Raw genomic sequence first — 72,089 nt, forward strand, 5'->3', positions numbered from 1 at the left:
TGTTTCAGAGATACTGATTTTTGAAAAATAATATTTCCCCATAGAGACACCGTGATCCCAAGAGGGATTGGTCAAAGTGCGTGCCCATGTTGTAAAAGCGTACGATCCATACGCTTACTCGTGGATATCTACAAGGTATTGTAGGCAAATTGTTGAGAAGTTTCACAGCTAGCAAATCGCTTTTGTTTAAATCTCTCCCTCGGATATGTGATCTTTATGCGACGCCATTAGCATTGAGACCAACCAAAGACATATCCTGTCGTGGTGGTATCACATGCTGACTATTTTTGTTTGGTACCGCGTCACATTATCTGGCATTGACGCACTGATTTTACGCACGTGCATGTGATCCAACGGACATCGTGTCTTGGTGCCTTGAATGGTAGTACAGTCAGGCAGACGCCTTTTTCATCAGTGATAATGATGTGAGATCTCTTCTTTTCAGCAATACTTTTCTTATGCGTTCCCTGTGACGATGAGTCGTAGCTACGCTTAAAACTAGCTAGATAGGTTGATTAAAAATGTGTTAAAGTTTATCGACATTCGTAGGGAATGGACTGTTGGATTCACTGAGTAGAAGTTTTATCAAAACTAGGAACGTGGCGCCAGTCTTATGTTTCAATTTAAAGAATCATAATAAAAATACCATATATTATAATGATGGTAGGATAAATGATGTATTTTGGACATCTGACATTGAGTTTGATAATATTGACACAGAACAAAACCATGAAGAAACAATAACTTAGGTAAACAAACGAACGCTCACCCCATAAGGACCATAAGGACAAAAATAACATTGTACAAAGGAAAGGAAAAGATGGTATATCTTACCTTACTATCTTTGCTTCCATTCAAGAAATCAGAAAACTATAATACTACAGAGCTACAGACCGATAGACATCAAAATTTACCTCCTAAGTCGTGCGGTAAGACGCGTGGCTACAAAGCAAGGCCATGCTGAGGGTGGCTGGGTTCGATTCCCGGTGCCGGTCTAGACAATTTTCGGATTGGAAATTGTCTCGACTTCCCTGGGCATAAAAGTATCAGTGTTAGCTTCGTGATATACTATAAGACCACTTTTTAACCCCGGAACCACAAACTCGATTTCAGAAGGAAACCGGCATCAAACCCCAGGCTGCTGGTCTAGAGCCAACGGCAGCCTCCGGGGTGGGTGCGAAAGACCTCTTTTGGTTCCGGGTCTTAGGGCGTGTGACGAGGGAGAGTTTTCGGATTTCGGGATCCTATCATAAAAGTGGGCTACTCACGCTTCAACGGTTTATTACCTTCTCGGTAGAAGTGGGGACTGATGTTAATGGATGGTGAAGACTTCGGTGTCGATGAAATGGAGCGTTGGCGGGGCGCCGAAGTTCGATTGCGGGGTCTAGGCGTTTTGGTGTCGTCTACAGTGGCAATGAAGTGTCTAAAAAGTAGCGCGCCGGCGAGGCGCTTCCGTCGTGGTACGATTACCGCGTCTAGGCGTTCCGGTTTCGTCGATGGGCTTGACGATTCCAGTGCCATAGGGGTAGGGGATTACCATATGGAGATCTCGATTGGCGATCGGTGAGGCTCGAGGAATGGAGTTTTCCCGAGAATGTCCGCAGTAGTGAATGAGGAACGGGAGATATTTTCGAAGATGGCGTTTCGGCGTGGATAGGTGGCGGTCGAGTTGGATTCACAGCAGGGTGGTGACGGATGGTAGACCGCGGAGGCGGTAATGATGAACTGCGGGTCGATGCTTCAGGCTCCAAGTGAACCCCCGAGGGAGGGGGGGGGGGCGGATCGAGTTCAAACTCGTGTTTTAACCGGTCCCGATCTGACGATGGCGGCAACGAACGGACTCAGCAACTTAGCTACTAGCGGCTCAGCTAGCACGTGGTCAAAAACTGGGATTATCACTTCCCTAACTTTTCGTTCCGGCCAGGAGCCCTCGGACCGCGTAGACTGTGGACCGGGGAGCGGAGACTGCTCCAGACTTATCACCCTTCTGGGACGTACCCGCGAGGCACTTCCCGCCATCCGAATCAACGCCAATTACCACCTTCTCCCATTCGCTTTGATTTCGTTTCGTGGATCTCTCGCCCACTCAGCCACCCATTTGTGCTGCTCCAATCTAGTGCGCCTAGCGCTTTCATCGACGGTCCATGCGTATCCATCCTAATTGACCGTTGGGGCAGCGGATAACTGAACATATATTTCCTTGACTTCCCGAAATCATAATTCCTCAATTAATTCAATGTTACCCGCCGGTAACAATACGAATGCAAAAATGGTAACTTGGCTTAGAAAGCTCGCAGTTAATAACTGTGGATGTGCTTAATGAACACTAAGCTGCGAGGCGGCTCTGTCCCAGTGTGTGGATGTAATGCCAATAACATACACATTAGGGTTGTTCACATTTCAAAAATGTTCGAAAATTCCAACTCTCATATTACTTTTTGATGATATAAGAGTCCTGGAAAAAATATAAGGCAATTTGGAGATGATTTAGGAGTGTTGCAAAGGCAATTTATGTTTATAAGGGAAACAAATTTGGTCAAGTCCTCCTGCAAATGTCAAATAGGCATGAATTCGAATGTACAACCCCAACTTTCGTTTTTGGGAATTATATAAATGAAACCTGCAGGTAACTCATTAGTTTTAAGTTTATTTTTTTATTGACAGGGATAAATGTCTAAAATGGTGAATTTGGACTCAACTTAGCAATGGGATATGAACTCCAAATTAATGAGTTATTCGCAGGTTTCATTTAAATATATTATATACTCTATGTTAGACCTTAGTTGTAGGTGGTGAATTTATAGTCAAAAGATTAATTCGATTTTCACAAAACAAATTAATATATTTACTTTAAAACCTAAGTAACAAATGTAGACCATTGAAAGAGCGAGTTGCAATGAAGCGATCCGTAATCACAGATAATGAAGGACCTTTAAGTTGGAAGCAAAACGTTAACCTAAAAACCCAGATAAATCCTGGTGGTGCCTTTCTCGCATTTAGTTAAGACACCAACCTTATATGGGGATTATATGGTTCGATGTACCATTTTCTTCATATCTTTTGTACGCAATGACCGATTGTTATCAAAATCAATAGTGATCAACAAGGCTTTGTCCCCTGTCGAATAAAACTTGTTGCGAGAAAATCGGTTAAGGATTACTACAAGAAAAGTTGTCTAATGTTTCTTTTAGCTTTTGTGCACAAACATACAAACACACATATACACACACACATGCACACATACACACATACATACACACGGACAGACAGTCGTTTGGTATATAACACTATGGATCCAAGAGGCTTCTATAAAAAGTTCGTTTTCGGAGTGAAATGATAGCCTTTCGGTACAACTTTGTTGCACGAGAAAGACAAAAAAGTGAAAGTTAATCAGTTACAAAATAAGAAAGCTGCAGAGGTTTCCACCAGCTCTCAACGTGTGATTGAAGATTTGGGAATTTATAATGTTAATAGCTTGAACTGTATACCGTGTCCAATATGTTAATATTCAAATTCAAACTTTGGTAATTTCACATAAGTTATTCGGATTTTAATGATAAGAAATTGTTTATTGAAAGGTCAAATAAAAAATGGAATGAATAATAAATTATCAAAAAATGAAGCTATAGAAGACGTATTGGTAAAATGACAGCTTTGTTGAACGCTATGGAACAAAATTTCGACATCGGGACATTATCTTCCTGTGCGGGTCGGCGCTTCCTTTATACATATCTTCCATATTTTCATTAAATGATACGAAAATAACCTAAGCAGCACACATGTTCCACATAGATCATAGCAACTTATATATGACCAGATTCAGTCACAATTAAGTGCAACTTAAACGATTATGGACAATGGGATAGTGCAAAACACATTAGCTCATTATCATCGGAGACTGTACAGGACGGTCGTTTTCTGTGCGTAATTTTTGTCCTGTATTTTCCAGATCTGAATATTTTTAAGCATGTTTTTTATTGGTGTAGTTTTAGCTTTGAAGATCGTCACGATTTAAGACCTTATGAGGAGTTTGGAGATTTGCGGCAAATTTGAATCGAAAACCTTATGTATCACGATAGTTGATGTTAGGATAAAGAGTCGAAGTTCCATCAACTCTTTTCATGGTGGTTCATCCTAAAAATGAGTTCTTGTTTTTTATTTGAGAGTTTCAATCTGTAAAAGTAAATGAAAAGATTTTGCAGAACATATTCGAAGCAACAAATATTGTTGTTCATTTTTAGGTGTTGGTTATTTGACTGATTTTCAGGGGCAACAAATCTCTACAAATCTAATTGAACTGTTCGAATTGTAGATTAAAAATTTTCCACCCGTATTGTTTATTCGTTCACTAGATTGTTAATTCGGGAAGTAACAACATCCAACAATATCTATCAGTCAATAACAAACTTCAAGCTTCCATTACTTGTAAAAGTGAGTAATTCTGTATGGCCATTTTTCACCGAAGTCAAAAATATCTTTCACTGTGTTTTATTTTATACTGTCAGAATGCTTATACTAATGCGATATACTGTCAGAATGCTAAAGAACCTAAAGAAATTTGGAAATTTGCGCAGTGTGTAGTGGGGATAGTACATGTTTGAATTAGTGTAAAACCAGTTTAAAAGATCTAAATGCATTCAATCAAAATGGGCTATCAAAAACAGTCAATTCTGCACCAACTAGGTAATTCATATTATTTCGGTCGCTTGAAATACATGGAAATAGATTTAAAAATTAGGAGTTGTTTTACCGTTTACCTCAGTAGAAAACCCATATTACCTTGACCTTCAATTGTGATGAGCAGTAGTTACATATAATTAAAATCAAAACGATAATTCCTCGGAGTATCTTTTGTTGAATAATTTCATTGGCTTGACGGAATAGGTCCCCAACCGGACTGTAAGGTGTAACCGAACTGACAAATAGCTCACACAACTTGATCAGTACAGTCGCCGATAAAAAATGTGTGTAGCCACCAGACATTCTAAACACTCACGCTCCTCTAATGTGAACGTGTACTATACACATGTGGAAGTGTTGGCTTGACAAATGGATTGCGAGTGATTTGACTATGCGTCTATTAAATATGGATGATATCTGTTGAGGTGGTTTTCGGGAGCAAATAATTTAAGATGCATCGTCTTCGGCAAAATGCTGGATAAAGCGTACCATTGGTACTTCGCGTACCTGAAGGAATAAAATAGACCCCATCTCGCGGTCCTTAGCCTCTTACCCAGCAACTCCTATCCCTACCTCCCCGCGGTGCTGGCCGGGATACGAGCAACTTTAGCTGTGTTTCGCCTTTGATGTTTGGCTTCAGCTACTCTTGTTTAATCTCAACTTGAGGTTGAATAAGGGTGGGGTTATGAAAATGTTTTTTCTTTCAACAAATTGTTACCTATATGGATTCGCATTATGCGTTTTTTTACAATGTACTTTGTGTATGTTACCTTTATGGATTCGCATTATGCGTTTTTCACAGTATATTCTGTGTCTAGTCCTTGACGTTCGGCTTCGGCTACTCTTGTTCTATCTCAACGTGAGGTTAAATAAGAGTGGGGTTATGGAGTTTACTTAGTTTTCAACAAATTGTCACCTATATGGATTCGCATTATGCGTTTTGCCTTTCTCGTACAACTAAGTTGTACCGAAAGGCTATCATTTCACTCTGAAAACGAACTTTTTATAGAAGCCTCTGAGACCCATAGTATTATATATCAATCGACTCAGCTCGACGAGCTGAGCACATGTCTGTCTGTCCGTGTGTATGTATGTGTGTATGTGTGTGTGTATGTGTGTGCACAAAAGCTATAAACAATATTAGACAACTTTTCGTATAGAAATCCTTAACCGATTTTCTCGCAACAAGTTTCATTCGACAGGGGACAAAGCCTTGTTGATCACTATTGAATTTTATAACGATCGGTCATTGCGTTTAAAAGTTATGAAGAAAATGGAACATCAGACCATATAAAACCCATATAAGGTTGGTGTCTTAACTAAATGCGAGAAAGGCACCACCAACGCTAGGTGGAATAATCTGGGTTTTTTACAATGTACTTTGTGTATGTTACCTATATGGATTCGCATTATGCGTTTTTCACAGTGTACTCTGTGTTTCGTTCTTGACGTTCGGGTTCGGCTATTCTTGTTCAATCTCAACGTGAGGTTCAATAAGAATGGGGTTATGAATATGTGCTTTACTTAGTTTTCAACAAATTGCCACCTATATGGATTCGCATTATGTGATTTTTACAATGTACTTCGTGATTGTCACTTATATGGATTCGCATTATGTGTTTTTCACAGTGCACTCTGTTTTTCGTCTTTGACGTTCGTCCATTGTTACGTCCTCTGTGTTTTTGTGACACCTCTCTTTAGTCCCTAGCTGAATGCGTGTGAGTCTACATAAGTGGCTTTCCTATAAATGGTTCCATTCTCCTTTCCAACTTCACTTCCTCTTCCTTTCCCCTTTTCATTTCCTTTACCGTCAGGTAAATGATGAGAAAGGCCAGTGAAGGCGATGGCACAAATCTCCCAAATTGAGGGGAACGTGCCTCCTGAGCCGACGTTCTGATACCTGATACCTGATACACATGTGGAAGTGTTGGCTTGACAAATGGATTGCGTGTGATTTGACTATGCGTCTATTAAATATGGATGATAACTGTTGAGGTGGTTTTCGGGAGCAAATAATTTACGATGCGTCGTCTTCGGCAAAATGCTGGGTAAAGCGTACTATTGGTACTTCGCGTACCTGAAGGAATAATATAGACCCCATCTCGCGGTCCTTAGCCTCTTACCCAGCAACTCCTATCCCTACCTCCCCGCGGTGCTGGCCGGGATACGAGCAACCTTAGGTGGGAACTATGGTCGTATGCTGACAGGGAAGGGGGGGGGGGGTTGCTAATCTCCGGAGGTGCAAATCTTACTGAGCGTCTGTTCTCCATGACAGGATCGGCTCACAACAGCGTCTGTTCTCCATGTTAGAGGCAGCTATGGGAAAACTCACTCACTCACACGAACCACACCAATTTAAAATCCCTATCCATCAGCGAACACGCGATTGCAAAATGAATGCTACTCAACCCAAAAGCGAACCAACAAACGATTCATATCTACTGAGTGCCCTCCAGCAGGGAGAAGTGAAACCAAAAATAGTACGAAAAGAAATCGAGAGATGAGAGTGAACCGATGTGTAGTGAGTGCAGCAGAAAACATTGAGTTGGACTCAGAAGATTGATTCAATTTAGACTCAATTATTCGTTTTGCGGCCTGATTCTTTCTGCCGAATCCTCACTCACCACTCAATTGCGATTCCATTCGTGTATGAACCGAATGTAAACAAATACTCGGCTATGCATAATTTGTTATCTGTGGGAAAGATTCGGTGATGAATTTTGTCTGTTTGTTTTTGACATGATTCGTTACTAACTGAAGCCAAACGGCAGACAATCGAAATTGAAAATTTTGGAAGGGCTCGTGTACAGTTGCCTAATTTGCGATTGTGTGTAGATGTGAGTGAAAGATTAGCGCTAAATGAACCGATTTTTCCCATACCTGGTTAGAGGCGGCTGATCATCATTCGAGTGCCAGCGAGGGACTCTAAGTGAAACTGTGCAACATGATCCACCGGAAATAAGGAGGAATGGTCTTCCGGAAATTTGGGGGGTTGGTGTCAAGCCCTGCAAGGCAGCCAAAAAAAAACTAAAGGGTAAAAAGCTAAAGCCGGAAGGGTACGATGGGCAGGGCATGTTGCAAGAATGCCGGACAGCAACCCTGCAAAGATGGTGTTCGCTTCCGATCCGGCAGGTACGAGACGACGTGGAGCGCAGCGAGCGAGATGGGCAGACCAGGTGCTGAACGACTTGGCGAGTGTGGGGCATATTCGAGGATGGAGAGATGCGGCCTCGAACCGTGTATTGTGGCGTCAAATTGTTGATTCAGTGTTATCTGTTTAGCTGTAGACTAAATAAATGAAAATGAACATCTTCGAGTTGTCGAACCTCTTGGTTCATTTTATTTAATAACGAAAACATATGCAGGTCTGTGCGCTGCGCAGACTTGTCAAACGATTACACGATTAAGCGTAATTAAGCGAGCTCATTCAGTAACCGCTAGGTTGCGAAGGCCGACGGAATTCCTTCGTAGCTCACTTGGTTAAACCACCAGTCTAGCGTACTGAGGGTCGTGGGTTCGAGTCCCATCGAAGGGAAAGTGCTTACCTCCAATGCTTTTTTCAAATCATTATCTTCCACATAATGTACATATTCACATATGAGTTTTCAGAACATTTTATTGTCAATTTCGCAAATTTGGAATTTTTGGGAATTTCAGTTTTGTGGTTCGGTTCTGGGCACTCTTGAAAATTCGACAAATAATGAAGAATGACAAATGAAATCCACCCAGTTTCAAAGAAAAAGAGTATTTTATTAGTTTAAATTGTCATGAAACTATGAAAAACCTAGGTTAATCATGCTAACAGTGATGATGCCTTGCTCATGCATTGAAGAAGGTAACGAAAACAATCACTTAAGAAAGGTCAAAAATAGCACTTTAGGAAGTTGGATTTAACTTTTTCCATCAATTTACATATATTGCATTCATTTATATACATCACAGGCATTTTTTTTTAAATTTCGCGTTTTTCTTCTCAATAAAAGGTCCTTATGAAAATAAATGATAATTTGTCAACAACTTCGGAAGGCAATGTCTTAAAGGTCCAATTTTAAATGGAAAACAATAAGACCGAAATCCCCGTCGAATGCAACTTCTTGTGTGTATATCGGTCAACGCTTAGTTGCAAAACGCGCATATACAATGGTTAGATGCGCCTAAAAATCAAATAAATAATAAAACTTATTATTACAATAAATTATGACTGAATAATTCGAAGAAAATGCATAAAAACAGAATAAAAATAAATATGTTGATAAACTCAGTGATATTGAACGTTTTGTCAATAAAAAGAGGGTGCCCATAACCGAACTTAGCAGCGTTTCAGAAAAGTGATGAAAAAAAATTCGAGCTGAAATATTGATGGCAATTATTATTGAACCACAAAATAGACTAAATTCACCGTATGAATACGCATTAGAACTCACATTTTATGACACTTTGAAAAAGACAATTAATTGCATATTATTCGGCAACTCGGCCGTACGAAAACCATTTTTTTGTTAAATATCTTAGCTGTGCATATGCACAGCATATGTTTCGAAATGGACAAATTGATATGAAATTTGCGAAAAAGAATCCACGTGTCTTGGAGGGACTCAGACCTCAACCTCCTACTCTCTAGATGGGCGTGATAACCCTACACAACAAGACCACTTAAAGGTCACGTTTGCGGAAAAGCCATCAGAATCCAGTACCAACCTCCACCGCGGTTAGCTCTCTTTTTTGCAAATTGAATATCTTTCGGATGCTTGATTTGCCCAATCTCCACATTTGCTTTACTGTTGTATATCCACAGCCAAGCGAGTGCACATTGTTTATTAAACGAGAGGATCGCACTCCATGCCCCAGCAACGGACTGGGCGGGACGGTATAGAATGCAATTCAATCGCACTCTGCTGTGCCAAAGGCTTGCTTGGCTAAAGCATTTGATGAGTTTGATTGCCTTCACGTAAACGGTCGCGTGTACTCAGACGACTAATGACGGTGAAAGACCGACACTTGATTACAATTAATTGCATATTATTCGGCAACTCGGCCGTACGAAAACCATTTTTTTGTTAAATATCTTAGCTGTCTTCACCGTCATTAGTCGTCTGAGTACACGCGACCGTTTACGTGAAGGCAATCAAACTCATCAAATGCTTTAGCCAAGCAAGCCTTTGGCACAGCAGAGTGCGATTGAATTCGCATTCTATACCGTCCCGCCCAGTCCGTTGCTGGGGGGCATGGAGTGCGATCCTCTCGTTTAATAAACAATGTGCACTCGCTTGGCTGTGGATATACAACAGTAAAGCAAATGTGGAGATTGGGCAAATCAAGCATCCGAAAGATATTCAATTTGCAAAAGAGAGCTAACCGCGGTGGAGGTTGGTACTCGGATTCTGATGGCTTTTCCGCAAACGTGACCTTTAAGTGGTCTTGTTGTGTAGGGGTTATCACGCCTATCTAGAGAGTAGGAGGTTGAGGGTTCGAGTCCCTCCAAGACACGTGGATTCGGTTTCGCAAATTTCATACCAATTTGTCCATTTCGAAACATATGCTGTGCATATGCACAGCTAAGATATTTAACAAAAAATGGTTTTCGTACGGCCGAGTTGCCGAATAATATGCAATTAATTGTAATCAAGTGTCGGTCTTTCACCGTCATTAGTCGTCTGAGTACACGCGACCGTTTACGTGAAGGCAATCAAACTCATCAAATGCTTTAGCCAAGCAAGCCTTTGGCACAGCAGAGTGCGATTGAATTCGCATTCTATACCGTCCCGCCCAGTCCGTTGCTGGGGGGCATGGAGTGCGATCCTCTCGTTTAATAAACAATGTGCACTCGCTTGGCTGTGGATATACAACAGTAAAGCAAATGTGGAGATTGGGCAAATCAAGCATCCGAAAGATATTCAATTTGCAAAAAGAGAGCTAACCGCGGTGGAGGTTGGTACTCGGATTCTGATGGCTTTTCCGCAAACGTGACCTTTAAGTGGTCTTGTTGTGTAGGGGTTATCACGCCTATCTAGAGAGTAGGAGGTTGAGGGTTCGAGTCCCTCCAAGACACGTGGATTCTTTTTCGCAAATTTCATATCAATTTGTCCATTTCGAAACATATGCTGTGCATATGCACAGCTAAGATATTTAACAAAAAAATGGTTTTCGTACGGCCGAGTTGCCGAATAATATGCAATTAATTGTAATCAAGTGTCGGTCTTTCACCGTCATTAGTCGTCTGAGTACACGCGACCGTTTACGTGAAGGCAATCAAACTCATCAAATGCTTTAGCCAAGCAAGCCTTTGGCACAGCAGAGTGCGATTGAATTCGCATTCTATACCGTCCCGCCCAGTCCGTTGCTGGGGGGCATGGAGTGCGATCCTCTCGTTTAATAAACAATGTGCACTCGCTTGGCTGTGGATATACAACAGTAAAGCAAATGTGGAGATTGGGCAAATCAAGCATCCGAAAGATATTCAATTTGCAAAAAGAGAGCTAACCGCGGTGGAGGTTGGTACTCGGATTCTGATGGCTTTTCCGCAAACGTGACCTTTAAGTGGTCTTGTTGTGTAGGGGTTATCACGCCTATCTAGAGAGTAGGAGGTTGAGGGTTCGAGTCCCTCCAAGACACGTGGATTCTTTTCGCAAATTTCATATCAATTTGTCCATTTCGAAACATATGCTGTGCATATGCACAGCTAAGATATTTAACAAAAAATGGTTTTCGTACGGCCGAGTTGCCGAATAATATGCAATTAATTGTAATCAAGTGTCGGTCTTTCACCGTCATTAGTCGTCTGAGTACACGCGACCGTTTACGTGAAGGCAATCAAACTCATCAAATGCTTTAGCCAAGCAAGCCTTTGGCACAGCAGAGTGCGATTGAATTCGCATTCTATACCGTCCCGCCCAGTCCGTTGCTGGGGGGCATGGAGTGCGATCCTCTCGTTTAATAAACAATGTGCACTCGCTTGGCTGTGGACATACAACAGTAAGCACATGTGGAGATTGGGCAAATCAAGCATCCGAAAGATATTCAATTTGCAAAAAGAGAGCTAACCGCGGTGGAGGTTGGTACTCGGAATCCGATGGCTTTTCCGCAAACGTGACCTTTAAGTGGTCTTGTTGTGTAGGGGTTATCACGCCTATCTAGAGAGTAGAAGGTTGAGGGTTCGAGTCCCTCCAAGACACGTGGATTCTTTTTTCGCAAATTTCATTTCAATTTGTCCATTTCGAAACATGTGCTGTACATAAGCACAGCTAAGATATTTAACAAAAAATGGTTTTCGTACGGCCGAGTTGCCGAATAATATGCAATTAATTGTAATCAAGTGTCGGTCTTTCACCGTCATTAGTCGTCTGAGTACACGCGACCGTTTACGTGAAGGCAATCAAACTCATCAAATGCTTTAGCCAAGCAAGCCTTTGGCACAGCAGAGTGCGATTGAATTCGCATTCTATACCGTCCCGCCCAGTCCGTTGCTGGGGGGCATGGAGTGCGATCCTCTCGTTTAATAAACAATGTGCACTCGCTTGGCTGTGGATATACAACAGTAAAGCAAATGTGGAGATTGGGCAAATCAAGCATCCGAAAGATATTCAATTTGCAAAAAGAGAGCTAACCGCGGTGGAGGTTGGTACTGGATTCTGATGGCTTTTCCGCAAACGTGACCTTTAAGTGGTCTTGTTGTGTAGGGGTTATCACGCCTATCTAGAGAGTAGGAGGTTGAGGGTTCGAGTCCCTCCAAGACACGTGGATTCTTTTTCGCAAATTTCATATCAATTTGTCCATTTCGAAACATATGCTGTGCATATGCACAGCTAAGATATTTAACAAAAAACTTTGAAAAAGGCCAAACAAAAATTTCGTGTTGATTTTCATGTAGAAAAAAAATATTTGTTCACAGTTCAAAGTAGAGGTGTCTATCTAGTTTGGTATTCTGCACAAAACATCGTGTTTCGATAGCAAATGAATGACAGATGTCAGAAGAACAGTATCTGCTCTCTGTCAAAAGATGCGTGGGAGTGCCCTTTATGGGCTTTATATTCGCTCTAAAAACTGTTATATACCAATCAACTCAGCTCGATGAATTGAGGTGATGTATGCGTATTAGGGCAGTTCACATTTCAAAATTTTTCGAGAATTCCAATTCCCATATGTCTATCAGTTTCATTTTGATAATATAGGTGTCCTAGGAAAAATTCAGGCAATTTGAAGATGTTTTAGGGATGCGCAAATGCAGTTTTTGTTTATATGAGATTCCTCTTACAAATGTCAAATAGTCATGAATTCAAAGGTACAACCCCAACCTTCGTTTTTGGAATCTATAGATTAACATTATTAATAGATTAACATTATTAAATCCCAAATCTTCAATCACACTTTGAGAACTGATGGGAACCTCCGCAGCTTTCTTAGTTTGTAACTGATTAACTTTCGCTTTTTTTAGGTTAACGTTTTGCTTCCAACTAAAAGGTCCTTCATTGTCTGTGATTACGGATGGCTTAATTGCAACTCGCTCTTTCAATGTTCTAGATTTGTTACTGAGGTTTTAAAGTAAATATATTAATTTGTTTTGTGAGAATCGAATTAAACTTTTGGCCATAAATTCACCACCCACAACTTTGGTATGATTTGGTATAATTTGGTATAATTCAAATGTACAATGGCGTATTGCATAATGTATATACCTAAAGTTAGGATTCAATAAAAATAAGCTTACTTAAGTTTGGATATTTTATTTTACTATTTATTTTGACAAAAACAAAGTTAATGGTATAAGCCTTTCATTTTCCATAACGCATACCATCAATATTCCATGCGCCCAATGAGGAGTTACTCCCGATTATCGGCGGCGTTGCGCAGATGAGAACTTTTACACGAGTTCTTACGGGCTTACCCCTCATTAACTTTCAATTTCATTCCACGGGTGCGCGGCGGCTGTTCGCATAACATTCCACGACAACGACGTCGCAACCGGCAGAACATTACGCATCATATGTGCGCACTGCATTCTTATAAAGGCAGCATAATTCGGGGGTCGTCTCAAGTCAAGACATATGCATGCATACAAGAGCAGTGGCGAAGGAAATGTGTGTTACCTCTATGTTGCAGCTTGCTTAGATGGCGAACCCCTTTTCCGCAAAAGCCGACCGCTCGGGAAGTTACGTCAAGGAGCAGGCCGTGACTTCCTTCCTTACTAAAACCACGCATGCTGCCTGTTCTGCGTTATGTTCTCAAGGTGGCAGCGAGCGCAGCAGAGGGCTTCCTTCGAGGATCATCATCAGCTGCTTTGATGACGAGGACGAGGACGACGACGACGATGGTGGTGTTGATTCTTCAGCCATCGGCGATGCGACGGGGGAAATTCCGAAATATGGTTAGCTTGGTCCCCGGATCGACGACCGGTGCATCGACGCCGATGGTTTGCGGAATAAAAGAAGGCGCAGCCGGCATTGACGCTTTATCGGGGGCACAGTGAGAAGGACGTTCGCTCATTTACAGCTGTTTTTACGTTCCGCTTCTCTTGTTTTCTATTGTGATCGAGTACAGGAGCATGCTTTCGTTATGAAAAAGAGCGCAAGCGCGGCATGGTCGAGCAGTTGGTTTGAATTAGGTAATCGAACGGACCAGCTGATAGAGGAACGCTTCTCGATTAACCGCGTGCTTGTCAATGTATTATGATGTGATCACACTTAATGTGTATGATTAGAACATAATCCAAATTAATTCATCCAACGGTTATTGGCACATATAATTGGAGGTTTTTTGAAAAAACGTTATTAATATTGCAGTTTGATACATCTTCACTTTCAGTTTTTATTTCTGCAGCTTGAAAAAACGCGCTAAGCTGATTTTCAGCAAATTGTTTGCTGAATTTCAGAAATTTTGACAGAAATCTTGACAAAAACCATATTTGCTGGGGTTCGGCTATGCGAATCTCGATAAAAATTAAACAAATTGCTGAGATCCTGGTAAAAAAAAAGTGCGTATTATATAATAATATCCACTATCTTTCTGCAAAGCAAAAACTATCAATTAATTATTTCTTCTGTAACTACATATTAGTGGAATATGACTATCACATTTAATATAAAATCTATATAAAGAAATTAACAACCGAAATATTTTTATTACAACAGAGAGTGAGTACCAAAATCAGAAGTACAACAAGATGACAGAATGTGAATTTTATCACCCAACCAGCAGATGGCTGACTTTAATACTGTTCTGCATTAAGAACCTTACAGAAACTGTATAAAATTTTGGCATATACAATTTCGGAAGATTTCAATACAACCATTATATTGAAATCTTACAATCTTGTGTTATTTTAACACTGTTGCTTGAAGCTTACATTAATTGTATTAAAACCTTGCATAATTGTATATGCCCAGATCCTATACAATAATTGTAAGATTTGTTTCTTGGGTGTTGGTTCGTTTTTTCGAAGGATTCTGATTCATACTAAAGTTAAAATCATCATGTAGTGAAGAATTGTTTCCCAAGTGTTGACTGACTAGATACTTCGAAACTAAAAAAAATATTCGCACGAGTAGCGAATATGTGCAAAATGGTTTTTGGTTTCCATCATCACGAGGAAACAAAATCACCAAAGCAATGTATTCGCGAGCTTTTTTGTTTTCGTCATAAATGATCACCGGTGGGAAGAGTGTGGGAGAATGGTCTGAAGGGCATCTCCTAGAATTTTATAATAGCACTGTTTTAGATAATGTTGCTTTGCATTTGCAAATATTCTAGTGTAGACAGACATCAAGGCTACAGTTGACCTTCCTTGCACTATCCATTTATTGATAGTCTGTGTTGCACTTAATGTAAAATAAAAAAAAAACACAATAATAAAGAAAAAATCTATTGATAGTGAAAAGACATCCATGAAAATTTGGTTTTGCTCTCTCATGCTGATCAAACTGAAAATCATAGAATTGAATCGTATATTTTTTCTTTGTGCTATTGTGATAAGCACATGCTAATAACAAGAAACGAAAATGTTTTAGCTCGAATGTTCTGTTTGCGTATACAAATAATATAGGAACTTGATATCTAAAATAATAGATACCTTATTTACACAACTCATGGAATATAATTATTTTATTTATGATCTTTTGATTAAATATTTATTTTGGAGAAAAGGAATATTATAGATATAACAAACAGTGCTACATAGCTAAATCTATGTGCTTCCAGGTTCGCCAACGCGGTTCTGACCACTCTCTCTTCAGTCATAAATTTGTACAACGTAGTGCTCGTTGTGGTTGGTCGTAGCCGGTGGGAAGAGCGAGCATCTTAAGCAAGCGTGGCGTTTCTGTACGCGATGATGCGATAGTCGCTAACTGCTCTCGATTGACTGACACGACCTACACTGCCTGGGAAGGTGTTCGCAACACAACACACTTCGCTTCGGTACTGGAAGCGCTTTACTTATCATCAATCGACGGCATGATGGGTAGGGTAAATGCCAGCCGGTGGAGCTTGTTTCGTACGAGTGAAGGTGAATCGAAGAGAAGCGAAACATTGCTTCTTTTGTATCGAACGAACCCCAAGCGTAGGGGTTCCATGGTGTAATGGTTAGCACTCAGGACTTTGAATCCTGCGATCCGAGTTCAAATCTCGGTGGAACCTTACTTTTTTAACGCAATTAATCGAATCATAAGTTTGCTCTCTGAAATCGCGTCAAGCACGTTTCGGTGATGATAAATTTTATTTCGTGCTATTCAGTTTCAGTATTTTTAACTGTTAGAATGTTTTTATTATTTGATTAATTTTTTTATGTTTCTGGATAACTTCAATTATAAAAAGAGATATAAACTACTAATGTTTTTTTAAAATTATTTCTTCAATTGAGCGTCTTAGCGGAAATTGTATAATTATTTGATTGACAAATTAATTTATTTACTTTTCAACAGCTACGCAATATTATATGGTACAAACACGTGCGTTGGGGTCTATTCAAATATTACGTAACGCGAAAAACGTTGTTTTTAAGACCCCTCGCCTCCCTCGTAACAATCTGTAACAAAATTCAGAACTACCCCCATCACTATGCGTAACGCGTAACAAACACATTTTTTTTAAATCTTGTTTTTGGTAGAATTTGAAACACGATACAATAAGTTATTATTTATTGTATATTGTAAACTATTTTAAAGGTGTTATTTTTGAAAATATTTTTTCTCTATGCAATTAATTTGCTACGCGTAACAATATCTCGAAGGACCCCCACCCCCTACTGCGTTACGTAATATTTGAACAGACCCTTGTTGCAGTTGTACAAAACTTTCGGAAACATTTCGCTAGCTCTACACAACGCAAACGATTAATCGAAAGGTTAATGCTTGAGCAATAAAAAGTGCCTGACATCAAGTTGCACCACGGAAAAAGCGCTGTAGAAAATTACCTAGTGACGAGACGTTTTAGAACATTCAGACAATAAAATATGTTGCTTTGATATAAGTAGATCGATGCCCTCTGATTTTTAAAATACTTTGGAAATATTTTTTGTTATGGAATTTGACAGCGCATGCAATCTTATGGGAGACTTGATGTCCTTTTCCTAAATATTTACTCAATAAATATTTTTTCGAGTCAAATCTACGAACAATTAGCCTCCTGATAATAAATATATGTCTTTCTGATTTTTTCGCCAAATTTTTGAATGAAGGCAATAACTTAAAATCCAAATATCCAAAAATTATGATGGATTGTTCATATTTTTATCAGTACGGAACATTTTGCATATTTTTGAATGGATCAAAGCATGCTGTAGCTGTGACAGGACGTTAAAAATTTCCACGTTGTATTTAATTCTGATGGATTTTATGGAAAAAAGATATGTGAAAGTGTTTTACTAACCACTAGTGCAAATTGTATTTAACCGAAGATTCAAAAGAGTGGATCCGCACCAAGACCCGCACAAGCTATGGGAAAAAATGAATTTCCCCAAACGCTGGCATCCCGATACGCAAGGATGAGCCATTTGGAATGATCCTCTCAAAACCCCATCGACCTGGAAGTTCGAGTACAAGATGCACTTGAGACCGGAACATGTAGCCTGTAAAATGGGGACGACATTGACGTTGAACGAAAAAGATGCGGATAGAATAAGGTTTGGTTCGGAATTGATGTTGCTTTGTATGAATAACTACGTCGGTAAGTCTGTTCCTTTTTGCGTTTCTCGTGTACCAAGGTGTAACGAAAAGGCAATATGTTTACTTCGAAGATGATTTTACTTTCATATTCGACCAATACTATTCGTATACTGCCAGGTACTTTTTCCTATCCAACTCATATTTTCTATAATTTTATCATCCTCTACTCAAAATGTCAAAATGTTTCCAATACTTAAAAATGCTGGTAGTCTTTTTTATTTTTATTTTTTACTTTTTCCTGTCAGAAACATGTTCATTGAAAATCCTATCGGAATGCTCACTTCGACAGTTAAGCGGATTGGGTATACAATATTCCGAATTACATACCGGCTACAAAATGCAACAAACTTAATGATGGTTTGAAACGAGTTTTGGCGACATGTAGCATTTTCTAACTTGATTTAATACCTTGATGTTCAATCCAGCCTTAACGAATAAATTAGATTATTATCATAGACAAACAGACGTAACACTAGAGAAATTAGCATCGATCATTTTGAATTTGATTGCTTGCGCGTTTCACAACTAGAGGCGCTACCGTCGCGTCGTAATCCTTCTTGTTTGACATTTCAGTCCAGCGCCTTCTGGTGACAATGTCATACGAAACATTGTTTCGTATAACATGCTCACAAGATGGTTGTAGAGGAGTTGGATTTTTCTGAAAAATGTTCAGGCTGTTATGGAACGTACACACGGTCAAGCAGTTTGACCAACATTGACTCCACCTCTCGTTTATTCCACCCCCGACAACTCAAACCAAAATCAATCCGTTTTAATTTTGTCCAACCGAGCTGCCAACTGTCAAATGGTTGTTCGAACAACTTCACACACGTTCCAACAAAGCAGCAACCGAAGCGTTTTCTTGGGGGTGGAGTCAATGTTCGTCAAACTGCTTGACTGGTGTGTACGTTGCATTACGTCTGTTTGTCTGTCAGAAAAAATATTTTAAGCTCGTTTTAGTGGAATGTATTCAACCGTCTAAGACGAGTTAAGTATTCTCCATTTAATTCCACCAATTATTTCGATATCTTTGCAGATACTTATTTCAACCACTACCGTGTGGTCGTCTTCAGTGCTAGTACTTGACTCGACTTCTGTCTGTTTGTATAATGACCATTCATGATTTCATTATTCAAGAAGAACTTTCATGAGTCTGTTAAATATGTATTGAATATAGAAAACCTGAAGAAAAATCTCTTTGTTTTATGCTAAAGTTATTTATTGTTCCCAAGTAACGCCCAAAACAGTATATTTAGCGTTCCGTTTTATAGCATAGCATAGCATAGCATAGCATATGTGATTGTACAAATCGTGGGTGGCTATACAATGCTCAATTCAAGCTCCATCCGGAATAAGGGCGAATGTCGCAAGAGAAGACTCTACCCGGCGACCCCCGTACCTGAAACAAAAGTGACAAGCAGCAGATCTCTCTGTGGTTTATCACTTCAGAACGAAAGAAAACAATGCGAACTTGCATTCTGAGGTGATAAACTGCAAAGAAACTCCCTGCCTGTCACTTTCATTCAAATGAGGGGAAGTCGACGAAGAGAACCCTCTCCCGCGACACCCGCCCCCTTACCAGACAGAGCTTGAATTGAGCAATCTACTATATATTGTCGCAAATTGGTACTTGGGATTAGTACCTTTTCCTATACAGTAGCAGTTGTACACCTGGCCACGTCCTTACAATCACGGAAGGAAGGGAAGGAATGTTACATAGTTCAACATCTACTAGTGAAGATGCAGGGAACCCATACTACCTTCATAGATGTCTCGGGAAGGAAAATTTGTGTTAGTGGGAAAGGTGAATAATAGGGAGCTCTATTCGACAATATAGAGCGTTTGTCAATAACAGTATATGCTGTAAAAGTAATAATATATATTCATCAATTGACTTACGAACCGTCCTAAGGGAAAACAAAACAAAACACAAAATTTCGGCAAATCGCGCGATCGTTCTGCCGTCCGAAACAAGAGCCAACACGCACTGAACTAATTAACTTTATTACCGGCCGCGCAATGCAAAACACAAAATTTCGGGAAATCGCGCGATCGTTCTGCCGTCCGAAACAAGAGCCAGCACGCACTGAACCAATTAACTTTATTACCGGCCGCGCAATGCAAAACACAAAATTTCGGCAAATCGCGCGGTCGTTCTGCCGTCCGAAACAAGAGCCAACACGCACTGAACTCTATATTTAGCGTTCCGTTTTATTTACACAAATTGCATTCGTCGTATTATTCTAATTCATCGTGCTAATTTTATTCCCTGACTTCAAAATAGTTATTCAATGCTCGCTCATGCTCTTATAATTGTGTTACAATTTAGATCAAGCACATTTTTGCATTAATTACATCATCAATGAAGTGCTTATAAAAAAATGTGCTTCGTTTTCGGTTTCTTATTAACCGACTGAGTTAGCAAAGTGTGTTAACTCGAAAATGGCAGCTAACATCGTCTTGCCATTAAATCAAATGGTTCCATATCCATTCTATATTCCGGCATGTTATGTGCGATTGGTCCATTAAGAATATATTTTGTATCAAATCTGGCTTTTCGGAAAATACATCAATATTTGATGGCACCGCAACCTCCCATGAATCTTACAAACATTTCAGCGCAATAGTGAAATTTTAAATCTGTTGCTGCTGAAAGAATGCGGTTCTTAAAAATTTGTGTTAAAGTCAGTATTGGTAGAATTTTCTCAAAATTCAATCATCGAGCACTCACGAAAAAGCAAACTCGTTTAAAAAAATAGTGCAAAAAAATGAGGAAATGTTGTAATTAAGTTGTGCTTTGACGGGGATATTCAAGATAACAGCTATGGGAATCACGGAGAGGTTTTAAGTAAATATGGCTTATTTATTTCGTTTTATTTTTTACTATTATTTATATCACCTTTGCTTCCTTTTTGTCTCGTTCCAGAGAGCGAGAAATGGCGCTTAAGCCTAGGCTTATATGTACACTGATGGACATAAGTATTCGTCATGTTTCCATTGTCATCTGTATGAATTCATAATATTACTTTTGTCTATCTGTGTAGTGTTAGGGCACTAGACTAAAAACTGTGTCCCATCCCAAGACGTTGAAGACCCAAGGAGTGTACATTAATCCTCTTAGCTAAGTCACTTCCAACGATTCAACAATTATCACTTAATAAAGCTATGTCCATTTAGAATCCGGAATCATTTATTGTATTGCAGCGGCACGGAAAGTGACCGCTGCAAGAATTCTTTTACAGCGGTTTGTTTACCTAAGCGCCCACTTGCTGTGGTATAAATTTCACGATGTTTCGTGCAGCGAGTCAAAAATTATTTCATATTTAAGCCGAAAGGAGAGAAAAAAATCTGCATACCCACGTTGATAATCCTGCTAATCGACGATGGAACCTACGTCGAAATGGATTTCGTACAGCTTCCTAGCCAAAAATTCTACATGGCCACGGCACGAGGAGTATAGGAGCAGTTCCTTCCCAGGAGTAGGGTAACTGTCCTATTTTTGACCCCTAGAGGAAGTGCATCCCTACATATGCTTATATCTTTTGAAATACAGGTTCGATATGGGCAGAATTGAGACCATTTCAAAGATGAAAGTCTTATTTATGAAATAGAAATTCGAAATGAGCTTCAGTTATTGATAAATCAGTGAAATTTGCAATTTTCTGAAATAAAAAAAATTCTCCGTTTTGGACAGTGCAACATATTTTGGACCCCCAAATGTACACATTTTGGACACCCCCAATTTAGTCTCTTCAAAGTCGAATTTCTAATGCTGAACAATAGTAATTTCCTGAAGCCAATGGGGGAATTAGCAGCGGCATTGTTCTTGGTTTAGAAATCAGAAAATTGTCGCCAGGAGGGTCCAATATGTGTAGGGGTCCTAATCAAGTTGGTAACCCTATTGTTGAGAAGAATATTTGTCGCAGAAACATACAATTGTATCGTAAAACATCTGATTTTGGGCAACACAGATGACTCAAAAATAATCGAACTGGAAACATTTAAGTTGAATGTGTTACAGTCGCCTCTCCACATCTCGATATTGAAGAGACCATCGAGATTGGGAGAGATCGAGGAATGTAAGGAAACTGAAATGGGTGCTAGATCCGAAGCTCGTTGCTATGAAAAACGACAACAAAACAAATGTCATTTTCTGTTGTTGATATGTTTGTTATTGTCCGAAGATGGTCTAGTAGCCTAAAAATTTGAACATATCGACATAAGGAGAGTGGATCCAGAACAAAATATGATCAGATCACATCGAGATAGAGAGATATCGAGATAGGGAGGCTATCGAGACGTGGAATGCCCAAATATATGTAGATTGAAGGGACCGAGGAAACCATCGACATAGGGAGAGATATCGAGATACAGAACATCGAGATGTAGAGAGTCGACTGTATAAAGAATAGTTGCAATAGCCCACATGTCCCATTGCTTCTAAAAATATTTAATTTTGGCTTTCGCTGCGCTGTTGTGTCAATAAGTTCTCACATTGCACAGTGGAGAAATTTTCAGCAAAAAGGAGCATAATTCAAAAATTTGAACCGAACGGGATGTTCTATACCTCTACCAACGCAGAATCTTACCAGGAATCGAATGCATGCAGTGGTTACTGATGGTATCCGGTGCAAGTTGGTCTTTTTTCACGATTTTGTATTTCGTATTTTGGGTACAATGGTCTTCAGAATGCATAAAATTGATTATAATGCCAAACCTGAGTACAATTACCAATAAAGCTCCAATTACCCTCAAAAGTTAGCTTTTTTCAACAGCTTTTTGGAAATTGTAAAACATTGCTGCTACCGACAAGGATCGGTGAGATATACCTTCCAGGAAGAAACTTGAAAAATATTATATTATCGAAAAAGTAGAGCACATTGCTTAAAATATAAAACTTCAATTTTAATACACAAATATATAAAGTCATACATGAACCATTGCAAATTCAACTAGCTTTCATTTGCCGAAAAAATATTGACAATGCGTGAACTCATTTCTGAGATAAAACGTTTACATTGACCTAATTAGATGGGAATAATAAAAAATCAAGAATATGCCACCCAACCGTAAAACCAACCACTTACGTGATAAAAGTGTACGTTTCCATTGGAAATAATGCTCGATACTTCATAATTATTTACTGATTAAAGATTGGGTACCGATTACAATTCCACATTTACATTTATTGTTTAAAATGATTCCAGATATACATATTACTATTGTTGATAATTATTATATTTTAGATCAGAACTGTTTGTTGTGAACATATTTGGAGATTATATTCAAATAATGCAAACAGATTTAGAATTTATTTATTGTCAAAATATTACTTTCAGGAAATATATTGGTTCTAAGAAAAGTATTTCAAGTAATAACTTTCGATGTAAAATTTCGATGCAGCTTCTCAAGTAAATCAAAACATACTTCAAATATATCCATATCACATCATATTCTGCACCACGATACACGGATAGCTCATGAATTTATTGTTGATAATAGCACTAAATTTAGAAAAATTCAATTCAATCGAAAATGTATATGATTATGAATGTCATAACATACAAGCCTAACAAATTTGCAAGCATAACGGATATTTTCTATTTCCTAACTCGAAATGATTAATCAGGAGGGGCTCAGGGCTAAATTGAGGCTTTTTAATATATTAAAAGATTCAAGATACGAGTAAAACAGATTGTTTTAGTGCATGTGGTTTTGTGTGGCACGGATTCATGCAACCCCGACCTCTTTCCTCCAATCTTGCAATAAATTCAACGAAAAAATATTGTTAAGAGCTTGTTTAGTGGAATGTCTTTAGAATTATTACTATTTCATCTATTTCGCTAATTGACAGTAACTTCATAAGGTGTTGCATCAAAAAAATTTTTGAAAACTCGAAAACATCTTCCAGTTCGTTTTGAAAGTTTCAATTTCCACATGAAACGTCTTTATGAGCAGTTTAGCTGTTCAAATTTTCTGGAACTAGAAATTAACCCTCCAGAGTCATATTTCCCCAAATTGTTTGCAGTAAAGTCTGTGTTTTTCTAATATTGTGTTGGGATAGAATATTGAAACAAGCATTTGGGCCCTTGCGAACCACCAACAAAATAATATTATATTGAATCAGGTGAATGTCATACAAATTTTTTCATCTTCCACGTCATCCTTGTATGCATCGTAGATCTCCTCATCAGGATTTGCTAAATACTTCTTCATTTCCAGATCGAATTGGTTTTCAGGAGATCGTTGCTGCCTAGGTCTTCTCTGCAATAACAAACAATCAATCTTCGGATCCGAATGCGCCAAAGCTGTCTTCATCATGTCGGACAAGTTGGCTTCCGGTGAAGTTTTTCGAGCAAGATGTGGGCGAATGAATTTATACATCTTGTGACATCTTTCTCCAGCTTGCTTATCTATGAAGCTCATGAGAAATGGCTGTTGAAATGAATGATTTATTATAATGTATGTTTATAACCTTAGTTATTCTCATCTTACCATTTTTTCTACAAATTCAGCAAGATGCTTGTACTTGTGCAAACAAGGCGGCAGATTTTTCACAAACGGAAACTCTTTACGTATTTGCTGCTCAAAAGTTGAGTAAAGGTCGGATACCTTCTGGGGATCTAACATTCGGCTCGATAAGGCTAAAGTACTAATAAGACGTAAGCTTTCTACAGTTCCTACGTCTACCTTCAGCACGTCTGCCAACTTTTGTGGCTCTGATAAAAGCCGGCGAGCCATGTTGCCGTTGTTGCTACTCCCGCTACCGCCGATTTTAGGTCGATTGATGTTCAGATGAAAATATTCTTCAAGTGCATCCGCCATCTGGCGGGACCGTTCTTTTACTGCTGGATTTGTTAACGCTGGATATCCTGGCACAGATTTTTTCGCCGCTGTTCTTATAAACCATTCTACACAATTCAGCCTTGAATGGTAGAAAGATGGTCCGAGCCGTGAAACCACATCAGGAACACAAAGCTGGCAAACGTGTGTATTCCGGTTCCCAACAATTGCGTTGGCCGCTTTCCCATCAATTGAGTACAATGCAGTTATCGTGATATACAGCACTACATCTCCAACTTCGATCTCCTACCCATTTTTGTTGATGTTGTCGACTTCTACGTAAAATTCCTTGTACATTTTTTTTGTAATATGATCCGTTTCCTTAACCCATGACATTGAACGAACCCTGCAAAATAAGCCAGACTGAGGATTTGGATTTCTCCATATATCCCACTATAGGATTTCAGGCGGTCATTAATCGAAAATGTCATGTCTTCCGAATTATTTTAAAATATTTTCTCTCCATTGTCAATACTCTAATTAAGAGAAATTCTGAATTTGAAGTCTCTAGGTGCACTAGTTCCAAAGATATAAGGTGGCAAAGTCAGAAATGGGTAAAAAGTTAGCAAATTTTCTGAAAAATATTTTATTTTCAACTATTTATTGAAATATTTTTTAAATGTTTTTTCTTCAATGTTAATACATCATTACAAAGGTTATTGTATAAGCTTTTAAATGGTGTGCAAAACTAATGGTTACACTGTGAAAAAATTGAAAAAATGCGGAAGCAATATTTTTTCCAAAACGACGCTATTTTCAACTTTGATAGTGAAGAACTTTTTTCCTCAGGAATCCCCAGGTTCTTTTATGATACACATCAAGGACAAAGCTTCGACTAAAATGTCCCGAAAGAATTTCTTGCCAGTATTTGCAATTAACAGAGTTAAGTCACTCTGATTTTTTCATTTGTTTTTTTACCGTGTTTTGCCTCTCTCGTACTCCAAGGTTAATGCTCATTCCAAAACGAATGTTTGATAGAAGGCCCGGAGACCCCTAGTGGTATATATCAACTAACTCAGCGCGAAGAATTGAGGTGATGTCTGTATGTGTGTGCATGCGCGTCTGTATGTATGTGCGCAAAAGAACGCAATCGCCATTTAGACACTTATTTGTGTCCGATTTTCTCGCAACAAGTTTCATTCGACGGGAAATCTAGTCCCATCGTTTCCTATTGAAAATGGGTCAGACTGAACTATGCGCTCAAAGGGTATGGTCAAAATACATTTATTGGTAATAACTTCGACTTTATTTATAACCATTTGAGCTCATTTAATTAACTTTTCAAAGGAGTAAATGAATAAAACCCCCAATGCAATGCAGCACAACGGTAACGGAAGGATTTAACAGTTCGCTCATATATTTCCTGTCAAATTTTACCGTTTCCGTCGCCATTCCGCTGAAATGCGTTTGGGGCTTGAGTGGTTTGAGTCATTCTCTAAACCTAATTTTCTGAGCTATTCATTAGCTACTGATGGAGAACTAAATAGGAGATTTCATAATATGTAAATATTTATAAATCTCCTGGAATCAATAATTCTGACATGTTTATTGCAAAAGTAAAGACGAACAATATCTTAGTTAGAACGGAGCGTATGAAATTCCTGCTAGTGTTCATGAATGTCTGGCTAATGGTAGGGAAATATTTATTCACTCATCTACACTTTGAGGTTCACTGGCTGAACAACCAGCGGAAAGTCAATATAAACAGTTGAAGAAATTTAGAACTCATAATGCAAGAAAATGATCAAGAGAGGCAAATGTTGACATTTTCCTTCGTGCCTTACATGAATCAGATCCATTTTAAGCTCGATTTGGATAACGAGGAGACGTTGGAAAAAAATTTTTTCACTTAGTTATTCTTATGCCATGCGTAATTTTGTAATATTTGAAGATTTTCAAAGTTCTTTATCTTCTAATACTTTAGATGAATTTATCTCATCTTCCATCGTTGATGGAATTGAAGAAAATATCATTGAAGACTTAAACCTTGACACAGAAAAGAATGATGCTGTATATAACTTGTAGAAATCATGAAAACAAATCAAAAGTAATTCAAATAGTGTTGTTATTTAAATTAAAAGAATTTTGCTTTTCGGAAGAATGGAGCATTCTTACATTCCACAATGAATGTCCACATTTTTGAGAATATATTAATCTCATTTTGAATAACTTGTACACGTAAAAATGTCATGGGATTGCGATTTCTAATTTGCTAATACCCTTTTTCAAAAGTTATTTTCAATTCTGATTATTTGATTAACATTTAATGCTTTATGATCCTTCAGATCCTAGTACTTTGTCAAACAAATTGTTCTAAATACAAATTGTGAGGCATGAGAGTGAGAACAAAAAATATCACGGAATGTCATGAAATTAATGTCATTTAACATGATCGCCGCCATAATGTCCATAAATTGCTGAACTTAGTTTTTGTACAGCCCCTTCCTTCTCCTTAAGAAAACGCACGAAATTTCAACTTCCCAAATAGGTTTGCTTTGTCACGTTAATCGAACCTATGAAAAAATAATTACGTAATTCATAGACGATCCCCAAAGGGGGGTTGAAATTGTATATTCATGCTATTTCGACCATACACAGCTAAAACTAAGTGGAAAATCACTTTAAAAGTCCAATTTTATTTTTGACCGCTCGCTTGTATGGGGATCCCCCATAGTGATCCTGCCCGCCTATCGTTTGCAAGAGTAGTGTCATGTAGTGTTCCGATAGCAAAGAATCAATTTTCCCTCTGAGATGTGGCTGGTTATAGTGGCTGAACTGAAACCCGTAGCAGATTCTGGTCATGCTGTAACATACAGAACTTAATTATTAATTCTTTTGGTTCAATCCTATTACAGTTTCAGAGACTTCGTTTAGCTCACCAATTCATATTTATCAATGAACATTTTGATGAAAGATATCCTTCGTCCCAATTAGGTTGTGAAAACTGTGGGATAATACTGTTACAAAACGTGGAAACTTTCACCCAAGGCTCAAGCAGTTTTCGCCCCAAATGGGCTTTCACGAATCTGGCTACTTCTTCATATTTTATTCTGCTTAAACCAAGAGAGCTTCTTAACATCAATGATGATTCACATGAAGCAGTTGAAGATTCTTTGTAATCAGCTAGCTTACGTATTGATTCTTCTGCCCATGATTCACCCTTCTTGATTAATAAAGTCAATATTTTTACTGAAGCTTTATTACCAGCTTTTCGAGCTGATAGTCTTTGTACAAGTTTCTGCTTCGTCTTTCTAGTGATTTATGGGATAGGCTTTGAAAATCTCTGGGCTTACGGCCAGCCATTTTTCGAGTAATTTTTCTCGTGCGCGTGTAGGGTAATTGTTCTTCAGCGCATCCTCTACCGCAAGTGCTTGGATGTTCAGAAGAAACATGTTGTCGGTCAACTATGTCCTTCATTACACGTGACTTTGGAGAAAGATAAATGGCAAAAGCAATTGGTTAAACTTCATAATGATAGGTATATAATAATATTATGATTTTGTCCATTCCGACTTTACACAGTTAAGTATTATTCTAAGTAATCATTATAGATAGTTCGTTTTTTAGACCGTGCACAGGCGCACATGACATCACATCCCTTAATATTTTCATTGAAATCGTGACGTCATGCTCCTCCAAACGAGCGTTTGACAGTTCGTTTGGAGAGTATTTATCTTCGCTTATCTATATATTCCACTATCTATAGTAATCATTAAGTTCTAAGGTGCCTTTTGAAATATGGCTTTTCGCTGTCCTGTTAGGCCGATACAAATATTTAAAACCCGACTTAATCCACCTACAGTGAACGCAACCCTTCTTACACTTTTGAAGGGTTGTGTGTGCCCAGTGCATATTACAATTTCTATGCATATGACCTTCAATTGAATGTAAAATAACTGATATTATCATGCTTTTAACGATTTCAAAATAAAAAAGGGATATTTCTGGAAATTTAACAATTTTTAAAAAATACAAAAGGACTGCAGATTTGATTTGCCGCCTTAAATGGCAATATTACAGCTTCTGTTTAAGCCCAAAAGAGTTCAAATCGGGTCATAGACGGCTGAGATATTGGTGTGACAATTCTTCATTAGTAGTCTGAAAATATGTCTCATATTCGTATTTCACAGATATCTCTGAAACCGAATTTCCGATTGCAGAAAAAAAATTAATGGGTCCAATGACAAAAACATAGCTTTCGTTTAAAGATAAAATCGCACAAATCGGTCCAAGGACGACTGAGATCTTGATGGGACATATTTTACCAATGTGTGAAGTTGATACGTCTAATGCTTTATGTTCGTTTTCAGAGATATCTCCGGAACCCAATGTCTAATTGCAAAAACAAAATACAATGGGTTCAATGGCAAAGTCATAGCTTTCGTTTAAAGATAAAATCATGCAAATTGGTTTACAGACGGCTGAGATATTCATGTGACATTATTTTGTTAGTTTTCTCAAAATACACTTCATGTTCGTATTTCTCACATATCTCTGGAACCAAATGTCCGATTGCAAAAAAAATGAACTCGTACAATGACAAAGTCATAGCTTTCGTTTAGTGTTAAAATCGTGCAAATCGGTCCACGGACGGCTGAGATCTTGATGTGAGATTTTTGTAACGCACACACATACGCACACACGCACACGCACACACACACACACATACATACATGTGCTCAGTTCGTCGAGCTGAGTTGATTGGTATATACGACTTGGGTCTCCGAGCCTCGGATAAAAAGTCGGTTTTTCAAGCGATCTTTATACCCTTCTTAGGGTGTAAGAAGGGTAAAAAGCATCTCTCCCTCCCCCTAGAATTTTTTTGCCCAAAAATAATAATTTGAGGGACAACAAAAAAATGGGAGTTTTTATTTGAATATTCTTCAACAAACCCGAGAAGCTTTTGATTTTTTTCATTTGAATATTTATTTTTTTACGCCACGTCATTTTAATTAAATATTTGTAACGGTCTTATATCCAAGAAACGTGACTAATCTTTTATTATAATAAAAACAAATATCAGTGAAGAAAATAGGGTAAATGCAATTATACAAGATAAAGAGAGCTCATCAATTTTAATTGCTCAAATTGCAACAAAATTTTCAAAATATTCATCAACAAACACAAAAAATCCATAAAACAAATAATAATGAAAAAATGAAAAAGTACTAAATAGAAACAATTTTCCATAAATCGTAAACGTTTTCAAATGAAGCGCAATCTGTAAACTTTATTTCTTTACCTTGCAAACAAAACGAAATAATTCCAACGATTTTAAATAATTAATCATTACTTATGCACAATTAATCAAATGTGAGTAGGTTATCATAAATATAAATATTTTCCAACCCTATTTCTTATTCGATAACCATAAAAGCAACACTGAAATAAACAGTAGACTCTGTTCTCTCACCTTGAACTCTGAATTCAACCAATCGGCGTTTCTTTCGAAAAAGCGTTCTTTTCCATGGAATTTGGCCCATCTTCGATTAAATTGGCGAATCCAGTTCTCAACATCATTTACGGCGCACTTATTAGAGATGCAAAGTTCACTAGTCAAAAAATCGATTAAATGTTTTTTATTTCGACCTGATTCGAAATATTCTTGTGCAATTGTCTTATTCATCAACATTCTGTAACTCACTCTTTGTAGTAACTGAATAGTTCAACAGACGCAGTGCGATATGAATAGATACAGAATGCATATATACACAATAGTATTTGTTCGCATACAAACTTGTTGTGAGATTCAGGGGTAATATGCACCTTTGGTCGAAGAGGTTGTATGGTGCAATATAGTTATTAATGTAATGAGCTAATTTTTTTTAAGAATTGCATAATATGCTAATATTATACTTTTGAAAATTACGAGAAAAAAACACATTCCATTATATTTTGTCATTTGATTGTGACTTTCCTATCGAGTACGAGATATTCGATCTAAATTTCTGTATATTGCAGAGTATCCTATTGTTGTCAATGAACTGTTCAACATTGTAAGCAGCGATATCGAAACGCGTAGAGTTTCACAAAGTTTTTCAAAATATTGCTTGTAGCTATGCAAACTAGAGATACCACTAAATTATTATAATTTAAAACAGTTTTTGCAGGAATGAGAAAAGCTTTTGTCATTCGAATATTATGTGTAGAATTGATGGGCTACAAAAAACCTTGGCTTAGTGAGACGAGTTGTGTAATGTTTAAGATAATTGGAACGCGAAATAACACCCCTATTCAAATGCGTACAAACGAACTTCCCAGCGACGAGTACGAAGTATTTACAAAGGATGAAAAAATTACACTGTATCACTTTCTGTCATGTAAGTGGGTGCATATTCTTGATTTTCTATTATTCCCATCTAATTAGGTTTTGATCAAAATAGCTGCTTTGAAGATATTTTTAGTTGCCAACGAAAACGTTTTATCTCAGCAATGAGTTCACGCATTGTCAATATTTTTTCGGCAAATGAAAGCTGGTTGAATTTGCAATGATTCATGTATGACTTTATATATTTGTGTATTAAAATTGAAGTTTTATATTTTAAGCAATGTGCTCTACTTTTTCGATAATATAATATTTTTCAAGTTTCTTCCTGGAAGTTATATCTCACCGATCCTTGTCGGTAGCAGCAATGTTTTACAATTTCCAGAAAGCTGTTGAAAAAAGCTAACTTTTGAGGGTAATTGGAGCTTTATTGGTAATTGTATTCAGGTTTGGCATTATAATCAATTTTATGCATTCTGAAGACCATTGTTCCCAAAATACGAAATACAAAATCGTGAAAAAAGACCAACTTGCACCGGATACCATCAGTAACCACTGCATGCATTCGATTCCTGGTAAGATTCTGCGTTGGTAGAGGTATAGAACATCCCGTTCGGTTCAAATTTTTGAATTATGCTCCTTTTTGCTGAAAATTTCTCCACTGTGCATTGGCAGTAACCGATATTATGGACTTTGAGCACAGTGAAAGAGTGCGGTGGCAATCAGCCCGACAGCAAAGTCGTGATATATCTTGACAAACACTGTAAATTATTGCAATCTGATAAAAATGATCTCTCGCACACTCTGGCTTCGGTCTACTCAAATCCTCTGTGCAGGCCATTGATCGGTGCTGCTGCTGGTGGAGGTGGTGACTGGCGAACAAATAACTTCTCGCTTTCGGATTGAACTCTGGAGCCCCCATGGGTCTAACCTTTTGAGTGCGCACTTTGTGGCTTGCATATTGCCGGGTTTTGTTTGTTTGTTTTACGATCGGTCCTCGGAGTGCCCTGGCTGGTACATACTGTTATTCAGGTCTTAACAGCTAGATCGGATCGTTTATCGAGATGTATTGTAGGTGAGTACGTGTATCGATCGGAATCTGCACCTCTGTATGGGCTGGGCTGCCGGTTGGAATGGGATGAATTAGTGGGCTGGGAATGGGAATTCCTTAGGTGATTTACGATCCTTTCGGATGTTGACAACAGAACATTTTTAACCATTGATGTCAATAAAACTTTGGTGCCGCGTGAGATACTGATGGCTGATAACGTTCCAGTCAATCGAATAAACATCGAAATTCGGTCACTTTTGTTGACCATTTGATATTTTCTGCAAACACAAAGTGACCAATGCTTGTTATATCATGCGAAGTAAGTACCTACTATGCTTTTGCCTTTCTCGTACAACAAAGTTGTACCGAAAGGCTATCATTTCACTCCGAAAACGAACTTTTTATAGGAGCTTCGAAGACCCATAGTGTTATATACCAATCGACTCAGCTCGACGAACTGAGCACATGTCTGTCTGTCCGTGTGTATGTATGTGTGTATGTGTGTGCACGGAAGCTAAGAAAAACATTAGACAACTTTTCATATAGCAATCCTAGTTGAGCACTATTGAATTTGGTAACGATCGACCGTTGTGTTAAAAGTTAGAAAGAAAATGCTACATCGAACCACGTCATATAAGCACCATATAAGGTTGGTGTCTTGACTAAATCCGAGAAAGGCAGTATCACTACTCGGTGAATTAAGTTGGGTTATTTTTCCTTTTTCTCACTTGTTACTGATCTGAAAGGAAGCCCGGATAAAAAAGCCTCGTAGAATCAACAGTGTAAACAATTGAATTATCATATGCTCTACGGTATACAATAGGATATATTGTTTCTTGGTGGTTGCACATATTGTATCAACACAGTGGGTATAATACGTCAACATAGTTCTCAAATGTTGCAATACTTGCAATTGTTTTTGGATCATTTTAGTACATAAGTTTTAATCATTGATAACTTTTGGAAACTATCTTCAAATTGCATATTAGCAATTTAACAATATTTACCACATTGCACCAAATATGCATTATTTTTCTTTAAATTTCGCATTTAATAATGCATTCGATCTTGAAGAATTTAATACAGATTGTTATGCAGAAAACCGCGAGAAGATTAGAGTTTGCCCGGCTAAGTTATTAGCATTTCTCTGAATTGGGGTTTGAGCAAATTTCGTTTCTTTTATCTTTGAAAAGAAATAAATTCACCCCTACAACACTCCAGTAAAATGCTAATATCTTTGCCTGATAAACTCTAATCTTCTCACGGTTTTCGGCATAACATTCTGTATTTAATTCTACAAGAGCTGAATGAGTATCATGGTTCTTGATCGTAAATTGTGCCGTTCAACTGCAAATCACTGTTTTTGGATGTTTCTGCATACATTTTTCCATATAAACTTCCAACGAGTTTAGCACTGCCCAAACGTTGACCGATTTGGCTGAAATTTTGTCCAGAGCATCAGGGCATCAAATAAAACCAAAAACGAAGGCGGCCCATCAAAATATTTGAAAAAGTGTTTTTTGAGCCACCCTACCTACGATATAATGTATTTAGATTAGATTGAGATCGGTTTAGATTGAGTTTGAATTAGATTTAGATTTTATTCGACTAAATGTGGTTTGGATTAATTTTTAGTTGAATCACATGTGGGATGGCCAGGGGCAGCAGGGACCATGTCCAAGGGCTTGACGACCCCTCCCCAGCTGTCTGTGAGTCAGGGAGAACTGCCTAAGGCGTGGTGGGATTTAGCAGTGGGCTCTGCTAAAATCCCTCCCAAAAAACCACAATTGCCCGTAAGCAGACTCTATCAAAGCGACTGTGTGCCGCTTCAAAAGCACAAGCCCAGGGAGTGCCATTGGCACATCAGGATTGATCCCAGTAAGATTCTGATTATGGTATACTGGTTGCATGTTATTGGTCTTGTTTTTGGATATTGAGATATTGTGAACGCGAGGGCTGGTAGTCTGGTTATTCTATTCTCTTAGTAAGGCCGGGTGACACCGACCTGAAACGGCGAATGGGCTAATGGCCAGGCTGTCTTCCGTCCCCTAAAACCGTGGCGGGCCTTGTAGCACGCGGTACAATCCTGTCGCTCAGCTGGCGGCTGAATGGGAGTAGGCTCAGATGCTTTTCCCTGACTAGCGCTGATCTGGCTCTGAACACGAAAGTGTCAACCTCGCATGGCCTCCCTGCATACCGCAAGGTATGTATAGATAACCATGGGATCGCGAAGGCGACTACACCAGCAGGATTCGACAGCAGCCGCAAGGGGGACCCAACAGCGATGAATTCTAACAACACAAAACTCAAAACGTCGAGGGATGCAGGTGAGGCGAATGGTGGTAAGGAGAACCATTTCACCAGACGTAGCGGCCTTGAAAGGTCTCCCCAAAGATCGCCGGGGGAAGGCGATGGAGAAGCCCTGGGGAGGTGCCAGTTGAAATAAAGATGGACGGCCCCACCCTGACCCGCGTCATCAAATCTGTGATGGCGAACCACGAAGAACGCGGTGGTCACACGATGGAGGTAGTCACGGAGGTATCCGACGTAATTATGTCGTTCCTAGACAACCGGGTTAAGTACAGCAAGGATCTGAAACTTGCTGTGCAGGCACTCTGTGCCCTAGTAGTTGAGGCCAAATCGGAGTGGAGGTCCCTACTAGAGGCCAGCAAGAGTGCGGAGAGAACTCCGCAAACTTGTCATGGAGCGGAAGCAGGCGGATAAGGAAAAAGAGGAGGCAGAATCGAAAATTCGTCTCCTGTCCGAGGGCAAACGACTGGCGGAGAGCCAGGTCGAGGAACTCCGCAAAAGGATGGCTGTAACAGGGGCGACCCCGAAGCTGAGTAAGGTTACGCAGGAGGCGAACCTGAAAACAGCTGTCGAGAAGTCCGCAGCCCCGAAGCCAGAGAAAAGGAAGAAGGTCGAGCAGAAGAATGGCCATCTCAAGCCGGTGAACCCAGTGCTTTCACCATCGAGGACCACTGAAGCTCGCCGGGAGGAAGATCTACCGTGGAGGGAGGTCGTGAATCCCAAGAAGGCGAGAAGGCAACGATACGCACCACTGTTAAGAAGGGTAGAGCCCAGTAGGGGACGGGTGCGCCTTCCAATGTCAGTGGTAAGCGTAAAGACAGAGGCGAGGCGATTATCGTCAGTACTGACGACAAGAGCTACGCCGAAGTCTTGAAGGCCATGAGAGTTAATGACAAACTCGCTGGCCTAGGAGAGGATGTCAACTGCATCCGAAGGACGCGGAGAGGCGAGATGATTCTCGTCTTGAAGCGGGATGCTGCTCAGAAGAGTACTGAGAACAAAAAGTTGACGGAGGAAATCCTGGGCGATGGGGTTCAAGTAAGAGCCCTATGTCCAGTTTCGAACATCCAGTGCAAGGGCCTGGATGAAGTAACCGAGGCTAGAGACCTGGTCGACGCACTGAGAGATCAGTGCAATGTCGAGATCCAGGAATCTACGGTTCGGTTACGCAAAAGCTTCGCGGGAATGCAGGTTGCCTCATTCCAAGTACCTCAGGCTGAGGCCAATAAGGTAATGGATAAGGCTAAACTGAAAGTGTGTTGGTCGGTATGTCCGCTAAGTATAAGCCAACCGCTTCAGACCTGTTTCAGGTGTCTTGGCAACGGTCATAAGTCTTATGACTGTAAAGGACCTGATCGCAGTAAGCTATGCCGTAGGTGTGGAGCTGAAGGCCACCAAGCTCGCACCTGTCAGGCTGCACCAAGGTGTCTGATCTGTCCCCCGGGTACAGACAACAGACACCTCACCGGTGTCCAGGCTTGTCCAGCCTCTAGAAGGATCCAGACACGCAGGTAACACAGCTGAATCTGAACCACTGCAAGGCGGCTCAATTGCTGCTACAACAGTCGGTTACTGAGTGTAAAGCTGATGTAGCTTTGCTGTCCGATCCATACCGCATTCCTGCCGGTAACGGTAGTTGGATTGCGGATAAGTCTCAGATGGTGGCCATCTGGACTTGCGGGCGATATCCCATCCAGGAGATAGTATCATCACCTGATGATGAGGGTTTCGTTATAGCAAAGGTAAACGGTGTTTACTTTTGTAGCTGCTACTGTCCTCCCAGGTGGAGTATAGTGCAGTTTACTAGGGTAGTAGATATTCTTGCAGCAAAACTAACTGGCTTAAAACCGTTAGTTGTAGCAGGCGACTTCAATGCGTGGGCAGTGGACTGGGGATCCCGGTCCACAAACGCCAGAGGTCATACCCTGCTAGAGTCGCTAGCGGTATTGAACGTAGTCCTGCTGAATGAAGGCCAAGGGCCAACGTTCAGGGAACCGAACGGTGATTAATGCATCGATGTGACCTTCTGCAGCGCGGGATGGACGGAGCCAGAATGGGAGGTTCATGAGGGGCATACCTCCAGCGATCATCAGGAAATTCGTTTTATGATCCGGTATACCCCCGTAGCAACCACAAGGCGGATCGGCAAAGCCGATCTAGGATGGCGCACCTCGCAGTTCAACCCAGAACTCTTGGAGGAATCACTACGATGGAAGAGGCGAACAACGGGATTAAGTGGCGACGAGTTAATCGATGTACTAACCCGTGCATGCGATGTGACGATGCCTAGGAGGACCAAACCTCCCGGAAACTGGCAACCTGTGTACTGGTGGACTGACACAAATGCAGACCTTCGTAGAACCTGTCTTCGAGCAAAGAGAAGGCTGCGACGTGCCAGAACAGACGCTGATAAGGTCGAGAGACGCAGGGTGTTCCAGACAGCGAGCAGAGCTCTGAACTACGAGATCAAATGTAGTAAGAGAGCCTGCTTCGAGCGGCTGTGCAGGATGGCAAACGACAATCCATGGGGAGATGCATACAGGATGATGATGGCTAGGACCAATACCACGCCACCTGAGAAATCTCCGGGGATGTTGGCCAAAATAGTCGACGGGTTGTTTCCGAGGCATGAATCATCGAACTGGCCCGCTACTCCGTACGAGTCAGTTGACGTGGTACCGCTGGTGACTACCCAAGCAGCACGCGCAACATCTTTCAAATAGGTGTTTGTTCCTAATAAATTGCATTGAAGTCACTGGCAATACATCGAGTTACATTAAAGCCACTTCCCAGTTTCAGAAAAACACAATGTTTCATTTCCATTTAAGTGGCGTCGCAATATTCTACCCATCTGACTTCTTGATAGGTTTAAATTTCGAGGTGTTTCATATCAGAAACAAAACAGATAAGTTGCAGAATTAATAACACTCTGTTTCATTGCTGTTACGACAATGTTACTGATATGTTGCAGAACACTTTGAGCTCGGCTGAGCAGCATTTTATTTTGCACAATCCCCTGCATGTTCCGTATAAGGTACAATGAAGTTACAAATTACTTTGTTGTTTATGTAGTGCACTTGTAGCAGAATCTCTAAATAGAATTGATGATGTGATGGGTATAGTAGAAGGTTGCAAATCTCAAGGTCCATGGTTCGATTCCCGGTTGGTTTTTGTGTTTTTATTTTCATTGTAGCCGCAAGGGGGGGAAATGCTTATCTAATCTTCCGGTCAATGTCATCATATAGTGCATATACTCCTGTATATATACGATTGTGATGCATCACCAGTGCTACGATGTGCACGTATTACCTGGCAATCTAACTGCATTGATTGTCTGCCTTTTCAGAATTCCCAATAAAATTCCGTTGAAATATCACAAAACACAAATGATGGTAATTGTTTGTGGAAAGGGAAAGAAAAGTGCAATGGGTACTGGCCAAGTTCCCCCTGGCGGTGCTAAAATGATAAGCTGGAACAATGCCTAATTTCATTTAAATCTTTTAGTATCATTAGTGATTAGCACACGTTATTATTTTATGTGGGGGACAAGCATGGAACATATTTTTCAACGCGGGTGTCAGGCGGCTGACCCATGCTCGACCAAAATAGTAAAATTTAGCTAGAATATTTTAATTTTGTTTGATTGTTTGCTATTGAATTTTATATCAGAAATCGCGAAAATACTTGAAATAAAACTTTGTAAAATGTTTAGTATAATTATCTTTAAAAGGCATGGTTTGATTTTTGTATTCGATGAACCTAGAAGAATCGTTTTGTTCACTGAGCAGAAAGTACAAATTTGGTAAATTTAGATTTGTTCAACGGATATTTGTTGATAGATTGAGGTTAAGAAATCGTCTGTAAATTATTTAAAGAATAAACTGTAAATAAAATTGATGTTAGCATACTCTTTCGACAGCCGGCTGGCAAGAGTTTAAATAAAAACAGGTAAACAACATAGTGTGTGGGTCGAATTGCCAGCTTGAGGCAAACCTCCATGACCTACCTTACCCTACCAAACCACCAACTCCGTAGAACTTATGAGGGCGTCGCCAAGTCAGGGGCCTCTCGTTAAGTAAGTTCTACATCAACATTTCCTTTCCTATCCCTAGTTACGGTAAAGATGGGCGTGGCCGGGAGTAGTAATCCTCATGCTTATGCCATTTTTATCTTAGATTGGAATCAAGGGTAACTCCCCACCTTGATTTCCGATAGCAATCTGGATAAGGATTCCATAAGAAACATGAGTATCACTAGTGTCCAATCTACGAAGTATACCGTAACAACGCTAACGCTAACGCTAACGCTAACGCTTTTATTTTCATTGTAGCCGCAAGATGTTGCAAATAGGCTCCACCTCTTGCGCTTTTTGTGTCACAAAGGAGTTCCAAATACGACGCGTTGTGCATAAGTCAGACCTCTAGTAAGTCACACCACAGTTGCTGTTACTCACTGAGAAACAAGAGGTGTTGCTTGGGTAACGAAGAGCTTATCGTAGCCGCAAGAAAACTTAAGCTCAATAAGGCGCCAGGCCCGGATGGTATTCCGAACCTGGCCCTTAAACACGCCATTCTTGCCAATCCAGATATGTTCAGGAGCTGCCTCCAGAGATGCATGGACGAAGGAAACTTCCCATATCGATGGAAACGGCAGAAATTGGTGCTATTACCGAAGCCTGGCAAACAGCCGGGGGATCCTTCGACATACAGACCAATTTGCCTACTCGACACAGCTGGAAAGCTGCTAGAGAGAGTCATTCTGAATAGATTGTCGGCTTATACAGAGTGTGCTGGTGGCTTATCTAGCAACCAGTATGGCTTCCGTAAGGGCCGTTCTACCATCGAAGCAATTCGAGCGGTAACGGCTACGGCCAAGATAGCGAGAGGTTTAAACAGAAGAGGTATTAGGTACTGCGCGCTGATTACTTCTTCTTCTTCTTATTGGCATTACATCCCCACACTGGGACAGAGCCGCCTCGCAGCTTAGTGTTCATTAAGCACTTCCACAGTTATTAACTGCGAGGTTTCTTAGCCAGGTTACCATTTTTGCATTCGTATATCATGAGGCTAACACGATGATACTTTTTTATGCCCAGGGAAGTCGAGACAATTTCCAATCCGAAAATTGCCTAGACCGGCACCGGGAATCGAACCCAGCCACCCTCAGCATGGTCTTGCTTTGTAGCCGCGCGTCTTACCGCACGGCTAAGGAGGGCCCCGTCCAGCGCGTTGATTACACTTGATGTAAAAAACGCGTTTAACAATGCTAGCTGGGCAGCAATTGCTGACTCCCTGCACCGATTGAGAGTTCCGGATTACCTGTGCAGGATACTGAAAAGCTATTTTCAGAATAGGGTGCTGTTATACGACACTGATGCTGGTCAAAAGTCGATCGTAGTGTCCGCGGGTGTTCCACAGGGATCGATCCTCGGACCGGTTCTGTGGAATATTATGTACGATGGAGTATTACGCCTAAGTCTTCCGGCCGGTGTGAAAATAGAAGGCTTCGCGGATGACGTAATGCTGGAGGTAACAGGAGACACTCTCGACGAAGTCGAACTGAAGGCTTCATACGCAATTGGCAGAGTGGAGGAATGGCTCAACTCGAGGCGGTTGTCCCTTGCACATCACAAGACGGAAGTCGTGGTAGTGCATAACCGTCATGGGCTGCAACAGGCGATGATAAGAGTAGGGACCTGCACAGTTGACTCCGTGAGGTCTCTCAAGCATCTGGGCGTGATGATCGATGATAAGCTCAATTTACGAGCCACGTCGATTATGCATGTCAGCGGGCTTCATTGGCGATAAAATCTTTATCACGAATGATGTCCAACAGATCGGCGGTGCATAGTCAAGTGCGTAGGCTGATAGCTGGCGTAGCATTGTCTATCATCCGTTATGGCGTGCCGGCATGGGCCGTAGCACTAAAAGCCGAGTACAATGTAAAGAAATTGATCAGAGTACACCGGCTGATGTGTTTACGTGTCGTGAGCGCATATCGCACCATATCATAAGAGGCGGTGTGCGTTATAGCTGGAATGATGCCGATCGACATACTCTTAGAGGAGGATGTGGAGTGCTACAACGAAAGGGACTCGGTGCAAGTGCGACGTGTCAAGAGAGCAGCTTCGTTGCTTAAATGGCAAAGAGCATGGGACACCGCAGTCAAAGGTCGTTGGACCCACAGACTGATTCCAGATGTGTCCAACTGGGTTGATAGGAAGCATGGTCAAGTCAACTTCCACCTAACACAGGTGTTGTCTGAATATGGCTGCTTTAAGAAATTCCTTCACAGGTTTGGCTTCGCAGATTCTGCGGAGTGTCCTGAATGTGTAGGTGAGGTAGAATCGGCAGAGCATGTGATGTTCGCATGCCCGCGATTCGAGATAGAACGCAATACCATGCTGCTTATTAGTGGTATGGATACAACCCCGGACAACCTCGTCGAGAGGATGTGCCGGGAGGAAGCTATATGGAATGCGGTGAACACAGCATCTCAACAGATTATGTCGAAACTGCAGCGGTGGTGGCGTCTTGAACAAAACCAACGTGTGCAGTAAGGGCACCTGTGATGCAGTGAACACTTTGCTCACCCCGACAACCAACATGTCGCGGGTGGGCTGCGGGGACCTCAGTATGTAGATATAGAGGTCATTGCGGTTCACGGGCGGTGGTTCGGGGTGCTCGTCTCCAACGTGAGATTATGATACGGACCGTTAGGTTACTATCATAGCTTGCGATCGACGGATGGTGAGGTAGCCACCCTTGAAGTCGATGTTGTGTGTACTGACGTCAAGTGCGTTAGCATAGGCGTGAGCGTTCTCAATAGTCCCCCCTGATGTATTGCTTAATTGCGGGCCGGGGGTACGGACTGGCGAAAGGGTTTTGGTTTTCGTGGGTCGGGTAAGAGTTACATGACATACCCATCCCCACACTATCTGAGTACCTCCTCAGGTGTCTGATTGCAGATTTCCGTTTACCCTTGCTCAAGAAAAAAAAAAAACATGTGGGATGGATTCATTTTTAATTTAGATTATACATATTTTTTATCGGGTTTCAATTTAATTTGCATTGAATTTCGATTAGACTTGATTTTATTAGATGTATGAACTGCTTTGATCGGTTTCAGAGGAGTAAGTTTAGGTTGGATTTGTTTCAGTAATTCATTTTGATTACACTCAAAAGGGTTTAAATTGGATTTAGATTGATTCTGTAGACCAAGTTTAACTGCGTGGTTTCTAAGCCAAGTTACTATTACTACATTCTTATATCATGAGGCTAACACGATGATACTTTTATGCCCAGGGAAATTGAGACAATTTCCAATCCAAAAATTGTCTAGACCGGCACCGGAAATCGAACCCAGAAACCCTCAGCATGGGTCTTGCTTTGTAGCCGCGCCTCTTATCGCACGGCTAAGGAGGGCCCTATACAAACTTCATTGAAAAGAAATATGCATGACTTTAAATATTGAATAGGTACATGTAACGCCAGATTTTCCACGACAAAACGGCAAACAATTCAATCGTCGACCGTTGTCGCTCGATAAAATATCGATTTTCTCCATCGTCATCGCCAGCGCGCCTAACGCCAGCCATCAGCTCCTGATTCATTTTGAATCCAAATACAGAAGCCAAAAAGTGATCAAATTGATTAATTTACAACTCACCTGCATGGGTGCGCTTTCCTAACGCCGGCCGCTGCCGCTCGCTCGCAACCCGTTGCGTAGCCTTGCCAACCACTTCAAGCTAAGTGTTGCCGAGATTTTAAAACGCAAAGCAGTCCATGTTCGCCGATTGCCGCTTTGCTTTGCACCGTTCTCGCAGCCGCCCGTTGGTTGCTCCACAGTCCACAGTGCGCGGGTAAAATCGCCCAACACATGTTCAATTGCTGTTAAGGTGATTATAGAAAAAAGCCAGAAATCGGCCATTTTGTAAACCACGTGCTTTTCCAATATTTTTTTCAAGAGCACGAGATGAAAGAACCATAAAGTGTATGGGGCTGAAATAATGGTAGATCGTTTGCTTAGTTATGCTGAATAATCATAATTTGAGTTTCGGCGCTGTATGAAAACTATTACGCCAGATTTGGGCTTTTGGAAATGTATGTAGATAAACGTGTGGTGAATTTGAAATTCACCACGGGCTTCATTCTATAATCACCTTAAGTGTGGCTATAAATTTAATTAAGCCACCGTTGTACGCACGCGTTCTGCCAAAGTGATCTATATAATAGGAGCCGATCGCCGCGCGAGGCCCGCAAGAGTGCGAGCGAGCGGCAGAAGTGAAATTGCAACACGACGAAGCGTTATTTGAAGCCGCCGCGCCGCACTATAGTGAACAGTTTACTGCTTTCTCGAACGTAAACGGAAAACTACGCGGAAAGTCTTACGGGAAAAAGTTTTGCGTTAGAGCACTCACTACTGATTTGTTGCACTACGCGGAAGAAAGAGGAACAGCTACGGCTATGAGAGAGTGATAAGCGACTTAGACATGCTGCTAATGGGATGGATGTTGTCTGGAACTGATCTCAACCAATCCGTTGGAGTGAGAAAATGCCAGGAACAGGTGTTCCACATTGATTAAACGGATTATCCAATATAACTACACTTTGTCGAAGAAGAAAATGGCCATTTGAACATATAAACAAATATTATCAGCGAACTTTAAAATACTTTGAAATCTATTATGCAAGGATGTTATCGATCATTTAGTAATTTGCGTTCGATCATTTAGTAGTTTGTCAATAACTCATTCCAGGAGCTGAATTTCAAAATGTGTTGTATGGTGGACTTCTAGTGCGAAAGTTTTTCTACAATGGTTCGTTGTTAGAATTCAACTAATAACGGAGTTATAGCTCTAGTTGCATTAACTTAAACTAAATGATTGGAATTTTGTTATCATTTAGTCTAAGTAACGGAAGCTATAGCTATAACTCCGTTACTTTTGGAATACAAACAACGAGCCATTAGGCAGAGTTGTAGAAATCCTTCGCACTAGAAATCTAGCATACAACACATTTTGAAATTCAGCTCCTGGAATGAGTTATTGACAAACTACTAAGTGATCGAACGTAAATTACTAAATGATCGATAACATCCTTTGCGACAGCTATGCAGACTGTAAACATAAATGCTCAAAGTGCTTAACAGAATCATTATACATATTTGATTAAATTAGCTCTAAGAGGTTTTTTAAATGTAGTAACCGTCTAGTATCTATTGACTAACTACGGTCGATATTGGAATGCTAGCATCCATTGGGGTTTTTAAAGCAAACTGACACAGTTTCATACCTGGGCAAAATTTCGATAGTTTGTAATTCAGGTTTTTTTTAATTATTGAGCCTCATGGTACATATTTGCTATTGATCTGAAATTTAACACTACTAAACTAGGGTGTACTATGGGACACACATTATCCCAACATGTTGTTTCGGATATTTCTCGATGTATTACGGAGAAAAACAAAAAAATGGATTGATTCGCGGAAATAAGCAGCCATCTATTTCTGCATAGAGTAAAAGTTGCACAGTAACGGTCACATTGCTAGCTACAGGCACATGACCCAACGAATACCTTCCCAATATCCTACTCCGTGGTACTTATTCCTTTTCTCCCTAGTAACGGTACAGATGCTTGGTCAGGAATAGTAATTTGAATGCTTTTGTCATTTTTATCATAAATTGAAAATAAGGACTGCACCCACCTTGATTTCTGATAGAAATCTAGATAGAGATTTCAAAGGAAACATGAGTATCACTAATTTCCAGTCCGAGAAATATACCGCAACTATGTCATCAAAGAGTAAAGCGTAGGGAAGGAGGTTCGGCTGTGGGCACCCTTTTGAATTTTGTCCATAACTTTGGTTCTAGTTGGTATTATGTCTATTTTTTATACTAAACCCGAAACGGTCATGCACGAAAAAAGTCATTTGGCTAAATAGGACATTTAGCCGAAAGGGTCATTTCGCCGAACATGAATGATTATTGTTGTTTAAATCGTTTTACAGTCTCCTTTTTACATCTCGATATTGAATTGATAGCATTGCGATAAGGAAAGATTGAGGGATGGAAGATAAATTGAAATGGGAAAATAAGGTCGATGCAATGAAAAACCTCAACAAAAACGATTTCATTTCTTGTTTTTGATTTGTTTGTTATTGTTCCAAGGTGGCCTAGTGGCCTGGAAATTTGAATACCTATGTCTATTAAGAGAGACCAGATCACATCAATATAGAGAAATATCGGGAGAAGGAGGTTTTCCATGGATTTGCAGGGCAAAGAAAACCATCGACATAAGGAAAGTTATCGAGATCTAATAATGTTATTCCTAACTGTAGGTACACAAAAACATCCAAAACTTGGAATCATCGACTAAGGGTATGCGATAACACACTTTTTCCTAACGAAACGAAACGAAATTTAAAATGTCTATGTTGATTCGGATCGAAACGAAGTATGGATTTACTTTCGAAACTTCGAAACGAAACGAAATCAAGGTTCATTTGATTCAAAATTTTTCGAAACGAAACGAAATTTCAATTTTTTTTTCGCGGAATTTTGATTAAATTGGGTTTACATTATGTGCGAAATTGAGATTTCACTTTTTCGAAGTCAAATAACTGTTTTACGACCAATAGAGTTATAATAACAGAAGAGGCAGTCTGTGCTAAATCACCGCATTCTTGCCGCATATACCATTGGCGATAAGGCAATAACCCAGCATTTATGCCGCTTTCATATCAGAAAGTATAAAAAATATAGAAATTGTGGGATTTTTCATATTCGGATCAAATTTCGTTTAAAACCTTATAGCCTATTCAGATTGGGCTATTTATGACTTTGTTAAGTGAGAGGGTATCCAATTATTACGAGGTGTTCAGACTGCAGCAAGATAATATATCTTGACGTTTCCATGTTTCCTCATTTGCACGCTAATACAGGGTTGAATTCAAGGAGAGTTTTAAAATTTAATTTGCGAAATCAAGCATTTGTGTGGCGACAATCGAACATTTTTCTGAACAAAGTTTCTACAAAAAATATAAAAAAATATGAAAAATGATTTTCGAAGAATATTTGAAGCTCTCATTAAGGATAATGAGCGAAGCTACATTCATTAGTTGGGTGCGCCGTTCTTCGGGGAATCAGACTATTCCTCAATTTATTTTTAAGTTTAAAAAGTATTTTGATTCTGTACTATGATCGAACGGAGATTTGAAAGAAAAATTTAGATACTTTTGGGAATTCTCACAAATAAATAAAAAAAGGACGATTGGACCAATTTTCAAGAAATATTATCGAACTAAAATGTATTTCCACCAGTATCTCCATGTATGAAGGGCAACTCAGCAATTTAATTTTTTTTTTCAAAAATCTACTCGACAATCAATGATACAGCTTCTAACAAAATCGAATCGTGTGAATGTGATATAATTTAAACTGGATTTTGGATGAATTAATGCATTACCAATTCATGTTTTATTTAAGGTTATTCTACTTTATATATACATCCCATTCAAATCGTACAGTTGTCCCACGTGAAAAATATTGAAATCCAAAGTATATTAAGCCATTCAAGGAGCAGAATTGAAACAATTTATGAAATCATGTTTATTCATCAAATATATTCGTTTTACAACCATTCCTACGTTTTAAATTGTCTTTCGCATTGGCTCTTGAACTTTGAAAATTATATAATTTATTATTAAAATAAAAAAATATATATAATAGAACAAATTATTAAATCTAGGTTTAAGTTAAATACTTCATGTTAATTCTAGAGAGCATCTGTTTTTTAAACAATTCATGTTGAATAAGTGGAGAATAAATAATTATCATCATTATTTTTCATCATATAAAATGCTTTCCACAAAACCATCACAATCCGAGTTATTCTTCAGCGCTCAGAAGATTTCCATCTAACATGCATTCGACCCTGCTGCGACAGAAAGAGCATGACTGTCACCTACGAAATGAAATGAAAACAGAGAGAATTTTCTCTCTGGCAAAGAGAACGTGACGCTTGTCAGTTTTGTTTTGTTGAATTTCTCCCTGCATCCCAGTTAGAACGAAAGCTCTCTCGTAATAATTGTTCGTAATAAATTCTTCATGACTCTTTTTAGCGGGTATCTTTTGACAGCGCAAAATGTATGGAATATTACGTAAATAATGACATCATAAAGCGTATTTACCCTGAAACGCCAATTATTATGTCATTAATGGCGTAATCTGAATAGGCTATTAGTTCACTTAAGAATAATGTAATTATGCTGAAGCATACTTCATTACTTCATGTTGTCTCGTCAGCGTGGTTTTATAGTATTGAGCTAATTCAAAATCAGAAAATTAATGCTCAAATTTATTTTTTTATTTAGTGGGATACTGGGGATACTCAATTATGTATCCACATCTGCCAAGCGCATACACAGACAAAAAATTGATATTTGAAAAGGGCGTAACAGCCAAAACTTATTCCTTCTTATTATTCGTCTACATATATAAAACATACATTTGCTCACTAGAAGAATCCTGTGCACCTTTCTACATTGCACAAAGATATGTACTTCAGAATGAATTTCACAGACCCATAGTCTTATATAAAATCAGCTCGACGAACTGAGGTATTGTCTGTGTGTCCTTGGCATATGAGAACAGCTGTTATGGTCAGTATTAAAGACACTATAAACAAAGACGGGAAATGTTTCAATTGGAATTCCAAATTTACTGTCAGTGCTATTCCAATCGAGCAGAAGACCTGTCATTCCAAAAAATCACGCAGAACATTTGGTAAGGGCTAATTTAACTTCCGCAAATAAACATGTTTAAATTATTGTTGTAATATTTTTGGATCAATGTAGCCTAATAAACCCCTACAAATGGTAGAAAATGACTCTCAACTTATTTATATTGTATTTGCTATCTCATTTGTGTGGGTATAAGCGTTATTAATATTTTTTTTTAATTAGGAAAATCACTTACACCAATTTGAAAACTTTATGCAATATGAGCAGTGTTGCGCATTCAGGGTTTCCTGTCTAATTATTTGCTCAGGGATCAGATTTCGCGTCTTTGTATATAGTGTCTTTAGTCAGTATGAGCTAAACGCAATCATAAGTAAAGAACTTCCAGCAATTTTAATGATCTTTCAACCAGTTCTGGTTTTTTTTTTGCAAATTCCATGCGAAGATCTAGAAATGAGATCGAAGTATGCCACCGTTGCGGATGGACGCGATTTTTTCCGCTGTTAAAATTGTTGTCATTATTTTTCGGCTTTCGGAATCTTCTGCTTAAATTATTCCTTCTTCCCCAATGTTACGAGATCATTCTTTTTAACCTACTGAAGCACAAGCTATAAATCTTTCGAAGAAAAACGAAACGTCACCGTTTGCCCAACATCGAAAGGACTGAATGTGGAACACTCCAAGCATTATTCTTTACAGGTCGATGCGATCTTCGTTTGAAAGAATTAATAGATTTTTCGCTGATGCTGAGCAGTAATCTAATATGAAATCTACGTCTAAGAAATCAACTTTTTGATGCTCTGGATCCGATTATTGGGCTGGATCCGAAGTGCTGCGAGGGCGGTTTGAAGCGAAGAACATGGCGCCACTCTCAAAAGGCACAGGAAGATTTACCGGAAACTGCCATAAAGTGATGCCTAGATACGGATTAGTACTCGGATGGGTTGCTGGCTGCATGAAGAAGATTCCCGGGTTTCAGTTTTGGTGAGATCGATCCTTTATATTCCTTTGAATGATTGCACTTTTATTAATGCAACAATTATGAACGTTATTTTTCCATAGCACTATGTTGCCCATGAAAGGTCAGCACGGTCGATACTGTTACATATTTATGCATAATTTCTCTTGCATATATATATATTACACAAACATATATCGATTAGTTCGTTACCAAAGTTAACGACGAACTGTAGAAATTTATCCTTCATTAATTTAAATTGTAGTGTGATGATTCCGTGATAGTGGTATGAAAGAAGGAATTTATTTATTATTACATACCTACACTTTATATACTTATATGAAATAATCAAATTTACTATCACAAGTATTACCAGTGTTCAGAGTAGGGGAAGTGGGGGTAGCACGCCCATAGGGGTTAAAACGCGCCACCCCTGAATAAGGTTAAATATCCCCATTTTGATTATTTTCAATAGTCTATACGATAAAGCAATGAAAAATATTGCCATTGGATACATATATTTCATGATTTTTCTCTAGTTATACATGAAAAACTCGAAAAAACGATTTTTGCGTGTTTTGATGCAATTCTCGGTGGAATTTAGTCTTTCTGTCGCTGTTATACATTGATAAATTAATAATTGAGCCATGCTGCTTACTCGTGTTCTTTATGTTCCACACGAAATCGTCGTCAAAAATGGTTTTAAAACGATTTTATGGGCCTTCAAACTTCTGAGGTCGGTGTGGGGCATTACGCCCATGCTCATTTCGTATGACCGAAACAGCTGAAACATTCGGTTAATTGCCTTAATGTAGGCAAATAAAATGAAAATCAGTACGATAAGCACATGCGCGTTTTAACCCATCCACTGCCGCATCTCACCCCACATGGTTTCAAAATCATTTTTTTTCGGGTGCTTTTTAAAAATCAAATTTCTGTGCAATAAAATGGACAATTAGATATCTGTTATCGGTAGTCAGTCGCAGATATGCTGTTCTTCAGTATGCGCTGATGAAAACTGGCTGAAATGGTGGTTTTCATTGATAAAAATGGCATTTTCCTTAACGTAGGCGTCCTACCCCCAGTTCCCCTACACAGTAGGTATATGTGATTTAGAGGGATTTTGTATCATTTAATGGTTTGAGGGTTACATGGATATTGTATCTTATTATTGAAGATAAAAAGATCACCGTGCAACCGATCAGTTGGAAACACCAACAATAATTTCCCAGCCCAAATTTGCTTTCTATTCTTTGCTTGACACTACAAATTGATGCGTTGATGAATGCACAATGCACATCTATTCGATTATCTCCTTACTGTCATATCTCCAACATTTAGTATATTGTTCTATCGCAGATTTGCAGATTTGCATTCTGTGTGAGTAGAAAGCTTCGCTTTTAGGACCACATTTTTTCATTGAAATTTGCCTTGGTACATATTTTTATATTAATTGCGTTTTTTTAGTGCTGCTTAGAATATTGGAAAATCATTTTGACTATTGATAAGAAAATTATTTTGAGTTTTTTGTCTTTACTTAAATTGGAATGCTTGTTCAGGAAAAGTCGAAAAAATACTAAATTATTTTGTCCCATATGGACATTTTCATTTTCTTCATTTGATGTTTTTTTTTCATATGGGACTGATATGCGAAACTTAAGGAATACCATAAGTCCAATATTATTTTATTTATTGCTTATTAACTTACGCCCTATAATTTTACATTATTCAAAGAGTTCTTTTGATAAAAAATCAAAATAAACGAAGCTCGAATTAATGCGTGGACAAAATAACGAGTCCATTGTATTGTACCACACACGCATGATCACATATCATATTAAATAGAATTTCCCATAAAAATATAAACTGAAAATTGAATGAAAATGTGTTAGCACATCGTTCTATAACAATATCAATTGTATATCTTACGGTTACAAATAATAACAACAATTTAATTACAGCATTAGGAGAAAGCATAACCATTGCCAAAGTTTGTTGCTAATATATCTGTCTTTCTTTTTTGCTTATTGCAAACAATTCTAGTTTATATGATTAATGCAATCATAGAAGTTATGTACCTATAAACATTTCATATTATTATCCTTCCCCTCGGATATGTTACCTTGCCGCGGTGGGTCGGCTTACGCCATTAGCACTGATATGGCAACCAAAGGCATATCCTGTCGTGGTGGTATCACATGTTGACTATTTTTATTTGGTGCCACGTTACATATCTGGCATTGACGCACTAATTTACGGCATTTGCATGTGATCCAACGGTTCTCGTGTCTTGGAGCCTTGAATGGTAGTGCAGTCATGCAGAGGCCTTTTTCATCAGTGATAATGATGTGAGTTCTCTTCTTTTCGGCAATACTTTTCTGATGCGTTCCATGTGACGATGACTCGTAGCCACGCTTACATTTAGCTAGCTAGGCATTTATTTAAAAAAACTAAGTATTCAAGACATTCGTAGGGAATCGACTGCTGGATTCACTGAGTAGAAGTTTTTTCAAAACTAGGAACGTGGTGCCAGTTTTATTTTGTTATGACTCACTTCGAAGAGCAATAATAAAAAATACCGCAAATTATAATGATGGTATATGAACAATCTTATGCCGGCTTCATTCACGATAATTTTTACTAATAGTAGGGAATAGGCGTGATGAAGCTTTACTTTGCCACCGAAAAGTGAATCCTATAGCTGACTCATAACTGATCATTAGTACATGATAGATAATGACAGTTAGTTTGGAAACGATCAAGCTACTTATTAGAACATAATAATAGTAATACCTTGACAAAGGAATAACAAAAAAATTGACTAAATGCACGAACAGTTTCCACTTTTTACAAGACATAACTTACATTGTGTTTGATAGTATTGACACAGGATGAACCAATAACTTAGGCAAACAAAGTAATTCAAGGAACGCATACTTCATACCTTCTGACTATAAAGACAAAAATGACATCGTACAGGCCAATCTATATGATTCGGCAATTGAGCCTCCAAAATAAACAAAAGATTTAAAAAAATTCTATATGATTAGGAATGAGATAATGGGAGAGAATATCTATTAGAGTTGTAAATGTAATGTCTTTTGAGCCAGTTCAACAGTGTCTTAATGGACGACATGATCCTTGTACGGCTGGAAAACTGCTTCAAAAGTTATTAACTTGTCATTTTTATAAATCGGGGATTGAACACTTTCTTATGTTTGATAAAAAAATCTTCCGACTCAGTTTCTACGATGAAGCATTGGGCAACATGTTCCATGTGAGTCGAAAAACTGCTTCGGTCGATTTCGAGCGCGTACAATGACAATAGACGTCTAAATAGCATAAAAACTGACAAAATAGTTTGACTCTGACAAGAAAATGACAAAAATTACTTTAAACTATAACGATCTTAGTTAGCATGAGACCTGTCTGACTATTTATGAACGTAATTCCCTCTGATTCAGTTGCAACAGCGTCTTCTTGGACGACATGTTCCGTGTACGGCTGGCAAACTGCTTCGAAAGGAATTATGTAACGGTATCATCAAAGGCCTGGTGCAGAGGTTTCTACTCTATTCAGAGTCCCGCCAGTAAACCTCAAAAAAAAAAATAATAATAAACATTTCATATTATTATGCATATATTTATTTGATAAAAATATTAAAATTTGAGCCACTCTATTATGTTTTAAGGAATATTATAATAACTTAATATAGGAGAAATTCTTTCAAATTACTCCAATATAGAATAAGTTCATCTTATCACGAAATTCATATTCATTATCTGTATTTGTTATTGAGTTTTGTGGCTTATTAAAATCTCCCCTTGATTTTTTTTACAATTTACGAGGAGTTTTTAAACGGAGACCGGAGATAAACGAAAATCGGCTTTCTTGGTGATTTTTTCTTTTGTTTCTTCATTTTCACTCCCCATTCACTTTTCGCGAAAATTTGTGGTAAGCAATTTCAATAAATTGTGTTTTGACGGGAGTAATTAAAAAACGATTCCAAGCCCGGATAATGATGTTGTAAGTAAACATATGATATAATTTAATCGATTATGAGTTGATGCTTGTTTTTCATCGTTTTTGTTTCTTTTTCTTTTTCTTTTTCTCGTTCCAGAGAGCGAGTAATGGCGCTTAAACCTAGGCCTATATGTACACTGATGTACATTAAGTATTTGTCATGTTTTCATAGTCATCTGTCTGAATTTATGCGAATACTTTTGCCCATCAGTGTATAAGCCAGGGCACCAGACTAAAAACTGTGTCCCATCCCAAGACGTCGAGGACCCAAGGAGTGTTCATTAATCTTCTTAGCAAAGTCACTCCCAACGATACGTCAATCATCTTTCCCCCTGAATGTGAAACGGTTGGTACGGCTGTCCCCGTTTCTTCCTTTCGTAGATTCAAAACTCTTCGTTGATCATGTTTTTATTACTAAATAATCTGATTGCCGGGGAGTTCTGGATTTTCTCCCAAATTCAAGCCTGCACGGTGGGCCTGGCCGTTTTAATACTTGTGTCGTATCTATGATATGCTGCAAATATTAATGCAGACAAGAAAATGCTCGGGGACACAACCGACATTTCCAGGATGCTTTTCAATACTGGCTGTGCATGTGCTAAGACAAGACAAGACAAGACAAGACATTCCATGCAAAGATCTAGAAATGCCCACAAATCTTCAATGTTCCTTACATATTGTGAAAATAGTCAAAGAAGAGCTTAGCTTTATTAACTGTACACATCGTAATTGTTAATCATGATTGTCCGAGAAACAGCAAATATGCACAGCTCATCAATTAAATAATATTCTTGGGATACAAAAAAGTTATTCTTATTGTATACTAGCAAAAGAAACCCAGCTTTGCCCGTGTGTTGCAAATGTCACAATGAACTATTTGCAGCACCGCACTCTAGATCAATTTCCGTGCATTTATTTTGTTTTTTTCAACAGCTGGCCCAAAATTATATTTTATTATTTTTTTTATTTCCTCGTTGAATTCATCAACTTTTTGTATATACAAACCTTGCGGATCCCAAATCGAATCGAATGGGGGAAAAATCTTGCAAATCGGTCAACCCGTTCGCGAGTTAAATCGTCAGGAAGGAAATCTCAACTCATTTTTATTATATAGAAGATTTGCTTCGGAATTTCCAAATCATGATTAATAACGATGCTGGTCACGTCCTTACAGTCAATTTAGGATTAGAAGAGGAAAATTAGTTTAACACTCATTGCTATAAAACAGCGGTTCTCAACTTTTTTCTTGAGAGGTACCCTTCAAACTTTTGCATCAATTGAGGTACCCCCTATGATTTTTTTTGCTGTGAATGAAAATAATCATAGCTCTTAAAGTATATCAAAAATGGACCTGAAATCTAACGGAATATATGGCTCTCCATAAACTTTTCTGAAATTTTTATTTTCTTTAAACTTCCCAATTAAAATTAAGTTCTTACATCAAGGGACTGACTGTAAGAAATCTTTTGACTTTTGAAGGCTTCCGAGCATATTGAAAATAGGCTTTCGAGCCTCTTGAAAGGTGGCTTCCGAGCCTCTTGAAAGGAGGCTTCCGAGCCTCTTGAAAGGAGGCTTCCGAGCCTCTTGAAAGGAGGCTTCCGAGCCTCTTGAAAGGAGGCTTCCGAGCCTCTTGAAAGGAGGCTTCCGAGCCTCTTGAAAGGAGGCTTCTGAGCCTCTTGAAAGGAGGCTCTGAGCCTCTTGAAAGGTGGCTTCTGAGCCTCTTGAAAGGAGGCTTCTGAGCCTCTTGAAAGGAGGCTTCCAAGCCTCTTGAAAGGAGGCTTCTGAGCCTCTTGAAAGGAGGCTTCCTGAGCCTCTTGAAAGGAGGCTTCCTGAGCCTCTTGAAAGGAGGCTTCCGAGCCTCTTGAAAGGAGGCTTCCGAGCCTCTTGAAAGGAGGCTTCCGAGCCTCTTGAAAGGAGGCTTCCGAGCCTCTTGAAAGGAGGCTTCCGAGCCTCTTGAAAGGAGGCTTCCGAGCCTCTTGAAAGGAGGCTTCCGAGCCTCTTGAAAGGAGGCTTCCGAGCATCTTGGCTTGGCTTGGCTTCTGAGGCTTTCGAGACTACTGTTCCCTCTTCAAGGGAGGGCTTCGAGCCTCTTGAAAGAGGCCTTCCGACCCTTTTGAAAAGAGCTTTCGGAGCCTTTTAAAAGAAGGAGAAAAGAAAAAAAGAAAGCTTAAAAGAAGATTTCCGGGCCTCTAGAAAGGAGGCTTCCAACCCTCTTGAGAGTAGGCTTCCGCGCCTTTTGAAATGAAGCTGTCGAGCCTGTTTAAAAATCCCTTCCGAGCCCCTTGAAAAGATCCGAGGCTTTTAAAAGAAGCAGAAATAAAAGGAAATTACTAGAAAAACAGCTTGGCTTCCGGGCCTTTTAAAAGAAAGTTTTTGAACATCTTATAATTATGTTTCCGGGTCACTTAAAAGGTGGCTTCCGAGCTGCTTGGAAGGAGGCCTCCGAGAAGCGCAGAAGGATGCTTCCAATTCTCTTGCAACGAAGCAACTGAGCTTTTCGGGAAAAAGTCTTCATGTCTTTCAAATGGAGGCTTTCGAATCTGTAGACTCTAGATTTTAGTTAAGAATCATATTCTTAACATATTATTCAACATTGTATTTTGCCCCGGTAGATTGCATAGAATTTTTTTTAAATTTGATCATTCGAGGTTTTGCCCTTTTGATCTTTTGTCCCACATCTCTTCATCCATTGTACTGGTTGTGGAGGATAGGATTCAATAGGCCATGATTTACTGATTGCCATGCATAAGATAAAGGATTTATTTTGGACCACCAGTTCGACGGCTCATATTTTGGACCACTGAGTACAAATTCCTCTTGGTGGTCCAAAGAGCCCCCGTAAGGGTTGTCCAAAATACATCCTTTACCCTATTATGTACAAGACAAAGTTTAGAAATAAAAAAATACAAATCTTTATCAATAAGTTTGGATTAAAATTCAACCGCCATTAAGCATTTCGTCCGAGGTACCCCCTGGGCCCGGTGAAAGTACCCCCAGGGGTACATGTACCCCAGGTTGAGAACCGCTGTTATAAAACACCGAGGAATGCTCTGCATCTCCGTGAGCGCTACGGGAAAGGAATCGTTGGTTAGTAGAGAAGGAAATTCATGTAAGGGGTAAGCGACTGAATATTTATTGTAAACAAAGTTATTTTGGAAGCAAAAAGACGAAAACTATGTTTCAAATCAATCCAACACAATTCAATGTGTTTCGTTTAATAAGCTTCTACATTACGATCGATTCCGCACTACATAATTCTGTGCTCTTCGATGCAGACATTAGTTTTATCACTTTGCGTTCTCCCACACTAGCTGGCATGATCAGCATCTACAGGATTGATTGTACACTGGTTAAACAAATGTCTGCAACGCGAGGTAGATTTTTTTCACTTCGCGTTCTCCCGGACTAGCTGCCGTCACATGACCAGCAGCAACACGATCGATTCCGCATTAATATTGCACAAATAGTAAAAAATATCACAAAATATAAATTTGAAACTTGGAAACACTGAAGACGTTTTACAGAAGAAAACTACATACGTATTTGTCGAATAAGAATGGGGTTATGTAGTAAGCGTTAATAGAATAAATTGTATAACCCAAAGTTTTGAAAACAACTTAACGATTTTGTTCAGCGGCGCAGCCAAAACTTTTGATAATATAAAGAATAGTTTAAGTTTAAATTTGTTTTGAAATTCCGCGGAATTCCGTTAAATTTCGTTAGAAGCTAGTTTTTTCTAGCGAAATTTTTGTAATTTTACGAAACGAAACGAAATCAAGAAATGCGATTTCGCCATGCTACGAGCCACCTGAAACGATTTTTTTTAGGAATACCGCATATGCTTATCATCGACACCTTTACAGGAAGAATCATAGCGATAAAAATCGCAAAAAACACGAATTCGGTTTATAATTTTGGGAATTGTGTTTGAATCAAGGTTTGAATTGTGGTAGGGAAGTGGACCATTTGGGCAGCACCTTTATTCCCGCCCACAACGTTTATTATTTGTCTGCATTCCAACCAAATGACTTGTCACAAGAGAAACCTTTGGATTCTTAAGTTAATCTTTAAACAAATGTTTGATTCGATTACTTTCCTATACCCGGATTTATCATCTCAGTGCAGATGATTTATTCTTCATCCATTGTAGTATGTACAATCATCGATCAATTAACCTTTTGTCTGTGCTCTGGGGTCAATATGACCCCAGGCCACTTTGAGTGGTTGCCATTTTTTTAGTTTTCAACCGATTCTCCTAATTTTTGGTAGTTTGCTAAAACTCGCCGAGATCTGTCTCCTAGGTACGAATTCGCTCGAAAAATCTTGAAAATATGCACTACAGTGTACTTTTTTCAAAAAACTTACGTTGTCTGTGCTCTGGGGTCAAATTGACCCCAAATTAAAATTTCTATAACTTTCTTAATGTTTGGTCAATTTTCAATTTATGGGGCTGTTTCGAAAGATAATTTAATCATCTTTCAGGTCGTTACCAAAAATTGACTATAGGTGGGCGGGTACATCGCGGGAGGGGTTTTCGTAAAATAGGTACAAAATCAGTGATTTTTCATGCTTATTCTACTTATATCTGAATATCCTACCCATTTTGAACTGCACCTTTCAAAAAGGTTATGCAGGAAGGCGAGGGCTTTGACATGACGCATTGATTAGCTTAGAGCTTGATCGCTAGGTAATGGTATATTTGAATTCATTATTTTAGACTCCTCAAGTAATTCCGATATATGGAATTTTCCTCATTGTAAATATTCTTATCGCACAATTCTGAAATTTTCAAAGATGACGTCCTTAACAAAGTTCGTCTGGTAGGAATGGACTGTCATGGGACGGAATAAATAATTATGAAATTTACAAATAGGTGGCGCTAGTGTTATTGCAATATTCTTGCATGTTTGAAATATTGCTTTAGCTTGAGACCCTCATACCTACACCCAAGTTGTATTCGGCAACATTGTTCAGGATGTCCAGGACTACAAAGCGGTGTTCAATATAACGAGCACTTCTTCTAAGATGCGGCACTAGTGAGCTGTTATATTTGAGTATATTGTTCCATGTGAGATCTGATGTATTTTGGTTTGTAGCATTTTTGACAAACATAAATGTTGTGGTAGAGTTAATAAAAGTATAAAAGTTTTCTTTGTATTCCACCTGCTCCAGCGATGCTGCAAATAATAGAATGTAATATGTTTTAGGTCATCCAAGAAAACGCTGGAATTAAGGGCTTTGGGTCTACATGCGTAACCAAAGATCAGCCAATTTTCCGCCTATTAGTAAAATTTTCAATTATTACTTCCGTCACAAGACAGTCCATTCCCACTACACGACCTTTGATCAAGACGCCATTTTAACAAATTTTAAATTTGTGCGATAAGAACATTTGCACTGAGGATAATTCTATATATCGGAATTACTTGAGTAGTCTAAAATAATGAATTCAAAGATACCACCACCTGGCGGCCAAGTTCTAAACTTATCAACACCTCATGCCAAAGCACACGCCTTCCTGCATAACCTTTTTTAAAAAGGTGCAGTTCAAAGTGGGTAGGATTTTCGGATATAATTAAATAATCATGAAAAATCACTGTTTTTGTACCCTTGTTCACTAAAACCCCTCCTCGCGATGTACCCGCCCACCAATAGTCAATCTTTGGTAACGACCTGAAATATGATTAAATTATCTTTCGAAACAGCCCCAAAAATCCAAAATCGGCCAAACAATAAAAAAGTTATAGCAATTTCAATTTGGGGTCAATTTGGCCCCAGAGCACAGACAACGTAAGTTTTTTTGAGCACAGACAGAAGGTTAAACAACAGAACAACAACCATTACGATTATTCACTTCATCATACAAAGGAATGCGCCTCCATGTAGCTCTCGGCTGCCTCTGCTTGCCTATGCGATATCCTCGATATGTGTAACCATAAACCAATTGAATTCATGTTAATTTTCCTAAATGGCATCGAGTTGGTCGGGCTGCTAGTGCCATACAATTTTCTGTCCCAGCGGCTTCGAGTCCCATCTGATCTGGTCCATACGTGCGGTACGGCGAAGAAGGACGAAACAATCCCTTCAACGACGGCTTGAACGAGAAACGAGATCGTGTTTGTTGTTGAACAAATTTCTCCCACCAGATCGGCAGAGAGCATAGTCAGACAGCTTCATGTGATTCCATGCGGACGGTAAAAGAAGCGGGTTTGAATTTTCCGCTTGCTTGGATGGCGGTCGTCGCTTGGTCGTTAGGAAGGCATTCATGGAGCCACTTGTTGCCTTGTTTTCAGTTCGAGTTGGCGTGAGCTGAAGAACTGAGAAAAAGTCAGGAAGAAAAAAGGCCATCGCTGGTAGTGAATGGCTAAGATATGTCAAGACATGGGTTTTGTGTAATTAGATATAACAAGTTGAAGCGGGTTGTTGAAATGAGGAATAGCAGAAGAAATATTTCAGCTAGTTAGTTCTGTACAAGGAGGCGTGACAAGATTAATGGATATTACAGTGGAAAGGCTCAATTTCTTTCGAGTTGTATTTGGAATCTGTTGCAATGTAGAATCACGGAAACAAAAATTAGTTCATACCATACTATTTATTAGGAATCAATTTATTCATAGTTGAATATCGCAATCAAAACGATTGTTCAACTACCTTCAAAGCTACTTTATTGTATTTTGATTTAACATCGACATATACGTATTATAATAAGTGACATTATTTATCTCTATTAAAAAAACTGTTTCTAATTTCGTAAAAACCAACATCCCACCAGTCAGTGCACCTGTTACGGTGCAGAACTCAACTGTGATCAAATGAGTTGGCAATTGAGGCCACGATTTAAGCAATTATAGCTGCACCACTCATTACCGAGAGTCAGGTTAGTGATCTCAACTGCTTGTAAGTGCAACGGTCAAGCCAACTTATACAGGTTGTCGCTCTGCGGGGACAGACAAGTGTTCCAGTACTTAAGTTGACAGCAGCACCAACTACTTAGTGGACTGGACCGGGGGGCAGCTGACTGTGTCACCGTTGCCAATACCACCCAGCATGGAGATAATTAGTGAAAATTAATCTGACAGTATTTTTTATGACTTTTATGCAAAAAAAAAACAGAACGACAAACGTAATACCTATGTACGACTAGCGAGGGACCTGGTCGCTGGTGACGACAACGATGACGAAGCTGATGGTGGGTGTCCTTTGGTGACTAGCGATTGGTTTGTAAATATCTGTAGGCAATGCTGTTTCTGTCGACTTAAGAGAAATGCTCACTAATTATCCACTGCGCTGTTTACTTATGTTTTTTTCTACTTGATTGGCAAAAGTGAATGTTTTGAGCTTGATGTGAGTAGCTTAGTTGACATCGTACTTATCTTGACTTAAATTGTAGGACATGTCAGCAACGACATTTCAAAATAAATACTTATACATGAAATTAATTTGATTTTGACTTTACCTTAATTGAATTCAATGTAGCACATATAAATCTGGTTTCATTTCACCAAACAATTACAAAGGTATTAAAACACCATCTCACTCTATAGATATATCGTAGTTATTAGGGCCTGTTCAACTATTACTAAAGCAATAGGGGGTGGGAGGTTTTTCAATATTTGTTATGATTTGTTACCAAAATATATGGGGGTGAGGATGCTAGCGTACACAGTACGAACAAAACCTGTAAATTTCCGTTCAAGTAGATGTAACAAATCTGCTCCGTGTTAAATAACATAAAGTTAAAGGTGGTTTCAAATTTACGCGTGCTGGAATTTTACAGTTCTTATTTTTATTGGAAAACAAAAAAGAAGCAGAGCATGGGAATCGAACTTTGGTCCTCAGAGTGAGAGCCTCACTTGTTAGCCTCTCGGATATTTCTACTTCATGATATCGAGTCGATCAAAGTGTAACAGGTTAAGTGTTTTGGTGATTCGATAGTTCATCATCAGGCTGTACGATAGCTTAAATTTACATGACACGGAAACTCCTTCGAGATGGAATCGTTTGAGACTCAGTAAGCTGAATGCATCACAGATTTCTCGCCAAAATGTCCGAACATCGTTGAGTTATCGCGATGAAATGCTGCAACAGGACCTTCATCTTATTGGGAAATCCGAATATATACATTTCGTAAACGCTTATGTGAAAAAATTAGGTTCCAGCTGCGGGTTGCGTGAAATGGAATGGGGTTTGTTTTGATTTGTTTTGACAGCCACGAGCTCGTTCACCAAGGTCTCCGATACAATCATGTAAAATTAAGATATATTGAATTGAAATTTCAATGATTTTATCATTTACATCACAGAAGCTTAAAATTATGATCTGGTACACATTATGTTACCAAATTTTACATTAAATTGTGAATTCCGTCGTGCCTAATTTTCATAATATTTTACTGTGTACGTTATATGACCCAAAAGTAATGCGAAAAAAGAAAGAGGGTCTCACTATCTTGCAGCAAGTTACGATTCGTACGTATGAAAAACGGCTAAGATAACTCACTTATATGAGGAAGACTAATTCCAGCAATATTTTGTTATTTCTGAGCCATCAATGCAACAATATAGGAAAAGTGGGTAAGCTACTTTACAACTCCTCAGTTAATGAAGCAACTTTCCGGTTTAGAAATTTCATACAAGCATAATTTGGCCCTTTATGCATCAGTCCATGAGGTCTCACGACATTATTTCTCGACAGAATTTGATTTCTGATGAAAACGCGAACAGTCCATTTTCAAGCCGAACTGGCTGGGGTGAGGGTGAAAACCGGCACACCAAGTCGGGATGGAATCGAACATCAAAACAATTTCAAATGAAGCTACAACATAATTGAAAATGTTTAATAACAGTCTTTATTTATGCCTGAAATTCATGTTGAGGTTTCACTCAAAAACGATGGTTGAATGTTATCAAAATTGTAACGACCCACGACGTTGACCTGCTCCAAAATGATGCGGAGAGTTTTAATATGGTCCACACAGAATCTTCCGGCATGTAATCAGACCTGCTGTAGCCGGTGAGTGGCATCGATCTTCTTCAACATCCAGCACCTTTACTTGGATACCCTGCATAGGCTTTCCGCAAACATGGAAGGTCTGAGCTTGTCGAACAGTATTTGAGGCTTGAAAGAAAGCTCAAAAATCTTATCAAGGCTAAAAAACGTAGCTTCTAACGACGTAGCGACGTTTTGTCGAGAAACTATCACGAGAATCCTCAATGACAACACTTTGGAAAACGGCCCGCAACATGCGGAACCGTACTTCCACCAATGACAGTGAATAATACTCCAATAGATGGATATTCAACTTCGCAAAAAAGGTCTGACCAGATTCCGTTCCAGCAGAACCGCTATTTCGAGAATCAGTCACTGATCTCGGATCATTGGGTGGACCATGTGGTGTCTATGCCTTTTCTTTTTCGAATGACTTTGCTCCGGGATGCGATAATATCAAATTCAATCTTCTTAAAAGCCTCCCAGATATCACAAAAAGACGATTACTTGACCTGTACAACTGCTTCATGGAGTACAACATAATGCCACCAGAATGGAGGCAGGCCAAAGTAATAGTTATTCAAAAGTCTGGAAAACCAGCGTCATACCGACCGATTGCCATGCTATCATGCATGAGAAAATGATCCTTTCAAGAGTCGACCATTGGGTCGAAGAAAATGCATTGCTTTCAAATACTCAGTTTGGAGCGTTGCTTCATCAGATATACAACTGGCCTTTGCGCACATGGAGCAATTGGCTTCAATTTCCATAGAAGTACTGTCAGACAATCTGCACAGTAGTGGATTACCCGTTATTTTAAATAATTTTTTGTACAATTTGTTGTCAGAAAAACAAATGAACTTCACACTCGGCACTCTGGCAGCTTCCAGAAATAGCTACATGGGCCTTCTCCAAGGTTCGTGTTTAAGTTCATTGCTTTATAATTTCTAAGTAAATGATATTGACAATTGTTTGGAAAGATATAAGAGATAAAAGAACAGGCAACAATATCAAAAATTTGCACCGAAATATCATTTAAATATCAAGTTATGCTATGGATAAGAACTAATGGCACTTGATATCGATCACTTATTACAAATAACATATCTTGATATCCTCATGATATTTTAGTGCACAATATTGATATTGTCGCCTGATCTTCTATCTCTTATATCAATCATGTCCATATCTCATTTTGCTATCTTATCAACATTTGATATTATTGAGCTATTTTCGTCTACTCGGGAATGCACGCTCAAATAACTTGCAGATGATGCCGTGGTCTCTCTAAGAGGCCCATGTGCAGATGTCTTGCAAGGACCATTGCAAAGTACCCTGGATAATCAGACTATTTCGGACAGACATTTAGAGATTGAATTTCACCGCAAAAAACTCTGTTCATTTCATTTATTTAGTTAACATCTAAACAGATAACACTGAATCAACAATTTGACGCCACAATGCACGGTTCGAGGCCGCATCTCTCCATCCTCGGATACGCCCCACGCTCGCCAAGTCGTTTTGCACCTGGTCTGCCCATCTCGCTCGCTGCGCTCCACGCCGTCTCGTACCTGCCGGATCGGAAGCGAACACCATGTTTGCAGGGTTGCTGTCCGGCATTCTTGCAACATGTCCTGCCCATCGTACCCTTCCGGCTTTAGCTCCCTTCTGGATACTGGGTTCGCCGTAGAGTTGGGCGAGCTCATGGTTCATTCTTCGCCGCCACACACCGTCTTCTTGCACACCGCCAAAGATGGTCCTAAGCACCCGTCTCTCGAATACTCCGAGTGCTTGCAAGTCCTCTTCGAGCATTGTCCATGTTTCATGTCCGTAGAGGACAACCGGTCTATAAGCGTCTTGTACATGACACATTTGGTGCGGTGGCGAATCTTTTTCGACCGCAGTTTCTTCTGGAGCCCGTAGTAAGATAGATATCGTAGTAAGATAGATAAGGTAGATAGCGGCAATGAATATTATGCATACTACACACTGCCAACTGAGAATTCAATTATAAATTATAAATTATAAATATCAACTATAAATTCATGGCATACATTTTCCTTCTTCTAAAAAAAAAAATCGTGTGCCTTCAAAAAGTTTCACGGTTCAACAATTTTTAAGTAGCAAAAATGCAATTTGATTTCTTTCCGAAGTTTCCGAAATAATCATCTGATTTCTTTAAACCCATACATTTATCCAAAATTTAAGTTTTTTTTTAAATCTTTATTAAGGAGACTTTCAGCCCAAGGCTGGCTCGTCTCGAAAAAAAATTTAAGTTGAAAATACTTACAGATGAGAAAATTGCATTGGCGTAACTAACGAAAAATTCTAGGGGAGGCTAATTTTTGACGTATGATTACGTCCTTTGCGAAGATAGGGAGGTAATTCTGCATATTCAAATTAGAAACCTTTAGGAGAAGTACAGATTTTCGAGATTTTGGTATCATTCGATCGACGAACTCTTTAAGATTTTCTCCAACTATTAAAAACTATGGATTAGAGAGCGCTAGCCGTCGCCGCAGTACTCAAGAGAAATATCCACGCAATGCTCAGACTACCGTTTCGCTTCTATGAGTGATAAGAAAAGCGCTTTGTTGAAAGAAAATCTGTTCTTTTCAATCGAAAATCTGACTTTTCAATCTGTTCAAAAATCAATCGACGCTTAGATTGCGGTCTCGGGATATCAGTGGCGGTGCTGAACTTTTATTCTTAGCGTCTTAGCGGAAAATCATCGAGCGGCCGTCGGACAGCAGCAGCAGTCAATTTTATACGCAAGGTTAAGATTAACGTTTGTTTGCTGTGAGTGATTCGAAAGACGCATTGTGAATTGAAAATCGACTCTTTTCAGGACCAGCATTTTATAAAAAAAAGGTGTTGATAGCAAACAATGGCGTCGGTTGCATTCCCGCAGTACTGAAGGAAGTTTCCGTCAGTAAGCAATATTTCCTTTCAAAATTCAGATTTTATTTCTGTTTGTAATTGGAAAGGAACATTATTGAAAACAAATCGGTTTTTCTCTATAGAGGAGGTTGAGCCAAGACGAACATACTTCAAAGTGCAAATCATAACCGCTTGGCGACGCTGCAGAAGTTTTTTCTCCATGGATGGCAAATCATCTGATGTTGATGTCAGAGTAGACAAAAGAAATTTTCTTTCAAAATTCTGATTTTGTCTGTGATTGGAAGGGCGCATTGTCGGTTCGTCTCAGAACCATCATTTTACAGGAAGTTGAGTGTGAGTGACGAATTTTCTGTTGTCAGATTCCAGAAAAAGTTTATGCGATTAGAAAGACATATTAGCTTACCCAATAAGCATTGGAGGCTGATAAAGAATTTATTTCGCCACAATTTGGCTTGCTCAAAAACTAGCTTATTCAACTTAAATTGATTGTTGGGTAGTAAAACGCCTGTGGAGTTTAATTCATCCGAAAGAATTCCAATTTCTTTCTTATTTAAATTTTTGTTGCTTCTTCTTGAAAACTTGAAAAAATTTTGCTTTTCTGGAATCTCTTAATTGATTTTCTGAAAATAACAGAAAAATCCCCCAAATTGCCATTCAAAGCTACAGAATTTTTTTTTTTTTCAAAATATCCGGATCGATACATATGATACGTAGTATTTGACTCTCACTTTTTCTGAAGCATTCTTTTGATAATTCCTTTCAGAAAGGCCATGCATCTTTAACCTTCCTAATGCATTAGAAAAAAGTTACACATTGTGCATTGGGGTCCATTTGGACCCAAGATTTCATCTCGATCACAAAAACTCAAATTTCAACCGATTTTCGATCTTTATGCACCAAACAAAAGCTGTAGGTTCCAATAACAAGCCCACGGGGTGATTCATCCAAATTGACCACTCTAGTCTCCGAAGAACCTGTGCTAAAGAGGTACTGTTTGAGCTTCTCAATTTGGCACCAAATTTTCGAGTTTCGTGTTATGAAACATAAAATTGCTTGCAAATATGTGCTCTGATGATTCCAACTGTATTTGCTATATTGTATATGCCATTTCTGGGCAAATTTATCCCTCGAGCGGTCATTGGAAAGCCCTCTGGAAGATCCGGAACATCCGTAAAATGGGCCAATTCTAAAAGTTCATCCCACAGCTTCGCGATTTTTCGATAACCATTCATTCTGGCAAATTGTGGGTGCAATCAATAGTTAACGCCTTGTGTGACCTACAAATGTCCCAGAAACGGTCCTCCGGAAGATCCGGAACATCCGTAAAATGACCAATTCTAAAAGTTCATCCTAGAGCTCCGCGATTTTTTCGTAATTATTCATTCTGGCAAATTGTGGGTGCAATCAATAGTAAATGTCTTCTGTGACCTCCAAATGTCCCAGAAATGGTTCTCCGGAAGATCCGGAACATCCGTAAAAGTGGCCAATTCTAAAAGTTAATCCCAGAGCTCCGCGATTTTTTCGTAACCATTCATTCTGGCAAATTGTGGGCGCAATCAATAGTAAATGTCTTCTGTAACCTCCAAATGCCCCAAAAATGGTTCTCCGGAAGATCCGGAACATCCGTAAAATTGGCAATTCCAAAAGTTCATCCCAGAGCTTCGCGATTTTTTGACAACCGTTCATTCTGGCAAATTGTGGGTGCAACAAACAGTTAAAGTCTTCTGTGACCCCAAAATGTCCCAGAAACGGTCCTTCGGAAGATCCGGAACATCCGTAAAATGGCCAATTCTAAAAGTTAATCCTAGAACTTTGTGATTTTTTTTGAAACATCCGTGAAAATGGTCAATTCCAAAAGGTAATCCCAGAGATTTGCATTATTTCGTAATCATCCATCCTGACGAATAATAATGCAATCAGTAGTGAAAGTTTTCAGTAATCTCAAAACGCTCCCGAAACGGTCATCCGAAAGATCCGGACCATACGTAAAAGTGGCCAATTTCAAAAATACATCTCAGAGCTTCGCAATTCATTCATAACCGAATCGCCTGTGCAATCAATTGTGCAAGTCTTCTGCGACCCGGAAATGCTCCCGAAAGGAGCAGATACCACAACATTATTCCAGACCCAGAGCATTGCTATTTTATTCGTAACCATCCATAGGGGCAAATTGTGTACGCAATAAATTGTTTAAGTCTTCTGAGATGACCACAAACGGCCCTCCGGGAAATCCGAAACATTCGTAAAAGTGGCCAATTCCAAAAGTTCATCTCAAAGCAAATTCTCGAAACTGTTTATATCATCGAATGGATTATGCAATCAATAGTGAAAGTCTATTGAGGCCCGAAATGACCACAATACGGTCTTCAAGAAGCCCGAAACTTCCGTAAAATAGGTTAATCCTAAAATTTGATCCCAGACTTGAGCAATTTTGTCAGCATTCACGTAGTAATGGTGAATTATATGTGGAGTAAACAGTGAAAGTCCTCTGTGACCTACCAAAAGCTAATCACATTCGATTTTTTAAACATTAACATTCACATTGTTAACGGCTCCGGTTCTCCGGGAAATTTGGGACATCCGCTAAAAGTATGAATTCTAGAAGTTTCTCCCAGAGCTTCACATTTTATTTCGAAAACATTCATAGCGGAGAAGTGATTGTGCAATCAATAGGGGAAGGTGGAGAGACTTGATCCTCGGAGAGACATGATCAGCCCTTGTTTAATCGAGAACTAAAGTAGTTTTGTTCTAGCGTATTTTTAAGTATAGATCCTCTAGACAAATAACCTTTATGTGGTGAGTTGTTTTCTGGATTGACAAACCTTATTCATTCTGCAGGCCGGTTTGTGTGTTTTGACTTTCCCAAAGATTTGTTTATTGGCCACGCAAAATTTGAACAACTTTTCATAACAATGACGAAATGCTTTCGTTTTTTCACAGCACAAAGCCATAAATATGCTTAATGATCTGTACTGATGACAACGTCAAAATTCCATAAAAGTTTTAGAATATTTGGATTTGAAGTTATTGCCTCAATATGAGGACACTTGATCCCCCATTAGTTTATTTATTTTATTTCGTCAACCAATTTAAACTAGCACATATACATATACATGTTTGTTTTTGTAATGCTATAGTATGATTAAATAATAGTTTTTTTTAGTAAAGTGATGTATAATTTTGATTTTAAATTTATATTGCTTGAATGGATGGCGGAGACTAACGGCAGTATAGAACTCCTGCGCCCTCAACTGTTAGGTATAACAAAATGGAAAAAGATAAGAATTTTAAAATTGTTCATTCATTATGTCTTCTTTATTATGCAATGTAATAATGCTATAGACACAGATTGCTTAGAATTCGAATTTCAGTTTGTTTGATTAATTATAAATGTAATTAGATTTTAACGTGCAAATAAACAAATTTTAAAACCAAAAAAAAAGATATTGCTGAATTTGTAATGTTTGTTCTTTGAAAATATTGTCTGTTGTTATGCCGAGACATTGTTAAGTCAATAGTTTCGCAGTGTTGATTGTAAACAGCCATTATTCGGTTGGGAGGCCCAAATTCGGCGTAATTTGTTCGGCAGTGGTTGGTTAAAATAATGTTCTATGACGAAGTAGCCGAGAAGGTATGTAATAATTAAATTTCGATAATTCTCGCTTAAATTTTCAAAAGGACCTAAGTAGCATTTTTTTCATGAATTAATTTGAGTACTGCAATCAAAAGCTTTCATGTTTTTCTGTTGATTGCGCTATTCAAATTAATTCATGAAAAAAATGTTATTTAGGTCCTTTTGAAAAGTTAAGCGAGAATTCTTAGAGAGTCTGTGTGGAAATCGCGCATGTTTATTTATTCTTGGTTGTGATACATCGGAAATCAGAGAATGGGATCAAGTCAACCCAGTCTCCCCTAGTTGGAATTTTCTAGGACGTCTGAATGTGCACAAAACCGTCCTCCGGGAGATCAGGAATATCAGTGAAAATGGTCAATTCCAAAAGTTCATCTCACAGCTTTGCTGAATTATGCACGCAATCAATAGCGAAAATCCTCTGTGATATGCAATGACAATAATAAAAGTCGAGTCAAGCACGAGATACTGAAGACGGCCTTACTGTTAAGGTCGAAATACGTATCTGCAAAACACATAGTGGAATCAAATCAATTGGTGGAATCAAATGGAATTGTACAAACTCGTCTCCCTCCTTAGCCGTGCGGTAAGACGCGCGGCTACAAAGCAAGTTCATGCTGAGGGTGGCTGGGTTCGATTCCCGGTGCCGGTCTAGACAATTTTCGGATTGGAAACTGTCTCGACTTCCCTGGGCATAAAAGTATCATCGTGCTAGCCTCATGATATACGAATGCAAAAATGGTAACCTGGCTTAGAAACCTCGCAGTTGATAACTGTGGAAGTACTTAATGAACACTAAGCTGCGAGACGGCTCTGTCCCAGTGTGGGGATGTAATGCCAATAAGAAGAAGAAGAAGAACAAACTCGTCTGATGACAAGTAATGACATTCCACTGATAGCTCAAAATAATTTTCTTATCAATAATAAAATTCCTACATAAAATCCGGAACATCCGTAAAAGACGCCAAATCCAACAGTTAGCGTAACAGATCATCATTAGCCAGCGACGGCGGCATGGTGGCGTTCCTCGTTGAATTCCTCCGAAGCTTCTCCAGAAGCTCCTGTGGAAGTTATACAAGAACTTCCTCCGGAAGTTTGTTTAGACGTTCCTCCAGTAATCTCTTCGGAAGTTCATCAAGTAATCCCTCGGAAAGTTCCTATAGGCATTCCTCCATAAGTTCTACTGAGAATTCTGAGAGTTCTTCCGCAAATCTCTCCAGAAGTTCATCAAGTAATTCTTCGGGGAGCTGCTCCGGGAGCTCCACCGAACTTCTTCCGGAAGTTCCTTCAGAAATTCTCAACGAAGTGTTCGGAAGTTCCTCCGTGAGTTCTTTTTCGAATTGGCCACATTCACAGATGTTCCGGATCTTCCGGAGTATCATTACCGTACAGTACCGAAAACTTTTATTATTGATTGCAAACACAATTCACCAGGATAGGCGGTTACGAAAAAATTGCGGTGCTCTGAGATATTATTTTGGCATTGAGCACTTTTACGAATGAACTGAATCTTCCGGAGGACCGTTTCTTAAGAACTTGGAGGTCACAGAAGACTTTCCCTATTAATTTGCCAGAATGAAAGGTTACGAAAAAAAACCACTGTGCTGAAGTTTTAGAATTGTCCACTTTTACGGATGTTTCAGATCTTCCGAAGGATTCTACGACATTTGTAGACCACAGAAGACTTTCACTATTGATTGCACCCACAATTCACCAGATGGATGGTTACGAAAAAATTGCTATGTTCTGGGTTGAACTTTTGGAACAGCCACTTTCACGGATGTTCCGGATCTTCTGGAGGACCGTTTTTGTGGCATTTTGGAGGTCACAGAAGATTTTCATTATCCATAATTCGCCAGAAAATATTATTATAAAAAAATAAGCTCTGGGACGAACTTTTGAATTGTCCATTTTTACGGATGTTCCAAATCTACCGAAGGACCATTTCTGGGGCATTTGGAGGTCACAGAATACATTTACTATTGATTGCACCCACAATTTGCTAGAATGAATGGTTTTTAAAAAAAATCACGAAACTCTAGGGTGAACTTTCGGAATTGGCCATTTTACGGATGTTCCGGATCTTCCGGAGAACCATTTCTGGGGCATTTGGAGGTCACAGAAGGCTTTAACTATTGATAGCCCCCACAATTTGCCAGAATGAATGGTTATCAAAAAATCGCGAAGCTCTGGGATGAACTTTTAGAATTGGCCAATTTTATGGATGTTCCGGATCTTACGGAGGGACGTTTCTGGGACATTTTGGGGTCACAGAAGACTTTACCTATTGATTGCACACACAATTTCCCAGAATGAATCATTACGAAAAAATCGCGGAGCTCTAGGATAAACTTTTGGAATTGGTCGTTTTACGGATGTTCCGGATCTTCCGGAGGACCGTTTCTGGGACATTTGAGGTCATAGAAGGTTTTAACTATTGATAGCCCCCACAATTTGCCAGAATGAACGGTTATCGAAAAATCGCGAAGCTGTGGGATGAACTTTTAGAATTGGCCAATTTTACGGAAGTTCCGGATCTTCCAGAGGGCTTTCCAATGACCGCTCGAGGGATAAATTTGCCCAGAAATGGCATATACAATATAGCAAATACAGTTGGAATCATCAGAGCACATAATTGCAAGCAATTTTATGTTTCATAACACGAAACTCGATAATTTGGTGCCAAATTGAGAAGCTCAAACAGTACCTCTTTAGCACAGGTTCCTCGGGGACTAGAGTGGTCAATTTGGATGAATCACCCCGTGGGCTTGTTATTGGAATCTACAGCTTTCGTTTGGTGCCTAAAGATCGAAAATCGGTTGAAATTTGAGTTTTTGTGATCGAGGTGAAATCTTGGGTCCAAATGGACCCCAATGCACAATGTGTCACTTTTTTTGTGGCGCCTCTCCTAGATGTCGCTGGAAGCTGATTTTCTCAGGGAATCCTTATTTCCGAAAGTTAGGAAAAGTCAGAATTTTTCAGATTTTTATCTCGTTGCGTTACAAAGTTACAGCGGTGTTTTGGGTGTGCTTGGGTCGAAATGGACCCCAATGTACTAGGAAGGTTAAGAACTATGAACACGCTAGATAAATATAAATAAATATACTGAAAACTTTAAAATATTCAAAGATTAAATACTTGCTGAGAAAACCAATTTTAAATCAGGATTTTTTTTAGAAATATGCCGATGAGCTAAGCACCCTGTGCTCCTTAAACAATTTTCCCAACATTTTATGTTGTGTCAATATCAAGACCATATAGATAGTTCAGTATGCCACTAGCACTTTCTTTATCCAATAAAAATTTTAGAAATTGTATTGCGGGCTCGGTAGTCATATGGCTACTGCTTCTGCCTCATACGCAGGAGGTAGTTGGTTCAATCCCAGGTCCGTTCCATTCTCTTACTTTGTATCTTTCTCTATATTCTTCATGTTCAATCGCTAGAGCTGGAATGGACTTCCATACCGTCTCCATCTTAATTCCTATACATTCAACTTGAATATTCTAGCAGTAATCTGCTAGAATTGGAAATGAACTATGAAGCGCGTTTCCAAACATCCAATTAGAAATTCCATCAGTTGCTTTCTCTATCACATTGGCAGCTCGTTAACCAAGACGGACCTCTGCCTCTCGAACCTAACCCAAAAGTTTCCAACAAATTCCGCATGAACTCGTGGCAAGTGCAGAGGCATATTCGGCTTGCAGTGGGCGAGTGATTGCATCATCATTTCCTCCCCTTCCCTACATTGACTTGCATTCTGACGTGGCAGGCGCCAGTATGACCTAACAAATGAGATCACCAGTACTTGTACATTGAAGATGTGAGCTAGTCCCAAGCAAACATCTATTGGTTCCCTGTGCAAGAACAGCTGATCTGGTCATAATGGAGTAGCAACTACGAGCAGTCAATCAAGCTCAAGCTCAAGCCCAATCAAAATTTTAGAAATTGTGTTTGTTTTCTTAGCTTGTTGCTTCTATTATTTATTCAATCAGCATTGCATCAGCATGGGACCACTTCTCCTACTCCAATTTCCTAAAGTAATGATATCTGGCGCTGGAGAATCAAGGGACATTTCTATCCTAAGATATAACAATTGTTCGAAGTTCGAAAATTTGTTAAAATAGATTCAATGTTTCGTAGAGAGAGAGAGAGAGATGTAAATGAAGAGAACTCATTCCTGGCAGTTACGCCTATATATGATCAGAGTGCTAGATATGTACAATTGTAAAATATTCATGCAAAGTGGCAAATATTCTAGGGGGGTTAATTTAGTTCTAGATGGGGCTATAGCCCCCATAGGGTTGTTCAAAATTAATCAAAACTTTATTTTTATTTTTTCACAAGGGGGAATTTTTGTTTTTGTTTTTTGACGCCAAAGGACTAAAAATGGATGATACGTAACAATACGTAACATTGATGTCAAATATAGACTTTGGAATTAGTAAAGCTTTGAACAAGTTTCTAATATGGTTGCTACCTTGCACGAAATAGTGGAATTTGATTGTTGAAATTTCATGCGCGTCAACTATAGATTTTGCAGAATAAATTT

General features: G+C 39.1%; 1 non-coding gene across 1 annotated transcript; it reads left to right on the forward strand.

Moving 5' to 3' along the window:
- Positions 1-16,233: 16,233 nt before the first annotated feature.
- Positions 16,234-16,305, forward strand: Trnaq-uug (transfer RNA glutamine (anticodon UUG)). Its single transcript has one exon. It is a non-coding gene; the product is annotated as a tRNA-Gln (tRNA).
- The last annotated feature ends 55,784 nt before the right edge of the window (positions 16,306-72,089 follow it).

Source organism: Armigeres subalbatus, chromosome 2 (genome assembly GCF_024139115.2).
Source record: "Armigeres subalbatus isolate Guangzhou_Male chromosome 2, GZ_Asu_2, whole genome shotgun sequence".
Taxonomy (NCBI): domain Eukaryota; kingdom Metazoa; phylum Arthropoda; class Insecta; order Diptera; family Culicidae; genus Armigeres; species Armigeres subalbatus.